Raw genomic sequence first — 72,089 nt, forward strand, 5'->3', positions numbered from 1 at the left:
TACAACCATATAAAACCCACATAAACACATTAAATAAAATATATGAGATGCAAATGGATCCAACTAAAATCCCCGTATGTAACAATTCCGGTAGCGGATCCCACACTGGATCGTCCGGCCTGAAAAATGAAAAAATGCAAAAATGACAATCATTGCATTTTTAAGATTCCTGAACTCAAAGAAATGTCCCAATCAACTCTTGGACACACCCGGCATACCCTGCGGTGTCAGCACGTAGAACAAGGAAAGACGAAAATACTCTCAAAAAATCAGAACATTCCAGAAATTGGAAGGTGGTAAAATTTGGAAACATTACATTCTACCTTTCTTGTCTTTGCAATGCACTTAATCATGACAATAGACAGCAAAAGATTGCCTAACATGAGAAAACTTAGAAGCATCTAATGGTTTAGTGAGAATATCAGTAAATTTCTGATTAGTATGCACTTATTCCAAAGACATGGCATTTTGTTCAACAAGTTCCTTAAGAAAGTGATGTCGAATGTTAATGTGCTTAGTCCTAGAATGTAAAACTGAATTTTTTGAAATATTAATTGTACTAGTATTATCACAAAAGATAGCAATAGTGTAACGACCCGGTCATTTGCCTTCCTTTCCTTTTTCTTGAAATTTTACGAATGAATTTTTTTCGTTTAATTTTCTTTGCTGAGCTCTGTTTCGTGTCGCTTAGTGTCATCTCGAGTCTTCGGAATTGGTTCCTGAGACTCTTTTCCGTGGATTGACAACTTCCTTTGAGAACCGAGTCATTTTCACATTTTTCGTTTTTTGACACTATTCACTTTTCGTCATTTTCCATATTTCGTCATTTTCCCTATTTTGTCTTTTTCCCGTTTGACACTTTGTTGGCGTAACCACACTTCTTGTGTTCAAAGTTGGTTTTTGACTTCATGTATCTCCATCTTGAGTGGTTTCCATGAAATACGTATCTTTACTTTTGCAAGAAAGTACTATGGTTGCTCCCGGTGTCCATAGGGGTATAGATGCAAAGTTTTTTGAAATTATTTTCTTTTCTTGGGGTATTTTTTGTAAATATCTTTTGAAGATATTTTATTTCAGGGGTTTTTAAGAAAATATTTTTGGAAGATATTTTTATTCTAGGCCATAAGTGCAGTTTTCACTTTTTGGAGGGGTCATTGTGCAATTAATAAAAGTTATTGCAAAATGTCTTGTTTGAGCCTGGATCCTCGTACGGGATTCATTTTCACATTTCGTCGAGTTGTGTACTCTTGGAATTTTCTCCTGATCGATGTTTTCCAGTTTCAGGATTTTTGGCCCCAGTTTGTGCCAAACTTGTTTTGGGCATAACTTTCTGTTCGGGACTCAGTTTTCGACGCCGTTTCTTTCGTTATTCATATTTTATTATTTTGAATCTTTTTTGTTCACAAAGTTTTGCTATTTGAGCGCGTCTGCTTAAATTTTACTTTTTCGGACCCGACGGGGCCCGTTCGGGGCACTTTTTGAGATTTCTATAAAAGGGGGGTGAGATGTATCATTTTTCATCTTCTCCCCTCTTTATGCACGACCTGGAGCTCCCATGGCAGCCCAAGGGGTGCTGCCATCTTCTCTCTCCTCTTTTGGTTCACTTTTCCTTGATGGAAAGTCTTCGGCCTTAACATTTGTTGTTCCCCTCGCCATGCTCTACCTTTCCCCCTTATTAGAATTCATTTTTGACTATTTATTGAGTTTGGTGTTGAGGTCAAGTTATGATTTTGATGGGGTTTTCATGGGAGTTATGTTCACGGCGTTGTCCTCGACAAAACCTAGTAGTTTCGTCGAATTCGCAGCCGTTCCATTTTGGTGGGCCTTTGGGATTTTCATCTCAAATTGAGGTAGGAGATGTTCTAAGTTTAAATTCTTGTTATATAGCATGCTTGTGATGCTTTGTTTGCATGAAACTATATGGCATGTAAATCAAGAATATCAAGTCGGAATTTAAATAGAGTGAATAGTGCACTCGGGGCAAATTAATTAATTAATAATTACTAATTTTCAAAACACCTCCAATCACTTTCAAATTCAACTATGTTGGAGAGCATGCTAATGCCTAATTTAATATGCTAACATATATTGATTTTAAGCTAGTTAAAGCCATTTGAATTAATCTTTCACCTAAGATAAATATTAAATAAAATCTTTAATACTTATTCAAATGTTCCAATTTTAATACACGACAATGAGCATATCAATGGGTGAACCCGTACAAGAAAAATAAATAATAAAATTTAGAGATTTTATTATTTATTTTTCTTATACGGGATCTAATTTTCCCGGTTGCTCATGACTTGGTTTAAACATGTAGCATGATTTTATATTGCCCCTTGATATGCTCATTGTCGTGTATTAAAATTGGAACATTTGAATAAGTATTAAAGATTTTATTTAATATTTATCTTAGGTGAAAGATTAATTCACATGGCCTTAACTAGTTTAAAATCAATATATGTTAGCATATTAAATTAGGCATTAGCATGCTCTCCAACATAGTTGAATTTGAAAGTGATTGGAGGTGTTTTGAAAATTAGTAATTATTAATTAATTAATTTGCCCCGAGTGCACTATTCACTCTATTTAAATTCTGACTTGATATTCTTGATTTACATGCTATATAGTTTCACATATATTTGATTTAGAATATTCGGTTAGGTTTTGAAACCTTTTGTTTAATTAAATTTCATGTTTAAGATTTAATCTTCATGGTGATATACAACTTGGAATTGTATTGTGGCATGCTAGAAAATTAAGTTTTGGTATGGTTGTTCACATGTATTAAATTGGGATTTATTGCATGAAAATTGTAACTTTTATTTTATATTTAACTTTAGTGAAGGTTTAATTCGCATGGTCGTAAATTGAATGAAATAAACTTGTAATGTGATATTACATTAGTTCTTGGCATGTTTTCCAACATAGGTTAATTTGAGAGCATTTGGTTAAGTTTGAAAATCAAGAGATTTTAATTCAAAGACTTAATTAAAATCTATTTTGTGGTCCCATTAGCTTAATTAAGGCTTTAACTTGATATTTGTATTGGCCATGACTTGTTTACTAGTATATATTAATTTGGGACTATTAGAAGTTGTTTTAGAATCTTGGTAATTAAATTAGCATGATTTAATTAAAGTTCTACTTTGTTGTTCCAACAACCTAATTGAGTTTTAGAATAGATATAGGTGATGACCATGCCATGCCCTTTAACATGTATTAAATTGAGGTTATTTGGAATTGAATCGGAATCTATAGAATTTAATTATGTTTATTTATTTAAATTCTATCAATTTGCTCCATGATCTAGTTGTGTTTTAGAAGTGGTTTCTATATTCAAATCATGGACTTAGACTTATTGTATATTCATTTGATTATGTTTTGAACATTGGATAACATAGTTGCTATGTTTGTATTTATGAGAATATGTTTTCCTTATTGAATGTATTGTTGCCTTGTATAATGATTTGCACACTTCGTGTTTAACATCTTTCATGCATAGCGTATAACGAATCGCACACTGAAGATTCGACATTCATCATATCATATTAGTTGTGGATTTAGAGCATGTATTGTATAGGTTTCCAAATTTGGTTGTGCTTAGTAGATAGTTGATTATCTTGCATATTCCTGTTGATATATGCGTTGTTGCACAACTTGTTGATTGTGGAAACTTAGGGATGTCGTTATTTGACTATGGCTAGGATGTGGTTCTAGTACGGGGGATAGTCCCTCTATATGGTCTAGTGCGTACATAGGGAGGTTACCCATGGGCTAGTAACCCTAAAGTAACTATGTTGTCGATCTGATCCGGCATGACGTCCGAGTATCCACTTTGTTTGATTTTGCATTTCATTTTCAAGTTAATAATTAGATGATGTTGTAACTTGTTGTTTCTTATTTGTCGTTCCATTTTAAGTTATAGGATGTTAACTTCGCGAAATTATGCTTTATGCATTGTATTGGAAGTTTTAATGTTGGTTAAATTGCATCGATATTGAAAATCGTGTTTTAACGTTCTAATAAAGCTTAGGATTGATCCTATTGATTCATTTATAAATAGACGTTAGGTGGCATGAACCACTACTGTTATTTTGTGCTTTAGATTCTAAGTTGATGGCTTTAAGAACTTAAACCTTGTTGCATTGTATAACATGCTCTTTTGTTGTTGAATTGCATGGATAATGTGATTCTTGTTAACTTGTATTCAAATATGCTTTTGTCATGTTGTATGGATTACTCTAGACCTAGTTCAATTGTATTGAAAATGCAATTCATGTTAATCTATGCTCAAGCATTCTTCTTATCGTGTTCTTTGGATATCCCAACCATGATTCGTTTCATACACGTATGTATAACATGATTCTTGTTGCTTAGACTCTATGGTAGCTTAGGATGCTCCCCGAGTCTCACTTGGACATAGACGTTAGGTGGCATGAGCCCTTTTAACATGTTTCACCTTAAGGTGATAAATTTGTAAAATGCTAGATCGATGCATGCTCATCTCCTACGAGTAGCTTTATGTTACTCATCCCTACGATACTGGGGCATATTTCAGGTACGAAGACTTGGTTCGTGAAGCCTAGCATTCCTTGGATGTCGTGTAGCTTTCAAGTTTTCATTTCATGCGAATGTTAGCATGAAATGTCATTTTGTAGACTTATATGTCAAAACATGTATATTTGATTCCATGTATGTAATGTGTACTTCAGTACACTTCTTTCAATGTATTTGATATGTATGAGATGAGGCCGGAGGCCAATGACCATTATATTGTGTTCTATGTACTTTTTAACTTCGTGAAATATTGTGAAAATTTTGAAAAATCGCAAGTCATTGTTTCACCATGGTTGCATCGGGTGTGAGAATTCCATTTTCATTCTTTCATAGGGTCTTATTAATCATGTTTGAAGTGTGGCCAAGGGCCAAACGGTCATTTGATCCCGTTTTGTATTTTTGGATTCCGAATTTTCATTATAAGTTCCATTTTTGCCTTTTTGCCTTTTTGCCCGTTGGGGGGTCGAATTTTGTATCGGTGGTATTTTTAAGTCGTGGACCATTGTAGCACGTCCAAATAGGTAAGTTACATTTGCGTGCATGGTCGTTTCCGGATAAAACCTTATCGGTTGTGTTTTGAGCCTCTAGTGAATTCATTTCGCATTTTTTTTTGCATATTCTGATCTAGGGGCATTATGGACCTTTCACATCAGTTTTATTTTCTTCTTTTGACATGGTTGAATAGAAAACATGATTTTAGGGGGATTTCTTCTTCGTGTTTTTCTAGAAAATGTCGTCTTGGTACCGGAAATCCCTCGTGAAGTTTCAATTTCCAGTTTTCATTTAGCAGCTTTATGACCCTTTTGTTTAGTTCTGATCTAGGGGCATTTTAGGAATTTTACAGTGAGTTTTTTTCGATTCTGTCCGAGATGTCGGGTAGAAAACTCGATTTTAGGGGGGGTTTCTTCTTCGTATTTTTCTAGAAAAACTCGTTTTGACCTCCGTTTTAAGCCTCAGTTCTGGGCAGATAAAATAAATGTAGCAGCAGCCAAGGGCTGCCACCAGCCATGTCTTTGGGCGTTGGCATGCGCGCCGGTGGGCTCGCGCATGGGCGCCGTGTGCGCCATGGCCCTCGTCGGGCCACCGCGACGTCAATTCTTCTTTTGGGTTTTTCTCTTTCGTTCGGACTCCGATTCAAGTGAATTTTTTTTTGAACTTGACCAATTTTTCGCTATCTTTCCAACGGTGTGCTCGGTTGCACCCGGTTCTTCCTGGATAATTACCAATTTGCCCTTAAAGCTTTAAGTGTCCGTTTTTCGTCGTCATGCCGTTTCTCCCTCGTCCGGACTCCGAATCATGCGATTCTTAAGTCCATATGGATTAGTTTTTCGTTGTCCTTCCAGCGGTGTGCTCGGTAGCACCCGAATCCACATTTTTCAAAAATAATTATTTTGCCACTGGGGGCTTATTTGTCATATTTCTGACCTTTTGCTTCCGCATCAGTTCTCATTGAGTTCTACGACCTCATGAAAGATCACTTTGACTTATTTGAGTCTTGTTTTTTGTGTTCGCTTTCGCTTATCGGATCCATTATCAGGTCAACCTTTGGTTCATCATAGGATACGTTGGCCTAAAAATCAGAGTCGTCACAAAACTACTTATCCAAATGTAACTAAAATCTAAAACTAAAATGTTAATCGACATAGATTTGTGAGTCTAATTTATACTTAAAACAAAAGTCATACTAATTAGGTAATGATACCACGTTACAATTTAAGATCTAAGAAATAGTTATCGGTATATTATCTCGGAATCTTTCAAATCGAATCCTAGCTGTCCTTCCATTTTTTTATACTACGTAATACAATATAATTCGGTTGGTCGGTCTATCATTTCTGTCCCCAATTCAAATCAGAGACTCTCTCTAGAAAATTACACTTTCAATTACAAAATCCTCCGCTTCCAATCTCTTCTCTTCTAAGGTCTCAATCCATGGCTTCTCGAAGGCGCATGCTTCTCAAGGTCATCATCCTCGGAGACAGCGGGTATGTCAACCTTTTATCTCATCTCAGATTCCCTCCTGTTTTCTGTTTGGTTCTCGAGGAAACTGAACAATAATATTATATTCAAAGAAAATTTCAAATCTTGTCTCTCGTGTTGTTTTGGCTTCCAAAGCAAGATGATTGTCTTTTGCAATTATTAAGGGAACGAAATTGTGGAAAACAAATCTGAGTGTCGAGAATTTAGTAGCTTCTCTCTTATTACTACTTTTGTCTCTGTAATCTTTAAGATCAACGCTGCCTGTTCTCGTTCAATTTACGTTATGTGTTCAGATGCAATGTATTACTTGAAAATTCACTTTATTTGTGAAGGTTTTTCTTTTTTCCAATGAGGGTTTATTTATTTATTTTTTTGTTTTGTTAGTTGCATAGAATTTTGTATTAATTTGGATTTGTTTGATTTTGGCAGGGTGGGGAAGACATCCCTCATGAATCAGTATTGTCGTAACCCTAGATTTTGGAATTACGATTGTTTATTGTTTTAGTTGTGTGTAATTTGGTATGTGATCACTACCTAATTTTTTGTATTTAGGTATGTGAATCGTAAGTTCAGTAATCAGTACAAAGCAACTATTGGAGCTGATTTCTTGACAAAAGAAGTTCAATTTAATGATAGGCTGTTCACATTACAGGTGATTTTTTCTGTAATTCTATTATTTTTCCATTCCTTAGTTACTTGTGTAAGTTTGCCAATGGATGCATGTATCATTTATCATAATCAATGTATTGACTAGCATACGTTATTTTGCTTCGAATATCGATTATGATACAGATAATTGAAAGTAGGTGGTTAAATTCCATTTTTATGCTGCGAGAAAGGATGCCTTGTAGAGTAGTTAACATCTATTATCAAGAAGTCCAACAACATTTGTAGAAGCACATATATGGTTAGTGTCCATTATCAATTTTCTAGCTATATGGAATTTCCAAAATATGGTGGTTGTAAATCTAGCAGGCCAGCTGCTGGGTGCTTAGAGTAGAGAATGTTTCCACCCAATATCTCTTTTGCCTTTTGATATGGATTTTTGGAGTATTGACAGATTTTTGAAGTTTAATAAGAGAAAAAATTACTTGAATCTAGTGTTAATGGTAGGTAGCTTCACATGTATTCTGGGATTGGATGCAGAATGTGGGAATAGAAGGAAAAAAATAAAAATAGTAACAAAACTTTTACCTTCTACACTTGTTCGTCAAATGTGGCTCAGTATTTATACACACAGACATGGTGTATTACTACACAACAATGGAGGGCCATTTTTTTCTTTGATCCCACTCCTAGTCCCACCTCCCGCAACCACCTAATTCCATGAGATTGTTCGGATTTTTGAGTTGAAGTGTCAATTGAAGTGCTAGGTTTTGCAAGGTGAAGATTTAGGAACAATGGGACTACGAAGATAGCAATTGCCTTTTGCAAGGTGTGAATTGGGAATCGGAAGGCAAAGTTAGCACCAAGATCTACTGGGCCCTTTGAGATCACGGAGAAGATTGGGCATGTGGCTTACAGATTGGCCCTACCCCTAGCTTGTTAGCAGTTCATGATGAATTTCACGTGTCTATGTTGAGGAAGTGCCTGAGGGATGAGTCACAGGTGGTCAATCAAGACACGATAGTGCTACCTTCGGATGTGTCATATGTTGTGATGGGGTGGTGAAACAACTCGACGCAAGGAGATAGCCTTAGTGAAAGTATTGTGGAGCAACCATAGGAGGATGAAGCCTCTTGGGAAATAGAGTCAGAGATGAGGAGAAATATTTGCAATTGTTTGAACCAGGTGCGCAAATTTCGAGGACAATATTTATTTTAAGGAGTGTAGTATGTAATGACCCTAAATTTAATTAGGTAAATCTGTTTCTTTGTTTAGGACAATATGATATCATTACTTTATTAATAGTTGGATTAGTTTACTATCCCTGATTGGGATAATGCAATTTTGAAAGCATACTAAATGGGTATCCAAACAAGGGGATAAGATACCCAGTATAAGTGTGAAAGGCATTTGGAACTAGGGTTTCACCATTTCCTCTATCATTTTTGATAAAGGAAGAAATTGAAGAAGGGAAGAAGTATTGAGAGAGAAGAAGAAAACTAACAAGGAAATAATTATATCTTGTATTGTAAATGTTATTCTCTTATCTTCACAATAATTACTCCCTCTGTCCCAAAATAAGTGTCCACCTTTCCATTTTTATCCGTCCCAAAATAAGTGTCTCATTTGAAAAGTCAATGTACTATTTTTTGTAACATTACCAATTTAACCTTCTTGTATTGAACCTATGAAAAGTTAACCATCATATCAATGTGGACCCACTGGGGGTAAATTTGTTAATTCATTCACTACTAATACAATAATAAATAAAAAAAATCATTCTCTTAAAAAGTTAGATTCCCAAAAAAGGACACTTGTTTTGGGACAGAGGGAGTGTTATATTTTGTTATTTAGAATTCACAAATTAAATTTAGAAAATGATCATGTAAGCTCAATACTCTATATACATGGGTTTTGTGTATTTGTGATTAACTTGTTTAAGGGATTTTGATGGTAATTGATTATGGTGAGGGGATTGACGTAAGCCTTAATATAACTTGTTTAGATCCAAACTTTTTGTACTTTGTGTTAATGACACTATCATATATACATACATATATATATATATCTGAACAGTGATCATAACTTAGATGAATCTATGCTTAGATGAATTTATGTGAATTCATGGGTTGACGATGAGTACAGGAGAATTGATAGTATTCTTTGACGATCTTAGTGTTGTATTGTATAACCATCATGAGTGATTGAAGTAATTTGATGTGGTTTGTGGCTGTTGTGAAGAAAATGAGGGTTTGAAACCCCAGAAATTTTGAATTTGGGGACAACTAAACTAGACCTTGGTTTTGGGGGACTCTTGGTCCAAGATGTTGTATGATCCATGGGGTTTGGTTGGTACAGGTTGTGACTGGTTTGGTGGCCGTGGGTTGCTTGAAAAGATGGTGGAACTGGCTGGTAGTGTACAGGGACGGAGTGCAAAACGTTTTGGGTCTTTATTTGGAGAAGAAGACCTTTTCAATCTGGCCAGCAACTTCCCCATGTGCGTCGGCGATGTTAGTAATACAATTTAGTATTAATTTTTAGTCCATGCATTCATAGGATGTGTGTGTGTGTGGTACCAGTGAGGATAATGGCGATGCAAAGGTTGTGATGGCCGCATTGTGTGTGTGTCCTAATATTTTTGATGCACCAATTTTGTGAGCTAAGCGAGCTCAAGCGGTGGTATTGTGAAAGTGTCCCTTGGGTTGGTTGTGCATCTCCATACCACTTGATAAGTGCTTTGGTACCTATCACTACAATAGATGATGAGTGGGGTTGTGTATCTCCTCCACATTACTGGGAGAGTTGTGCATTCTCCTTGCTACAAGAAAAACAAAGTGTGTGGATTTGATTAAGAGTTTAGAAACGCACAACGGGTTTTAGTTGCATCTTGATCATGCATTTAGAGTACATACTATTGTTAACACACAAAGTTTGAATCTAAACAAGTTCTGTTAAGGCTTACGTCAATCCCTTCACTATAATCAATTACTATCAAAATCCCTTAAATAATAGTACATATATTTAATCACAGATACACAAAACCTATGTATAAACTATCGGGCTTACATGATCATTTTTCAAATTTAATTTGTGAATTCTAAATACCGAAATATAATTATTATTGTGAAGAAGATAGAATTCTACTTACAGTATAAGATGTAATCCTTTCCTTGCTAGGTTGCTTCCCCTCTCTCAAGACATCTTCCCTTCAATTTCTTTCTTTGTCTATAATGGTAAAGGAAATGGTGAAACCCTAGTTGCAAATGCTTTTCACTTTTATACTTCGGATCATATCTCCTTGTTTGGATATCCATTTAGCATGCTTTCAAATTTGCATTATCCCAACAAGGGATAGTAGACTAATCTTACTATTAATATAGTGACAATATCATATTGTTCTCAACAAAGAAACACATTTACCTCATTAAATTTTAGGGGCATTACACTTTGAGAAGCCATTGGCCATGTGTTCTCACCGTATGCTATGGATAACACAAAGTATGTGTATATGTACATATTTATTTATATATACTCAAACACATGGTTATATATAGCTCTGTTTTTTCTTATGAATAATAAACCCAATTATTGTCGAATTGGGGTAATATTGATTCAATCCATGGAATCAATATTGACTGCTTCATAGGCGTCAAGTATGTATAATTATTGTTTCATATTTATACATCTCATGTATATACCTAGATATTGTTTCGTATTTATACATCTTATGTATATACCTAGATTTTATGTATATGTTTGAAGTCAATTGTCACGATTGGCGGCAAACGAGTCATTCTCTTCGTATAGATTTGCATAGAGGAATACATGGTGAAGTTTGAAGTTCATTGTAGTAAATCTATGGGTGGTGGTTTGAAGGTCATTGCTGCTGCTCTTGTTTTTGTGTGTGATTTTGATGGTGGAGTCGAGAGAAACATGTGTGCGAGAGAAACAGAGGCAGTTGTGGTGACAGAAGAAGTGAGGAATGGAGGCAATTTTTTTTGGATATATATGGGTATATATATATCTATAGAGAGAGAGGAGGAGATGGTGATTGTTGTGCCAGAGGATGGAAGGAACAGTTCAAAGAGAGAAATTGAGGAGGAAAAATATTAGGGATAGAGAAGGGTATAGAAAAGAAAATATGGATGGTAAGAGAGGGTAAAATAATCCAACAACATGCAATTGTTAAGGGCTGTTAGGTGACAAACACTGATAAGGGTGCAAGAGTGATTTAAAAAAAAAGTTTCATCCAATATTGATTACCCCAAACCTTAGAGGAGTTTAGGGTAATTTACACCCCCCTGACTTGCCGATGGAAGAAGGGGCCTTCACTTGGTCCAGTGGTAGAGAGATTCACACACTCTCTCGACTAGATAGATTCCTTTTGTCTGGTGATTGGGAGGAAAATTTTCCGGATGCGGTGCAAACGGCGCTTGCTAGACCAATTTCAGATCATATTCCATTGGTTTTAGATTGTGGGGGATTACGGAAGAGGAGATCTTCCTTTCGATTTGAGAATATGTGGCTTCGAGCGGAGGACTTTATTAAGAGGGTTCGTTCTTGGTGGGAGGGTTATGATGTACGTGGCACTTCAAGTTTTATCCTTGCGGGTAAGTTGCGACGCTTTAAGGAAGACATTAAAAGGTGGAATAAGGAGGAGTTCGGGAACTTGCCCTCTCTTTTCCCCCACTTTTCAGGATTGCTATGTACAGACACGCCTTGGTGTTTGACTGTTATCGCCTTGATAGTGGGAGAATGTCCTGGATTGTGCGCTTTGTGAGGAATTTTCCAGATTGGGAGATTGAGGACATCGTTGGTTTTTAGGAGATTGTGGATGGTGTTCCTAATTCTATTGTGTGGTTTCCTTACTCCCAGGGCCGCTGTGAGGTTTGTTCTTTCTAAGGTGTCTTATGGAGGCTCAAGGGGTTTTGTTCCTGTAGAAGGCTATTTGGCATTCTAAGGCCCCTCTTAAAGTGGCATTCTTTGCATGGGCATCTGTGCTTTGGAAGATTTTAACCCAAGATAATATGATGATGAGGAGACAAGTAGTGGTTAACTGATGTTGCATGTGCTTGGGATTGTTGGGTTTTGATGTTGGGTTTGTTTGGGGTTTAGTGGGTTATGCCCATGTCTTCCAGAGGCTTGATTGAGGCTATACAGTGGGGACACAAGCTCGAGATTTTTGGAGGGTCACGCCCTAGTGCATTTGGTTGGTGTTTATAGCTTGAAAGAAATAGGAGATCCTTTGAAGGAAAGGAAACCCTCTATTGGTGCGCTCAGTGTTATTAAACGATCAAGGCGTACCAAGGCGCTAGAGGTCCTTCGGAGCCTAGGCGCGAGACACACGGCAAGACGTGCACCTTAGTGAAGTGAGGCGCACAATCGAAAATTTAAAATAAACATTCATATCTCAGAAGTCATATCAATATTCTAAAAATTAATATCAAATATAAAAAAGTAAATACATCAACTAAACAAGCATCCAACAACCATAAAACAAAGCACAATGTTGTTTTCTTGAAAGGCAAAGCATAATTTGTTTTTTTGAATGGTAAAACAGAGCATAAAAAGAAATAAATTTATTAACAAAAAAAAAAAAACTGCTAACAAGAAAAGAAAAGAAAAAACAGAGCCAAAAAAAAAAAGACGCAGAGACGGAAGAAGTAGATGAAGAGAGATAAGTAGACGAGAAGAGAGAGAAAGTGTTAAAGAAAAAAAGGAGAAAAAACCGAGCCCCACCAAAAAAAGAAGACTAAGAGAGAAGAGAATTAGACGAAGATAGAGATGTAAACAAAGATAAGGAGAGAGAAGTAAAGAAGAAGAAAGAACTGACGTGGCTTCGTCATTCATCTCTGCAACTAGGGTTTCGTCGTTCATCTCACATCTCACTCTTTTTCTGTTTGGTTGACGCTTTGACTCTTGGGCTTTCTTATTTGTTTATTCTTTTGAATAAAAGTTTCTTCTCTCGAATGCTTTGGCTTTCTTCTTTGTTTATTAAGTTGCCAAAAGTACCATTTTTGGCTTAAGAAATAGAATAATCATAGTTTTTTTAAAAAATCAGCGAGGCACGCTTGACAAATAGGACGAGGCGCAACCGAGGCGCGCACCTAGTAAACATCAGTGAGCCTGGGATGAGAACAGGCGTTAGACTTGAGCCTCGAGCCTAGGCGCGCCTTTAACAACACTGGGTGTGCTGAAGTTCTCCATTATTAGCACTCTTTTTAGCTGGGTTCCAGGGAAAAATTGTAAATCCATGGATGACATAGTTGATTTTTTGGACTTTTGAGAGTTTAGAGGTCCTATTTGGCCTTGTGTAGCTTTTGAGGGATTACCACACCCCCACCCCCCCCCAAAAAAAAAAAAAAAAAAAACCTCTTATATCTTTTAAGGAGAATTTTGAAACTAAATGTTATGTTGTGTAGATTTTGTGTTGCATTGATAAATCAGCATACTGTTGATTGCAATTTGAATAAAGTATCCGTCTCTTTGGCATTATCATCTATTTTACTAGATATTATCATCTTCTTCTTTTTTTTCCCTTTTTTGATTAGTAGGATATTTTTTTTTCCTGAATAAGATAAGATTTTATTGACGAAGACACTATGATACAAAGTACAAGCAAGGCCAACCCTTAAAAGCAGAAGCTAAAAGCATGAAACAAAGGCAACAGAAGGATAGATCAATACATTGCTATAAGGAAAAATAAAAATGATGAATCAAACAAGGTCAGCAAGTTGAGTATCAGATAAATCCATTATCTCCCACCAGCAGCTTCTTGCAATAGCTTTAGCAGTGGTGGATTTGCCTTGGTGCAGTCTCAAGTTCCTCTCTGTGCATAGATACCAAAGTACAGTAGGAAAGATGAGCCAATGCAGTTTTTGAGTGAAGTTTTGAGCAAGAAACCAGTCTTGTAATTGAACCAGATTGTTGCAATAGAATGTGTTCAAATGGGAATGCAGCCAAAAAAAATAAAAAATTTACTACACAAGGACTGAATAGGGCCCCTAAACTCTCAATATATCCAAAAAAATTAACTATCTTCCCCATAGATTTGCAACCAATATTTCCAACAAAAAATAGAACTAATTATATAGAATTTTAGTGCCCCAATAGGATTCACCTCACCATCAAAGGATCTCCTATTCCATTTCATCCAAAGACACCACTACACACACAAGGATGCAACCCTCCAAAAATCTTGGGCTTGGGAGCTCACTTTACATCCTCTCCAAGCATCTATCGTGCCTCTTAAGGACCGAGGCATAACCCACTGGATCCCAAAAGGACTCAAAGCAGCACCCAACTGTCTCGGGCCACTGGACAATGCAAAAGGAGACGATCTACTGTCTCTTCATCTCTCTTGCACATGCAACACCAGTTTACAATAACCTATCTCCTCCTCAGGTTCGGGCGTCAAAATCTTCCCTAGAACTACCATCCAAACAAAGAAAGCCACCTTGAGCGGGCCCTTGGTGCGCTAAACAGCCTTCCATGGAAAGGAAGGCCCCGAAGCATCTGACAGACTCTTGTAGAAAAAGCGAACATGGAACCTCCCCTATGAAGAGGGCACCCAAATCCAGGAGTCAGGCCCATTGCCATCCATCTCCTGATGATAGAGCAACTCCAAAAACCTCATGGCATCCTCTAACTCCCAGACCTGAAAGTTTATCACAAAGCGCACATCCCAAGTCAGCCTTCCACTATCAAACCGATAATAGTCGGCAACCAAGGCTTGTCTATCCGAGGCAATGCGGAAGAGCCTAGGGAAAGAGAATGCCAACAAACGTTTTCCGCACCAAGTTTCATTCTCTTGAACAGCTTGAGATTTTGGAGAGCCGGCAATTGAAAGTTACATCCTCTCTAATTTCTAATAGTTTAGGGCCCGTTTGGCATGCGATATGTTTTAGGCGTTATGGTTTTAGTCAATACCAAAACAACCGTTTTGGTATAGGAGTGTTTTGGGTTGAAATCGGAATCATGTTTGGTAAGAAAATTTTGTTTTGGGAAATTCGGAAACAGAAACATAGAAAATTTTGTTTTGGGAAATTGTGTAATGATTTGTAGTACTTGTTTCAATAGAACTTTTATGAAATAGGGTAATATGAAAATTGGCTAGTATTTTTAAGCCATCCATTGTGCAGTAATCTGAAAGTGACATTACATTGTGCACAAATCTGAATTTTTTTTTTCTTTCCAGAATGGGATATTTTTATAGATTTTTCAGAATAAAAATAATAGTACAAGATGTCAACAGAGAGGCATCCCTCCCATTACAAAACTGAAATGGAAAAAGCCCATTTCCAATGACTTACAGAAAAAAAACCTCAACATTCCTAACAACTCATAAAGATCTATGAGAAAAATGAAGAACTTACCAAACAATAGCATTAGCAGCAGTAGAGACATTCTCTCTGGTTCCCCGATGTAGAGAGGCATTTCTTTCCATCCATATCTTCCAAATATAGGCTGAGAAGACGCACTTTAAGACCTTGGACTTGTAGCTCTTGCCATGAGATTGCTGCAGAACCACTCCACAAGCTGATTTATGGAGTGAAAAATCAACCCTGGAAATTGCATCATATTAGTCACAGCCTGCCACACTTCAATAGCAAAAGGACGTGCAAAATAGATGATCATTTGAGTCTTCATCCTTGTAACAGTTGTGACGCACAGCCCAGAAAAACCTCTCATTTTCAAGTCAACGAATGAAAGATTTTTGTTGTGCATGATGATGGCAACCATGACTGCCACCCTTGGTCTGCTATATTTCCAGCAAAGAGCATGCCAATTAACTGGTTGACCTCTTGTCCTACAGGCTGACTAAGCAATTTTCAAGCTGAATGTGCCATGTTTCCAAATAATCTCATCCGGAGCATCCTTCAATTCAATGGTAGCAATGAACTCACTAACTTCATTTGGGAAAAATGGTGGAAAAGACCAGACTCCATTGTCAATAATGGTGTCTACCAATGCATCTCTATCAAAATTTCTGAAAATGGTGGCTCCAAATCTTTGAACCAATGACAACCCTGCACTCCAAGGGTCATTTAACAGGTTAAAAGAAGTCCCATTGCCTAATTTGAAACTGACATTTTCCTGAATGAACTCCCTGATCTCCAAGATTTGCTTCCAAACTGTTGAATCTTGAGCTTTAGGTAAAACAGTCCAGAAATGAGCATGCTGTAAGTATCTAGCATGCAACCATTTCACCTGAAGATTGTCTTTTTTTTTTTCACAAAATCCTAGCATATAGATACTTTGGCTGCAAAATCAATGTGACCAACTGCACTAATATGAAAATTACATTGTCAACCAAATGCAGTAATCTCAAAATTACATTGGCTACATTGTGCACTAATCTGAAATTTACATTGGCAACCTAGTGCACTAATCTGAAAATTACATTTGCTACATTGTTCAGAAATCTGAAAAGTACATTGGCATACAAAATTGGAGAGTAGCATTCCAGCAATACAAAATTGTGCAGTAATCTGTGAGTATAGCATTCAACAGCATTGGAGAGTAGAGTTGCAAAACCTCAACAGAAATAGATATATCAACTCAGTAGCACACAGCGTCCAAAGAGCAAAATTGAACTTAGCACCATCACAACAGATGAGATGGTTAGAAGTAAGACATAATGTATTTGTACAAAAAAATTTAATTAGATCAAATTAGAAGATGCTTGATATGTCTTTTTTTTACCTTTTTTCATAGACATTGGCTACACATTAGCTACTCCAGAGACCAACCAAGTAGTACCACAATTGAACTCAGCAACAACACATCAAAGTGACACCACAATTAGAACACAATCAATACCACCAAATATTACTGAAACAGAACAAATTTTGGTATATTTTTTTTTTTGCTTTTTTTCTGACTCAGTGCCTACTCTTTAGCTACTCCACAGACCAACCAAGTAGTACCACCACAATTAATCTCAGAAACAACACATCAAAGTGACACCACAATTAGAACACCCTTAATAGCTAATATTACTGATATTTTTAATAACAAACTTTTTTCAACTGCCAGCACAGCAGCAAGCAAGCAAATGCCAGTTGCATTGCAAAATTTCAGAGAAAGAGCATTGTAGTACACTCCAAATATTTGATCCAGTAGACAACAAATATCTATCATCAGCAACTGCCAGTTGCATTGCATAAATTATAAGACTGAATTGACAATAGCAACAACAGATGAATTAAAACCATTGACCAACCAAGTAGCATAGTAGCTCATGCTCAGTCAAAGTCCACAGTTTGTGTACACAACAACATCCAAACCACGTGCACATAGTATAATATTTATTTTATCTTTCTGTCCTTATTGTTTTCTTGATTCCATCTTACAATATTTATTTTATCAAGTCCATTATTATAATATGCTTTGGTGCTTTCATTTATTTAAATCACACCACTTGGATTAATAAATTTTACAACTCCCAAACTTCCAATGGGCATCAGAATCTTCTACACTATAAAATGTAAATTTCAGGCAGCTGTAATATATCACGTAGAGAGAGAAGAGTTTTAAGGCCATTGAAGGGACGATAGAGGCAAGCACTGCACAACAGAGATTTATAACCAAACTGAAAAAATTAAATAGATTGTTTGTATATTGAGTTCCCAACTTCCCACTGTTATATCTATAATATATGATCATTGGAGGTATATGTAATATATGATTATTGTGTATTTTATTTAAAGGTTGACCAAGTTAGTTGTACTTAAGTACACATGGGCATGGGTCTTATAGTGATGAGAAACCAGAATTTTAATTATTAAAATTTTATTTCACTATTAATGTTTTTTTTTAAGATCAAGTCTTTCTTTAAATTCTTACTTTGAATGAGTTAGAGAAGAGCCTTATGAAACATTAAACCTGTATCGGCTACTGACCATGGTGGTGATCTATTTTGAGTTTCAATTGGGAACTCATTATTTGAGTTTGGGTTGGAAACTCATGCTTTATCCATTATGTGGTTAATGACGAAGTGTCATGGTTGATATTTCAGGGGAAGTATGAATCACTTAAGAATAAAATATGATAATCTATCCACCATTCCTATTGCGAGATTGCTTTCAAACAAACACACAACAACAAACAAAGAAAATGCAGAGATCGATAACACAATTGCAAAGAAATACCTTTGATATGCTCGCCAAAGAACAACTAGGGTTTTAGATTTACGTCTCAGAAGTAGAGATCAGAGAGAAGCCAGAGCAAAACCTTTGCAGAGAAATACCTACGATGTGCTCGCCACAGAAGAACTAGGGTTTCAGATTCGTGTCACAGAAACAGAGAACAGAGAGAAACCAGAGCAACACAAAGCTTGGATCTGAAGTCGTGAACGAAGAACTAGGGTTCCTTTGCTCTTTCAATCGCCTCAAACAAGCTCAGAGATCAGAGAGAAACGAGATGAAGCAGAAGTGACCTCTACCGAAATGAGAGGGGAAAACCTTATTAGGGTTTCGAGATGTAAATCGCCCTTCAATCGAACCAGGAAGTAAAGTTTCAATCAATGAAGCCTTGGTCAAACAATAGAACAGACATAAACAATAGGGGACACTATTAAATTTGGATGCGGAAGTAAGAAATGCAAATAGAATAAGGGAAGAGAGAAAAATGCAAATACAAAAAGGGAAGAGAGAAAAATGGAGAACACAGGCATATACATGGTTCGGCACTAAGGCTTATATCGATGGACAAAGGGCCACTAAAGGCTACATTTCTATTATTCAGATGTGTATTTTGCTCGAGTACAAAGAGCCTATATATAGGCATGGTGAAGATAAGAATATATGAAAGGTGTACAATAGTTAAAGGAGGCACCTTGATTCGTGGAGGATTATATAGAAATATTTATAGTTTGAAGGAAAAGCCAGAACTACGCCGGGAAAGGAATATGAAGACATACAAAATATGCTCCATGATAATATTTCCAATACTCCCCCTCAAATTCTAGATGGGATTACAAGAACAATTTGGCTCTGATACCATGTTAAATTTGGATGCGGAAATAAGAAATGCAAATAGAATAAGGGAAGAGAGAAAAATGCAAATAGGTTAAGGGAAGAGAGAAAAATGGAGAACACAGGCATATACATGGTTCGGCACTAAGGCGTACATCCATGGACAAAGAGTCACTAAGGGCTACATTTCTATTATTTAGATGTGTATTTCACTTGAGTACAAAAAGCCTAGATATAGGCATGGTAAAGATAAGAATATATAGAAGATGTACAATAATGGAGACACCGTGATTGGTGGAGGATTTTATAGAAATATTTATAGCTTGAAGGAAATAAACTGGATCACCGTAACTGGTGGAGGATTTTGCTCCACGATTATATAGAAATATTTATATATTTCAATAGAAACAACAGATTTCCAGAGAAATTTGTTCGATCCGTGGTCTACGACCATGATTAGAGAGGAGAGATGTAAATCGCCTTCAATTACTTCAGACGAGAGCAGAGAGGAGAGAGAAACGGAGGCCAAAAATGATAGGGTTTTGAGAAAAAAATATGTTATATGCCTCTTGCCTCTGCTACAGTATCTGATATAAGTTTGATATAGGTTTGGGCTTCTGATATCTCCGCTACAGTGTACATAACACCAATATCAGCAATATGGTGATATGGGTTTTGGGCCAATAATCTGATATGTTATTATACTGTTGCGATTTAAATTGGTCTGCCGCAACTATGATATAGGCTCAAATTGTGAAACCAAAACACCAAAACCAATATCAAACCCAATGCCAAACGGGCCCTTAAGTTTTTAGTATAGTTTGTCATTTAACATGCTATAAAAGTAGATCAGGTTCTAAGCTTGAATCTCACTGCCAACTTGGTAATCATAATTGATATATGTGGTTAGCCGACTTACCGTAGAGAATTTGTCCATGCCTGATGAGGCGTGGTTGAGGATATAAATAATCAAGTGACACTGTCTAACAATTTAACCTTTTGGAAAAGCTGATTGTTAACATTTATTGAAGCAAGCAGATTGAAAACACAAGTCTTCTTTAAGAAAGACTAGGGTTACTCCAATCAACGTCAAAGACTAGATTTCTAAAGGAAAATCTAGAAGAAAGCCTGAAGAATTGTTTAGAAACTGATAATATCTCAAATTATACTGATTTAGGATTGATTACAGCAGATAAGAGGGCTTTTCTTACTATTAATGGCACTACCTTTTCCTAGACTGACTATCAAAATGCCCATAAAGCATTAATGACAACTTATACTATTCCCAGGACAGTTTCAGATTTCCCATGTAATAATTAAAATCTTGACTAGACTCAACATCAGTCATGAACATGGAACTCGCAGATTCAAATGGTGTGACCTATGAAAGGGCTTGCTGTAATTTTTTATTAGGATATTATGATGGTGCTAACCTCCCACTCAGCGATTATGCTCTCTTTTTTTTTTTTTTGGTTGCGTTTGCCTGTGCCAGAGAGAGAGAGATGGCAGGTTTCTCTCGTCTGTAGTCTGTACCATACTACCACATGAAATTAGCATGTGATCGGAATTTGCCTTTTGGAAGGAGGGAAAAGAAATTCAGTATGTGATCCCTAAATCTGAGGTGGCAATCCCTAAATTCAGTTGGGGTTTGAGCCCCACCCTTTCTACCCTTAAAAAAGAAGAAGAAGAAGGCTGTAACCTAGTGGTACTTTCCTCGCATTTTAAAGTAGAAGGTCAAGAATTCACGTCTTCATAAGAGCAGAGCAAAGTGGGTGCGTCAGTCTCAACTAGGAAGAAAAGAAAAATTATTGTATGGAAATTTAAATGACTCCATGAAGGGAAAACAAAGAAAAAGAGAGTATGTGAAGTGGAACGAAGCATGCCTATGAAATGTCAATTTATATTCTGTCTTTTATTTATTTGTTTATAATTCTAATGCTAACATTGTTTTAATATTGAGAAAGCAGATATGCTTGAGATTAATGGTTATTATTCAGAGGCAAAGATATGGCAATAGGTTTTTTTGTATTCCTTACTCATTTTCTTCAATTTTTCAGATTTGGGATACAGCTGGGCAAGAAAGGTTTCAAAGCCTTGGTGTGGCTTTTTATCGCGGAGCAGACTGCTGTGTTCTTGTGTATGATGTAAACGTCATGAAATCTTTTGATAATCTCAACAATTGGCGGGAAGAGTTTCTGATTCAGGTATCATTAATCCATTGGTGATTCAGTTTATATCAGATTTCAAAGAACCAGTGATTGAAAGTGAGTTTTTGTGGTTTTGATGTTCAGGCCAGCCCGGCTGACCCTGAAAACTTTCCTTTTGTTGTATTGGGCAACAAGATAGATGTTGATGGTGGCAATAGTCGGGTGGTAAGCATTTTCTCTTCCGTTGACATGCGTTTACTCTCTCATTGAAGGTGTTCTGTTGGCAATCTAGGATGTATGTGCAATCATCATTTTTGGCAATTAAATGGGTTTTTCTATGGGCTCTCTCTTTTGATATCAGGTTTCTGAGAAGAAAGCAAGGGCATGGTGTGCCTCCAAGGGAAATATACCTTACTTTGAGACTTCTGCCAAAGAAGGATTCAATGTGGACGCTGCTTTCCAGTGTATAGCTGATAATGCTCTCAAGAATGAGCCTGAAGAAGAAATGTAAGGATTTTTTTATGCACCTGAATTGTTTGATCTGTTGGGTACGCAAGTATTAGCAACTTCCACCTCCCTCCCTCCCAAAGGAAAAAAGTATTTAAAGTTTTTGGAAAGTCGAAATTGCACTTTGCTTTAATAGTTGTGTAAGACGTAGTAGAGGTTTCATCTAGACAGGACAGTAAAGTCTTTGCACTAGTGTCTTGTTGTATATACCTACGTGTGTGTGTGTGTGTGTAGATAGATTAGGAGAGAGAAAGAGAGAGATTCTCTTTTTGTTATATCAGTTCTCCTTTTTAATGATTAGTGGCTTTGTAGTTGAACATTAAAATTTAGGGATAATTACGCTTACCTCCCCTGTAGATTGCTTAAATAACAAGGACCTCCCTGATGGCTTCAAAAATAACACTGACTGTCAGTGTTGATTTTGACGCGAATGTGTTAAATGTCTATTATAACCATTGTACTTTTATTAATTCAACGTATGGATAAAATAGCATTTTCAAGCTTTCTAAGGGCATTCTCAGGTTTTAAGTAAATTTTGAGCATGATATCAGTAAACAAGAGTGTTATGACAGGGGAGGTAAGGCTTTAAACAAGCCGAGCCGAGTATTGGGATATTTGAGCTCGGCTCGGCTCTTCAGCATGGTGTTTGAGCTCGGCTCGAGCTCGAGCCTAGCTCACACCTCAGTGTTTGAGCTTGGCTTGAATTTGTTCACGAGCCATGCGAGCCGAGCCCGAAGCTCGTTTAAGAGCTATATCACACATTCTTTATATATATACTCCGTATCATATATGCATGTTGAAAGTACAAGTTTACACAAAAACCCAGATTTCCAACAATCATATCTATGCATATGTATAGAAACCCATATTTCACAGGTTTAAATAGAAATCTAGATTTCCAACAATCATATCTATACATATATTATTTTTTATATATATATATATATATATATATATATATATATATATATATTACACCAAGAAAATAGAAATAAATTATGTTGATCTGCGTTCCAAAAAATAGCTTTCTCCTGGATTCCATCATTGTAGATATGTGAGAGAAGAGAGACGCTGATAGAAGGTCGATCACTGTATATATGTATATATCTACGAGAAGATAGACTCTGGTAGAAGATGCTGAGAGAGAGAGAAAAAGACGCTGCAGATGATTCGAAGATGCAGCGCGATGTAAGAGATGTATGTTTAGGGTTAGGAATTAGGATTTCTTTATATATATGTGTGTGTGTGTGTGTGTGTGTGGGCTCATGGGTCTGATTTTTTTTATGGGCCTTAGTTGGGTAAGAGCTAAAAACATAATTCTCTTTCACTTTAAGTGGCCTTACATAAATAGATAAATAGGCCTCATGTATTAAAATAAATGTATAGGTTGTCACTAATATATGTCTTTAGTTATATATTAATGTGTATATTACTACATATGTTTGTGAATGCGTTTACAATCTTTGTTTACGAACACAAACGAGTTTTGTTCACGAACACAAACGAGCCGAGCAGGGGGTGGTTTGAGATTGGTTCATTTATTGATCGAGCTTGAAATTTCTGTTTGAGATTGATTCATTTATTAAACAAACACATGCGAACCGAGCTCGAGCTGTTCGTCGAACGTTTGGTTCATTTACAGCCCTAAGGGGAGGTCAATATTACTCGGACCTAAAGGTTGGTGTTATATTTGAAGCTAGAGGTAAGGTCCATGTTATTTAGGCAATCTACATGGGAGATTAGTGTAATTATCCCTAAAATTTGTCTGCATTTGACAACCTGTTGTAGTAGATTTTAATTATTACATTTTTTTGGCACAATTAAATCCTTCACGGTTTGAAACCTGTATACTTTGTTTTGTTTAACTGTGAAGAATATTCCATTTATGCCTTCATTTATTTGTTCAAAGCAACAAAAATATGAGCGTCCGTTTAAAATTTGATTTGATGTTTATCAGTCCATGACAAGTGAATTTACCTTGGAAAAATTGATGTACCATTTTACTTATCAAAAAAAAAAAAAATTGATGTACCATTTTAAAAGTGCTAGCAGCATCAAGGCACTCTGTCTCTCTGGATTACAAAGGGCTACATTCTTCTATTTTTAAATATATTTTTTTAAGGATTCAAAGTATCAGGTTTAACTCCAACGCATTCATAATTTAATTTTCATGACAGGAATGTAATATCTGGCATGCATCCCAATGTAGGGTTTACTTGTAACAAACTTTTGATTTCTGAGCTAGGGTCTATAAAGTACAATGCATAGTCTTGTAGACTGTATTTACCATATTGTGTCTATTATAATTGCTCTCTTATGTAGTCCCATAAAAATATAACATTTGGTGATGTACAGAACTTATTCTTGGAATACTAATTTGTTACTTTGATCATTGTGAAAGATATCTTCCCGATACCATTGATGTTGCCGGTGGAGGGAGGCAGCAGAGGTCTACAGGCTGCGAATGCTAAATTAGTACATGATTGGCTCTGCTTCTTGGATTGCAGATACAAGTGATTAATATTTTCACCCAGTTGCAAGGAATATTAATATGAGGGCTATTGAGTTCCCATGTGCATAATTAGCGCATCAGAGAAAGCTATTGATTATCTTTATTATTTGTTCATTCAACTTAAAATGTTTATATTTATGTGTGATTTTCATGACATTGTGATTTTACTGGTAAATGGCACTCTTTTGTTTGTGCTCAACTTCTAATGAGTATGTCAAGTGCAGCAGACTAGCAGTCTCCACTGCACGAGCACAACCCTTCGATTTGTGGGCTCCACAGCTCGTATGATGTATACATCCGTCCGTGACTACAAATACAACATTTTGTACCCTTAAATCGTTCCATTGATGGTCCAATCGTGTCAAAACTAATGTTTAGGTTTCTCGTAATATATTAACACATCCGTGTGTGTGCGTGTGCATGTGTTTATTTATTTATTTTTAAATCGAAGAGTCTAAATTGGACTAGTGGTCCAATACCATTGAATAATTTTTCGTTTCTCATGCTACCTTGTTCCAATTTAGTTTTGAGATGACTTCTTTGAATGGTACAACGTGGGAATGACATTATAAGGTTTTTTATTTTAATTTTTTTTAAGTGGGAACATCCCTAGTTTTTAGACAATTGAATCGTTATTCAATGTCTTACTTTTAAGTTTTAAAGTAATGGTGTCGAAATTAGAAATGCGTGGAATCGTTACGGCACGCGATGGTACCATTTTTGCAACAGGGGATCCTGACGCACGAAAGAGCATTGCCCTAGATGCATCTTTAAGTTCCACTGAATGTGCATCAGCTGAAGTACTATTTAAAAAATAACACATTGACATCTACTCTCATTTATAATTTTTTTTTGTTGTCCAAGAGTTCCTCGAATTTCCTTCAAATTTTCAAACTTATCCTTCTGCTTCAAATTTTAAGTTACGGCACGCGATGGTACCATTTCTGCAACAGGGGATCCTGACGCACGAAAGAGCATGGCCCTAGATGCATCTTTAAGTTCCACTGAATGTGCATCAGCTGAAGTACTGTTTAAAAAATAACACATTGACATCTACTCTCATTTATAATTTTTTTTTGTTGTCCAAGAGTTCTTCGAATTTCCTTCAAATTTTCAAACTTATCCTTCTGCTTTCATAAAACATTGAATCTCTAATTTGGCCAGCACACTCGGTTTACATTTTTTTTTTTTTCCCTTCTGACTAACCAAATCATAAAAAGGATTATATGTACTCATAACTAATCCTTGAAGATATCATTTTTCTCAGTTTAATGTTTCATTTGTTTGGATATAAAATATTTTTTTTATTTTTTGATGTTTGGTTGTTCAAAATTTAAGCAAAGTATTTTATTAAAACCTAAGAAAAATAACTAAGGAAAAATTTTTCAAGACCTTTGTCAAACACCAAAAAATAAAAATAAAAATAAAAAAAGTATATTTCACCTAAAAAAGTTTTATATATAAATAATTTTACATCCAAATAAACGAAGCCTAATTATTCTCAAATAGATTTTCTCTAAAAGAATTCCCACTACCAAATTGTAAATCATTTAAAAGCCAATAAATTTGATTTTTGTAAATTATTTTTCACCAAAACTATCAAAGACCGACACTTCGCCTAACTAGATGTCATGATTTCTCAGCCTCGATTAAGGCTTGTATACTTGATTCTTTGTGGCGGGAAGAGTAACACATCTTGTTTTTTTTGTTTTTTTTAAGATTAACCTGTAGTGTTTGGGGCCTCCCAGGGCTCAGGAAGGATGCCTCCCATCCCGGACTAAATAAGTCGTTGAGTATGGCTGCAAAGGCGTAACCTCAAAGAAATTGTTTGTACCCAATGAGAGTCGAACCTCATATCTGATACTTCATGAAGCACCAGGGCCAAGTGACCCATTGGGCCAACCCCTTGGGCCATCTACATTTTCATCAAATTTGCTCAATCACAAATTAGGCTGTTTTTTTTCCTTAACACACATACAGAGTAGAAGAGAGAGAAGGAGGCATCTGCCCCAAGACAACCAAAACATATTTTTTTTTCTTGCAAAACCTCTTAAATGTGGATCAATAATATCAGACTGCGGCACAAGACAGCCAAAAATTTTCAAAGTGGAGCTATAATCTATAGGTAAACTCTGTTGCATTTAGTTTCATCTGACATAAGTACTTGCTTTTCGCATAATGCCAATGAATCAACCAGTGCAAGCAGCTTTAGAATACCATATATACTGACATTTCCTAATTGTTAACAATAAACTCTACCGGCATCTCGACTTCTTCTTTCTTTTTCCTTTGTTTTCATTATTCAAGTGGATTACCTTTGATCAATGTATTTTCTACAGTTCATCTTTCGTTTTTTGATCCTGGCCTTTCAAATTTTTGTTGATGAGTGCTGCCAAGTCCTTCAAGTTAGACTTCGTAGGAAGTTTGATCTGCATTGTAAAATTTAACATTAGGTAAAAGAAGGCTAAGGAATATGAATGAGAAACGAACGGTGGATATGTGATGAAATAATTACAGGATTGGATTTGTCACCCGCCGGGTAGAGAAGAAGTGTTGGATAGTCATCTACCTGCAACACAAATTACCATAAACTCTTTATCAGACACGGTCTTTCTAGAGTCACCCATAATTCAGATAGCATTAATGTAAAATTGATAGTAAAACTCGTAAATAAAATGTCAGCATATCTAAAGAGGTAGGAGACAAGGATTCCTTTTTGTTCCTCTCCTTCTGTGCTTTTCTTTTTCCTTTGTCCCTTTCTTCCTCGTATTCTGAAGGGTGATTAGTTCCACTCCATAATTTCGAAACAAGTTAAAGAATGCTCCATAATATGTTATTGGCAAAGAAACGTCATGGATAAAAGGGGTTGATCAAGTCTTTTTTAGAATTCATTTGATCAATATTAATTTGATTCAGGCTATACATAAAGTATAGAAACTTGGACAAATTCCTAATAAAAAAATTATTAAATAAATAAAAGAAAGAAAAAGCTAAAATGACAGGTTTAGTTGATTGCTTGAAACAACGAAATACCACAGTTGACCGACTTCAAGAAATGGGAATAAGAACTATAAGTAAAAGGACAACAGATGTGAGTTTGATGAGGAGGGCAACAGGTGAAAACCCTTCATGGATCCACTCATGCAAGAATCCAATCAGTCTAGGGCACTCAAATACAAGTTATGAGATGGGCAGAATGCCAGAAAAGTACTAGAGCATATTGCACAAGATAAATGGATAATGAAGGTGATGACCACCTCAACGAGCTTACTAATGCTTGACCTGGATTATCAATCTAGATGGGGCAGAATGCCAGAAAATTATTAAAGCATATTACATTAGATAAATGGAAAATAAAGACAGACAATTATCTCAAGAAGCTGACTGATGCTTGACCTGGATCATCCAATAGTCTCAAAAGAATTGACAATGAAGGACATCCATAAGAAATTTAGCTTGGTTTCATTTGATTCTGATTGTCAAATAGAAACTATCAGGGAAAACCTGTGATATTGCTATGCAGAAATTAAACCTTAAACATGTCCACAAGACAAATAGAAAATGATATGAACCCTTGACGGGGCCTTTTAACATCATGTGACAGAAATAGTTCCATTTTGTTTTACATAGCATCTCAGAAAGTCTAATGACGCATATACTAGTGCAGTTAGCAGATGAATCAAAAAAAATACTGCACAGGGAAGGCGGGAAGAGTGGGAACGCTAAATTTCCTCCTTTTTGTAAGTAGACAAAGAGGAGGTAACTCCACATCATCCAAAGTACATATTATGCAGTCCTTCCACAGACACCACATGGACACTAAGTCTCAGGCTTCCAAGCTTGGTGAAGTCTTCTAAAGGCACAAACTTCCACCAATACTTGAGTAAATTGTTTTCACTAAGCTTCAAGTGATTCTGGTGTGCTCAGTGCATTACACTGATATACAGGGGTGTTAGAAGAACTGTTGCTGATGTTGCCAAGCATGTTTGGTTTATGACTCTTGACATTATGGATCTTTCTTTGCACAATGCAGTCCAGTTGGGGTGATTTTTTATTTGCTTTTGTTCTTATGATTTGTTTTCGTATTGGTTTTTCTCCATGTTCCATGAGTTGTAATCTTTTTTTTTTTTTTTTCGTCCAACAAACAAAAAACACAAAAAACAAAAACAAACCCAAACCACTAAGCACCAGAATCCAGATCAATAACCTTCAGCACCTCGGATGGCCAAACATCCCAACTTACATCACCAGATTGAGAGGCCATTGCCAATTGACTGATAATGTGAGCAACCGAATTATTTTCCCGCGGTGTCCAACCAAGTCGAAAATGAGAATTTGTCTCCAACATGAACTGGACGTCTTCCACTAAAGGAAATGAGAGGGGGTCCTGAGGATGGGAGGTAGAGATGGATAAGCAATCACCTTCTATATCTACCTTATCGTAACCCCATTGGATAAGCATCTTCATTCCTTCACGGAGAACCCAAGCCTCAGCGACCTCTGAACTGGCCACATGAGAAGAAAAAACAGATGCAATTCTAATTGGATTACCATTAGAATTTCTCAAAAGAAGACCACCGCCAGCTTCATTTGAAAAAGATCTAAAGGCTGCATCAATATTGAGCTTAACTCGACCCTCAGTTGGAGGAAACCAGTGAAAGGGAGAAGCCAACCGAGAAGAAGAAATCGTGGAAGGAAAACTGTGATCAAGGAAAGCCCAAAAGTCATTAAAATTAAATAAAGCTTGTTCCACAATGTTCTTTGGATTTCATTTTATACCATTGAAACAAAAGTCATTTCTTGGCTTCCAAATCTGCCAACACATAAATGAAAGCAGGCTTATAAGATGGTCAAAATATTCAGCTTTCTTCCACTGATCCGAGAATTTGCACCAAACCGCCTGCCAAGAGTTAGAAGCCTCATTACTGAAGTCCAGACACAAGGGACTATATTTCCAAGCAGCTAGAGCAATAGGGCATTTACAAAACATATGAAGAGTAGATTCATCTTCCAGCCCACAAACTTTACAAATAGCTTCAGGCACGACCTGATATTTTTAAAGATTCAACATGACCAGTAAGCGATCCAAACAACTTTGCCAAATGAAAAATTGAATCTCTCTCTTAGTTTTAATTTTCCAAATTTCCTTCCATTTGGGGAGAAACTCCTGGTCAATGCTACGACATGGACGTCCTAAAGATTTAAAAGGTTGAAGATCAGAATCAATGACTGCCTTATAAGCACTTCGAACACTATACATCCCATTTCGAGATAAACCTCAAATTTTGACATCTTCACCACCATACTCTCTAAGGGGAATTGAAGGATAAGAGCTGCATCTCTTTGATTGAAAATTCTGACAACTAAATCTTTCTTCCATTGCTTGAGATCATGATATATAAGGTCACCAACAGGCTAGTGGCCTAGCGGTACCAAGCCTCTACTTCTCAAAGAGAGGTCAGGGGTTCGAGTCTCAATGAAGGCATGTGTGTGTGAGTACCAACTAGGAAAAAAAAAAAAGAAGATATATAAGGTCCGCAACTTTAGAAATTGAATAGTATCCAGGATTGGGGGATGTCACATAAAAATTATTCGGATCAGGAAGCCAGGGATCCTTCCAACAATCAATTTTACTTCCATCCACCACTCTCCACTTCCATGATCTACTCACAAGCGCTTTTGCAGCACAAAGTCCCTTCCACACCCAAGAAGCTGACTTACGCCAATAAGAATTAAGAAAGGAACAGGACGGGAAATACTTACTTTTAAGAAAATGAAGTAAAGAACCATCAGAACTTTCCATTCTCTAGGCTAATTTGGATAGTAATGCAAGATTAAATGCTTGTAAATCTTTAAAGCCCAAACCACCAATAGCCTTTGGAGTACAAAGCTTCAACCACCCAACCCACTTGATATGAGAACTAGATTCCTTTCCACTCCACCAAAAATTCATCATCTTTTTTGAGAGATCATTACACATAGAAACAGGAAGTTTAAAGCATGACATACAATAATTGGGAAGCGAAGCCACAATAGACTTAATAAGAACTTCCCTTCCTGCTTTTGAAAGCATCTCCCCCTTAACTTGTTTAATTTTTGAACTAATTCGCTCCGAGAGAAAATTAAATGAAGCTAATTTGGAGCGGTCAAGAATCGATGGAAGACCCAAACAAGCATTTTTCCAACCATTTTCATCTATGCCCAGGATGCCGCTTAATTGAGATAGGAGCTGGGGAGAGACATTTGGACTAAAAAATGTCCCTGACTTATCATAATTGATTGAATGACCGGAGAGAGCTTCATATTTAGAAAAAATGCTCTTAAGATGCATAACTTCTTCGTAGTTAGCATGGCAAAAAAGTAAAGCGTAATCCGCAAAAAGGAGGTGGGTAAGGGTAGGAGATTCACGGCTCACCTTAACCCCCACTTATATGATTTCTGTTAATGGCATTTTGGAGAAGCAAAGATAGCCCTTCAGAGCAAAGATAGCCCATGAGTTGTAATGTGAGGGTATGCCCTCATTTTCCATTGTATAAAATTTTCCATTACAATAAATGACACAACTAGCTTATGAAAAATACATATATACATATGTATATGTTTATCTTTATGTTATATATTTTTTCCCCGGAAGTGAAAGCAAACACACACACCCATACCCACAACATGTCCCCACTGGGGAGGAGAGATATATATTTACTTTATATCTATATTATAAAACTCCACAATTGAATTAGCTCAAAATTATTATTATTAATTTTTTAGTAAGTCAAATTTCACTAAAGGCGCTCAAAAAGGGAGGGCTCCCAAAGGAAACAAAAGCCCGTCCACGACGACACTATAACTTTAAGATATCCACGAAATCCAAAAGAAGATCCATAGAATTACAATTCCACCCATTTACCGAAAAAAATAAAGAAGACAGTACATTATATTTGAGAGACCAAATAGGAGACTCCCCCCTTCTCTCTCTCTCAAAGGATCTCCTATTTCTCTCCCGCCACAAATCCCACCATAAACTAAGGGGAGTGGCCCCCCAAGCTATTGTCAGGGGCTTATTTTTTATTACTTATATAATGTTGGGTGTTTATGTGTAATTTATGAAACTTACTAGTATAAATAGAATGTGATGGAAGGATGAAAGCATTCTTCCATTCTTTATCTCTTTCCCCATCTCTCTCTCTTTTTCTCTCCAACTCTTTCTTCTCTTCTTCATCTTCTACTTTACTCTTGTTTTGATTATCTCATGAAGTCATGGTATATCAGAGCATGGTTTGTAAAGCTCTCTGTGTGTAGTTGAAACCCTAGGGCAAGTTTGTGTGAACCCTAGTGGGTGTGACGGGTTTTGAAGAGATTCCAAGATAGAATTTGTTTGCAATCTCGATCAGTGTTTTTTTCGTGTTTGCGTGGTTTTGCAACATTGGTTTTTTCTTGGTCGTTCGTGATTCTGGTATGGTCTACTTTGTTGCTTTCTAGGGTTTGTGTGGTCACGGTCCTTTTATGCATCTCAGAAGACGGTAATTTCTCTAGTTGCAATTGTTTGTGTGTTAAAGAGGTGGTTCTTTACATATTTTTTTGTTGTTTTGTTTCTGAGAAATGTATACCCAAAAACAGTTTGATAAAATGTTTGGCTGAGAGGTGACTTCAAAAGAAGGTGGGTCTTCTCCTAGTCTAACTCCAGTGTTAGGAGATAGTAGTGATCACCATCCAGGCCTTTGTATTACGATTGTTAGGTTAGATGAGATGAACTATATGGAGTGGGCTCAATCTACTCGTATGTATATCACTAGTCGTAGGATGATAGACGATATCAAAGGGAGTGTCACGTACCTCTAAAAGTGATCCTGCATTCAAAGAGTGTTGTGCAAATAATGCATTAGTTATGACGTGGTGGTTGTAGTCAATGCAGCCACAAACCACCAAGGGGTTTCTATTTGTGAAAACAACTAAATAGCTATGGAAGGCTGTGAAAGAGATGTATTCATCGGTTGGTAATTTTGCAAAACTGTATAAGCTCCAACAATAGATTTCAAGATTTAAGCAGGAAGACCAAACTCTTGCTACATATTACCACACTCTACATGGTAAATGGGAAAAGTTAGATCACTAACAAGTCTACATACCTATGTGTGCAACTGATGTTAAGGCGTTTCGGGCTATGGTAGAAAGAAATCGAATCTATGAGTTCTTGGGTGGTCAACATCCGAAAAACGAGTATGCCAGGGTACAAATGTTAAGCAGACATCCAACCCCTATTTCTGTAAGAGATGTGTTTTTGTATATCCAGGCTGAGGAGAGTAGAATGAAGGCTATGTCTGTAGCTGTATACAATAAGCTTGAGGCAGAAGTACCATTGTTTGAAAGGTCTGCTCTTGCCACATAACAATAGAACAAACCCAACCCGCCAAAAGGAGGGAGGAAAGATGATAACAGTAAGCTGAGGTGTGATCAGTGTGGGCGAATGCGCCACACTAGGGAAACATGTTGGAATCTACACAATTGCCTTACTCCAACTCCTGCTCATGCGAATGCTAGGCCTGGTCCATCTAAGGGGTTATCTACAGCACATGTTAGAGCGCATGAGACTACCTTTGCTGGTCATGCTTTCTCAGGGCCACCGAGTTCTTTATCCGTGGTTGAAGTTGATGTTCTTTGACATCTACTAGCTCAAAATGCCTCCACTTGCACCTCTAACTTTGCTCAGACAGGTACCTCTTATTCAGCACATCAGGTTTCCATATTATCTGGTGGGCCACCTGGATCATTGATTCAAGAGCCACTGATCACATGACTAGTATGGCATCTGATTTCTCTTCATACAGTTTATGTTCTGGTAGGAATAAGGTTAGAGTGGTTGATGGCACCTTCTCCTCCATTGCGGGGAAGGCCACTGCTTCTGTTTCTCCTAATCTTACCATATCCTCTGTTCTCCGTGTCCCAAAGTTTACCAATAACCTCCTTTATGTCAGTTACATTACAAAAGGAATGAATTGTAGTGTAACCTTTTTCCCATCTAACTATGTGTTTCAGGACTTTGACACGAGGAAGACGATTGGGAGTGGATGTGAGGACAATGGCTTGTATTTGCTGAACGCGAGGCCAACTTCTTATTATGTTACAAATCAATCAAGTGTTAGGAATAGTAATGTCAATAAAGATTTGTTAATGCGATGGCAAAACAGACTCGGTCATTTACCTCTTCCTGTTTTGAAGCATGTGCTTCCCCAGTTTGTCTGTTGAATCTTTTGAGTTAAATTGTGAAACATGTGTTCTTGCCAAACAATGTCATGTTTCTTATCCTACTAGTATTGATGAAAGTACAACTCCTTTGCAGCTTGTTCATTCTAATGTGTGAGATCCTGAATCTACTACTTCGTTACTTGGTTTTCGACACTTTGAAGTGTTTGTTGATGACTTTAGTCGTTATACTTGGCTTTATCTTATGAAAACCAAAGATGAAGTTTATTCCATTTTTAAAACCTTTCATAAGAAGATATGTACTCAATTTAATTGTCTTCTCAAAATCCTTCGATCTGATAATGGAGGAGACTTTATGTGTGGTGGTTTTGCCTCCTTTTTTGCTGATAATGGGATTGCCCATCAAACCTCCTATAACGATACACCACAACAGAATGGTGTAGTTGAAAGAAAATATCGTCATATTACAGAGTTGACCCATTCTCTTCTAATTGGGATGGTTGTGCCTAAAAGTTATTGGGCTGGTGCAACCTTAACAGTTGCATACCTTATCAATTGCATGCTTTCTAGGGTTCTTGGCAATCAATCCTCCTTTTATGTCTTACACCATCACACTGCCTTATTTACTGTCCCTTCGAAAGTGTTTGGTTGTGTTTGTTATGTTCACATTCATCATCGCAAGGAAAAAATGGACCGATTGCCTTCTTGGATACTCTGCCACTCAAAAAGGGTATCGGTGTTATAACCATACCACTCGTAGTCGATTTGTCTCCATGGATGTTACATTCTTTGAACTGTTTCTTTTCCACTGCTCGGGATTCTCTACAGGGGGAGACTACTATTCATATAGAGAATCAGTCTTCCATTCAGAGGGAATGCCCCATTCAAAGGGAGCTTCTTACTGAGGTACCTATGTCTATCCTCCTAACACTAACGATTTGCAGCACGGAAAGCAGCCAATTGTCTAAACTAGATGGGAAAAACAAGTCATTGACTCAACCTAAGACCAAGAAGTCTCCCTCGATCCAGGTAATCCCTTAGTTGACATTAATACTCCTGATTCTTTTCCCAATAGCATTCATGTCGACCTTGATGTCCCTATTGCCTATTGTAAGGATGTTCATAGTTGTATAAAACATCCCATATCTCAGTTTCTATCCTATGATGCCTTATCTCTAACACATCGCTTTCACTTTGTATAACTCCTCTGTTTATGTTCCTTCTAGTGTTTCAAATGCTCTCAGTCAAACTTTATGCAAGGAAGCCATGCTTAAGGAGATGAAGGCTCTTAAGAAGAATGTTACTTGGGATATTGTTTCATTACCTAGGGGTAAGAACCAGTAGGCTGCAAATGGGTCTACACAATAAAGTATCATGCAGACAAAACAATTGAGAGATACAAAGCCTAGTTAGTTGCAAAGGGCTTCACTCAGACCTATGGATTGATTATCCGGAAACATTTGCTCCTGTTGCCAAGATGAACTCCATACGTGTCCTTTGACAGCTAATTTGAATTGGCCTTTACAACAGCTGGATGTAAAGAATGCTTTCCTTCATGGTGACTTGGAGGAAGAGGTGTGTATGACTATGCCACCAGGGTTTAAGCTTGCCAATGGTCAGAATTTAGTGTGCAAACTAAATAAAGTCTCGTATGGGTTAAAGCAATCAACGCGTGTTTGGTTTGAGAGGTTCAAGACTGCTATAAAAGAGTAGGGTACACACAGAGTTAGACAGATCATACTCTCTTCATCAAGAAGCACCAGGGCTGCACTACTGCTCTTATTGTATATGTTGATGATATTGTTATCACTGGAAATGATCCGGAACAAATTTATCGAATGAAGTTATTCTTGGGGACAGAGTACGAGGTTAAAGACCTTGGATCATTAAGATACTTTCTTGGCACCGAGGTATGCAGATCCAAGAAAGGGGTATTTATTTCTTAACGGAAGCATGTGTCAGATTTGTTAGCTGAAACCAGTAGGCTTGGAGCTAAACCTAGTGATATTCCCATTGAGCAGAACCATAGGCTTAATGATGTGGATGGAGACCCATTAGTTGATGTGGGAAGATTTTAGCGATTGGTTGGGAGATTGTTATACCAATCTCTCGCGCACTCGGATATTACCTATATTGTTTGTGTGATTAGTCAGTTTATGCATCCATCCTCCATGTACACCTCATCTTGAGGCAGCTCATTACGTTCTTCGCTACCTCAAGGGTTTACTTAGTAAGGGGATATTGTTTAGCCGTCATGGCTGCTTGCGTGTTGAAGCCTATACTGATGCCGATTGCGCAGGGTCTGTGACAGATCGACGATCTACTTCAGGATATTGCATATTTGTTGGAGGTAATCTTGTTTCATGGCGAAGCAAGAAACACTCTGTAGTAGCTAGATCTAGTGCGGCACATAGAGTTTGTGAGTTGTTATGGCTACGAACTATGTTGGATGAGTTGAGTTATCCTGTTCACGAATCAATGAAGTTGTATTGTGACAAGAAGGCTGCTATTAGCATTGCCCACAATCGAGTTCAACATGACAGACAAAGCACATTGAAGTCGATCGACACTTCATCAAGGAAAAGCCTCGTTTTGGGTTGATTTGTACTCCATACGTCAACACACATGATCAGGTTACAAAATATGTTAGTCAAGTTGGGATGATAAATATCTTTGCACCATCTTAAGGGGGAGAGTTGTCATGGGCTTATTTGTTATTACTTATATAATGTTGGTTGCTTATGTGTAATTTATGAAACTTGTTAGTATAAATAGAATGTGGTGGAAGGATGAAAGTATTCTTTCATTCTTTATCTCTTTCCCCATCTCTCTCTCTCTTTTTCTCTCCTATTTCTTCTCTTCTTCTTCATCTTCTACTTTACTCTTGTTTTGATTATCTCATAAAGTCAACACAAGCATCTCTGACTCGACTCTCCACTATACACCTTTTCCAAGCCTCTAGCACGTCCACTGTGGATTCTGGAAAAAACCAGGCTAGACCAAAAGCAACCAAAAACATAGACCAAATGTCTCTCGACAAAGGGCAATGAAGCAAAAGATGGTTCACAGATTCACCCGACTTCTTACACGTACAACACCAGTTCCCCACAATCTGAAATCTCCTTCTAAAGTTGTTAACAACAAGGATACTTCCCAGGGCGTCCAAGAGAAGAAAGCCATGTTCAAGGGAGCTTTCATCCTCCAAATAGCTTTCCAAGGAAAGGTGGGGCCAGGGAGTTCCATCAAACTCTGATAAAAAGACCTAACCTCAAACACCCCTCTCGAGGTGCCCACCCACACCATCTTGTTCATACCCACACCCTCCACCACCTGGCAATAAATCAATGCTAGGAAATCTGTAACCTCCAAAAGTTCCCAATCATGGAACTCTTTACGAAACTGCACATCCCAAGTCACCCTCCCATTATCGAGCCGATAATAGTCAGCAACCGCAGCACATTTGTTCACAGAAATCCTGAAGAGATGAGGAAACCTACGAGCCAAAACAAACTTCCCACACCATCTGTCCTCCCAAAATCTGACATGCCTTCCACTTTGAAATTTAAATCAAATGCATTTGGAGAACTCATCCCAACCCCTCTGGATAAGTTTCCAAGTACTATTAGGTTTCTCGCCTCCCTAATTTGCAACCCTCCATCTCCCTCCCCGTAGTGACAAGAAATAACATGCCTCCAAAGCCTGGTCCTCTCACCCCCAAATCTCCAAAGTCATTTGCCCAACAAAGCCTTATTAAACAAGCCCAACCTTCAGATCCCCAAACCTCCATTTTTAATAGGGGTACACGCACTCTCCCAGTTAACTAAGTGGTATGAATTCATCTCCCAAACCTCCCCACAAAAACTTACTCTAAATCTCATCAAGTCTTCGAACAACCGTAGCATGCATCGGGAAAAGCAACAAAAAGTAGGTAGGAAGATTCGAAAGAGTGCTTTTCATAAGAGTAACCCAACACCCTTCGACAAGTATTGTTTCTTCCAACTAGAAAGCCTACTCTCAAACCACTCGACAACCGGATCCAAAACTAAAATCCTCCTTAGATGAGAGGGGAGTCCCACATAGGAAATCGGAAAGTTCAACAACTCTGCTATGACATGGATTTCCTCCCCCCAACAAGGACGATTTCATTTTCCCAATATTGATCTTCAACCCAAAAACAACTAGTAAACAGACTAAAATGCATCTCAAGTGTCTCGGGTCAACTCTAAAATCACAAAAAATAATAGTGCCATCCGCAAAAAGAAAATGAGAGATGTCTAACTAATTGAGATTTTTACCCACTGAGATTCCTTGAATCAAACCTAGCTCTTCCACCATATCCTAGAATCAAAAGCCTCCATGACAATGATGAACAAGAAAGGAAGAGCAGTCCCCTTATCATAACCCTCGCGAGCTATCAAAGAATCCTACTGGGGATCCATTCATTAAAACCTATGAAGCACGGACGCAGACACGGGACACGGGTACGACACGACACGGACAAGACGGCAAATTTCAAAAAAGTAGGACACGGACACGGCAATAAATAGTAATATAATTTTTTTATTACATATAAAAAAAATTAACTTTTGCTCAAATTTTAATTTATATTAATAAACATAGTGCATTTAAATTAGGCCCACACATGGCCATATTTATTTTTTAAAACATAAAGGACCAATTCCCAAATTTCATGAAAATACAAATATATATATATCCAAACAAGTTGTGAAAAAAGATATATGGTATCCAAACAAAACACTATAGTTGTGGCTAAACAAGCCCAGAAAAAAGATAAGATTAATCTTAAATCCCTCTTTCTTCCACTCACTTTCAAGTTTTTATATACGGCTCTCTAATCGTCTCTTCCAGCCAATCCTCTCATCCCTCCATCTATTTTGTCTCATCCCCTCTTATCTTTTTCACATCTTTATTTCTCTTGAATGGATATATGCATATATGAACACAAAGGTGAAAAAGAATAAATTCTGATATTCTCTTTTCACATATCACATTTGTTAGTTTACAGGTCTTAGTATATAGAAGTGTATTACAAATTCTATCTAAAGAAAAGATATATACAGATCATAATTCCTATAATATAGGAACTACTTTTGTAAAATTTAAAAAAGTCAACTATCTAACTATGGATAATTCCTAAAAATCCTCCGCAACTAATTTCCTAACAATTCAGCCTAGATCTTTCCACAATATGCGTTCCCACATAACCCATCATCTACACACTGGCTCCTTCAGTTGTCTAGCTCCTTCATCCTCTTCCTCTATATTTAACAAAGAAAAATTCTCCAACGTGTCCTCTAGCTTATCTAGCGATGTGCGGGCGTGTCCTCCGGCATATCCCACTGATATCCTGACGTGTCCGTGCCTCAAACACGTGTGTCCATGTTGGACACATGTCCGACACGGGTACAGTTGACTCCTCAGCCGTGTCGGTGCTTCCTAGATTAAAATAGAGAACTGTGCAGACAAAATGCTGTGATAAATCCATGTCCCCCATCTGGGACCAAAAACCATCCTATCAAAGAATCCTACTGGAGAGCCATTCATTAGGACAGAGAACCATGCAGACAAAATGCAGTGATAAATCCACGTCTTCCATCTATGACCAAAACCTATCCTCTCCATCATATACATCAAGAAGTTCCAGCAAGCATGGTCATAGGCCTTTTCAATATCCAATTTGCACACAATCCCCAGAACACCACTTCTGACCCTAGCCTCAATGCACTCACTAGCAATCAAGACCGAATCAAGAATCTGGCACCCACCAACAAAAGTATTATAACACCCAACAACAAATCACCTCTCGCCTTCCCCCGCTCTCCCCTAGCTCCCCAGCTTTGAGATTGTTAAAACCGGACTCCAACCGTCTTTCAGGATGTCCAAACTAACATTGCCAGTAGAATCAACATTACAATAGTAGATTTGAGTCTTGAATACCACCTGCAGCCCTTAATCTAAAATTAAAAATGAAAAGGACCATACAATGACTAATATTAGCTCAAAATTGTCTTTCAAATCTTTATTAGTTTTTGAAGTAAATTCATATATTTCCTTAAATTTTTTATGTGAAAATAATTATAAAATGGTCAAAAGAATTGCCAATCAAATATTGATAAACTATAAGATCATTATAGATTAATACGATTTTTTGTTTGTTTCTTTCTTTCTTTTTTATTTTAAATAGGAAATTAGATGAGATTTAGTAGGTTTAATTATCATTCTGTAAATAAGAGAAATGGGCTCAGGAATAATTTGGCACAAGGGAGTATAACTTTGGAGGCCTATTTAAGAACGGATAACATGGGAGCACGGTACCACGAAAAAGTGAGACATGGGAAAATATTATAGAGGATTATGTAAAAATTCCTTCTTTTTTTCAGGTTGGGTTGGACGTGAGGTAAAGATATAATTCCATAGGCCTTACCTCTTAAGCAAAGGTTTAGATTCAACTTCAATATGTCCATGTTGGGTAACCTTTGATTTTTCATGAAAGAAATAACAATTTGGGACTGTCTCAATTGAGGCTCGGAGAAGTAGACATGCCATCCAAGCCCCAACGATCCAGCATCCACAAAAGAAGCTTCTTATGACCCCTCGAACAAAACACAGACTTTTATCACACTTGTAGATACTTCTATACGGGGGAATTAATAGATGCAATATTCATTAGCAAACGCTTGGTATATGGAGATGTATCTAATTTATCACTCAATAAAGTAGATTATATTTCCATTTGTTTCAAAACTTCAATTGTCCTTCCCTAACCCAAATGTTATGAATTTACAATGCAATTGCTCCAACATTTGTAAAAACACCTGTTTATTCTTCAGCATTATCCACTTCACTCAACCATTTACAAGTATATTTCATATAACGATTAGTTATATACTTGTAATTACTTGGTATGCCAACACACTCATATCTATCAACTTCCATGAAGTTTTTGAATAAACTGACCTGCAGTTTTGGATGTTCATTTGCAGAAGCATCTATCCTCGCAAAAATTAGATCATTCAACCCTTTGAAATGCTTTGCCAACTTCTCCACTTTCTTGCTTGTGGCTTCACAGTTGATGCACCACGGTGTGTGTACCTAATTGGTAAGGTTTTCAATAAAATAAAATAAATAAAACAAAACTAAGCAAAATCAATATAACTCCAGCAAGATTCTGAAAATAATAGGGCTGCATGTAAAATTAGATAAGTTGTTCATAGGAAGCTTCAAGTACAATAATACTAACAGTGACTTCAACAATTCTAAAGAGATTGGCTTCCTTCACTTTTTTATGGACACCTTCAGGCACATAAACTAATTATGCTTTTTTCATTCATCTCATTTAAAAGCATAAACTCAAATAATAAAGCATCTTAAGATTTTAATCATAATAGTGCTGTGTACCTTGTTCAACAGCATCATCAACTCCCTTCAATAATTATAATATATAAATATATATATAGTGGCGGAGCCAGAAATTCTAAATTGGGGGAGGCAAGCTAAAATTAAGTAATTAAAATTTGAAGAAATATAAATCGATTGTAATAAAATTTTCCTTATAATAATAGTCTTGGTATATTTATTGAGGAAAATATAATTCAAAAAATGAGAAAAATGCAATCAAAATAAATAGAGATGGAAAATTCATATGAGAAAGAAAGCACATATAAAGTTTCACATTTAATAAGAGAAGTGGTAAAGAAAAATTATTGTTAAAAATTTTATTTTCCTCAAGCAAAAAAAAGAAATCCGACTATATTGATTCCACTTGGAGAAAGATATACATAATTATTACCTAATAACAATAAAAATACCATTTTAACTAAACAAAATCCTGCAATCTCTAATAAAGCACGATTATTAGAAATGAAGAAAGAGAAATACTTTAACAAGTCATAGAATTTTTCATGTAACAAATGACAACTAAAAATATTAACATATATGATATCATTATTGTTATTGACAATTTTTTTATTAGGTAAGTACTCACACACACTTGTTTGCCACACCCGGGCTTGAACCCCTCCCCTCCTCTTTGAGAATAGGGAAATTATATCATTGGGCCAGAGGCCCCCTTTTGGTTATAGTTATTGACATTTTTGCTATCTTGGTATCATCACACTTTAGTTTTTCCTTCTTCCCAGTGTCGCAAAGACTCGCAGATGGAGATTAGTATATTATTTAAGATGTATTTTTTTCCTATGAACACCATTTAAGAAAGAAGGTTCATGTATCTTTATTAAACATGCGGAAAAGTTAGTGTAATTTCTTTCTTTTTTTTTTTTTTTGATAAGTAAAATTGTATTAGAAAGCGTTCAAAAGGGGAATGCGTCCCAAGAGCTGTACAAATACCGAAACCAAAAAGGGAGACCTCTTGTATTCACATAATTGATATCATACATGTGTGTATATTATTTTAAATACTAATGTAATAATAACCTGTTACAGTGAGGCCTACTATAATAATGAACTTACATTTTTTTTTTTTCACAAGATTGAACTTCAAAAGTAAGGCCATATCAAGTTAAATTTTGAAAAATACAATATATTTATTTTCAAACCCACTATTTTTTAGGCCAATAAATAAGTGCTTTAAAAAGAAATTTTTTTGTGGGGGGGTAATAATTTTGGGACCAAACCAAAAAGTTGAGTTTAATAACTATTTTATTTTTAGAGTATAACAAAATAGTTAAATTCTGTTTTGGGGGCACCCTCTCCCTCCACCCCTGTATATATAAGGCTGCTATTCCCGCAGCCACAATAGCTTCATCTACAGCACCCTATCTCAAACATTTGAGTCTCACTTGTCAGATAGGGACTGTGGACGCAGCCCCCCTACACACGCACACGTCATTCACAAAAATGCTCCTTCAATACAAGGAACAAAAAACACATAGATTATATAAAATATACATACCTCTAAGATAATGTTCTTGGGACTGCTCAGAACCAAGTTATCCAATGTCTTTCCCACAATGATCTGAATGCCCGCCTCTTTCTGCATATTTCACAATTCCAATGACATTTCAAAATAATCTCAATGAATAGGTTAAGTAGAATATAGTCTGGTAAAAACGGCTTCAGAAGCATTGAATATTGCAACGTGATGTGACACTACATAGAAAAGTCGTTCAATAAAAATAGAGGAGAGAAATTCCTGGCGGAAAGCCAGATCAGAGTTAGTATAAAACAGTGGAAGAAGTGTCAAGTAATACAGGTAGTGGAAGAAGCCAAATAAATAGGTAGTGGAACTGTGGAAGAAGTGCCAAATAATATAGGTCGTGGAAGAAGTGCCAAATAATATAAGTAGATCCTGCTTTTTCCTATTTTACCAGCCTTGTGGCACACCAAAGATATTACACAAGGGACTGGTATATGGACCCACTAGCATTGTTGTTTGAAACAGAAAACAGCAATAACAATGAACTGGTGACCAAACTTACATCATCACCCTCGCAAACTTTAGCCAGTATTTTTTAAAAAAATAAAAATAAAAATAGGATTTTGGATAGCTAGAAAATAAATTTTTGTGGGGAAATTAATTTTCCATAACCACCTAACTTTGCCCAAAAAATCCTCCAAAGAACACAGGAAAATTTTAATTTCTTGGAAAAGTTTGGTACAATGTTTGACCTTAAAATTATGTCCTTTCTTTTTATCTCTCCAATATAAAAACAAGTTTATGCATAGTTTTTTAAAAAATTGGCATAACAGTCTTTATTTCATTCTCTGAATGTCCTAGAAACTATAAATTTAGATTTCCACATTACTTTATTCTTTTGAAAAGACCAAAAACTATTAAATTTAGACAAATTAGTTGAGATTTATTCTTCTATTTAATATAGGGAAGGGCAATTTGGTAAACAAGAATACTTTATTATAACTTTCATGCTTTCCAAACCATTAAATGAAATTCTTCTACAACTTTCTAACCAAATTTAGAATCTAAGCACATATATGCTGCTATTTTTTTTCCTTTCTTTCACTTCACATTCTGTACTTCCTAGTTTTTCTTTCCTTCTAACCAACCTAAGGAAACTGACATTTTGTACTTGACTTCGAATCCTATCCTAAAAACTGAATTAATCAACCTTCACATCCAAGTCTTGCCATTTGTTTACAGGCAACTATGTTTTTTCTGGAAAATGGACAGGCCTACCTAATAGGACTAAGTAGGATAAGTAATCTGATTTAAGAAAATTAATAATTAGGACAGGCCTACCTAGGACTAAGTAGGATAAGTAATCTGATTTAAGAAAATTAATAATTTGGACACTCACGTTATCTGGTATTGGCTGTGATTTATAGTATGGTGCCAGACTCCCATCCAGAAGCCCCAAGCAGAACTCCTTCAAAAGCCAAGTTATAAAAAGAAACATTTTAGTTTCACTAATAGATATATTATGAAAGAAAAGTCAACCAAAGTCAGGTTGTTACTTACTTCTATTTTACTTGGTCTCAGATCTGACTCTAACAAATACTTTGAGCTGCCTCTGTTATCAAAAGCAGCTACCTGTCATGCAAACAGAGGAAAAATAATTGCATCAATTAATAGTGCCATCTAAAATTAATGAGTTTACAATTAAAATTTACAGCAAAAGAAGTTTTCCCTTAGTAAACTTACAACAGAGTCCTCTGATTCTTCTAACCCAAATAAAGTCAGAAAAGGCTTTGCAAGGTTTTCCTCTTTGATGTCTATGTATAAAAACATTATCTGCAACAGAAATTGATATTAAAAGATATAACAATAGCAAACAGACAGAAATTACTTCAGTAGCTTCAAGATTAGGTTAGAAAACCTCCGATTTGAACTTCCTTGCAATATCTTGAAGAGGCTCAAGGTGGTTCTTGAAATCATCAGCATCCGCAAAGACATAAACCTAGTAGACAGTAGAAAAAGGTCAATATGTCTACGCACAGTATGACATTTTGATAGATTGAAAATGGGAACAGAATTTATATTGGCAAAGCCTCTCTATATATGACGCTTTCTAGGTTGAAGGTGCTACAAAGATGAGCAACCAAAAAATATAGGGAATAATGTTGGCTCAAGTACTGACCAAACAAACGAATGTTTGTGATTTAACAAAGAATATGTTCATCGATGAAAACAAACCCATAAAATCCCTCTAGCCGACCCTAAATAGTTGAGGTTTAATATCACAAACCAGATTTATTAAGGTATCATCTATACCTACCAATTTGTAATGACAGAAGGAAATATATCCCGGCGCTAGAGAGGGGGTGAAGCGTAAGGGGGCACACGGTGTACTTCAATTACAAATTGGAAAACAGAAGCCCAAGAAAACATAAAAACTATTAAGTTTTCCTCAGACTCAGACTATTGATCATCAATAAGGTATCCGATCATTTCAGGAGGAAAAAAAAATACGGAGCCAGAAAATTGAAATAACTTAGAAGTAACATAAACCTGGCGTTTGATTGGGCTGGAATAAGCCCTGACAGAATTAAGTTCAGTCACTATAGTGACTAATGGAAACTTGTTATGGTCCAGAAACTGCAATATCTTGTCCATTTTGAAGGCGCCTTCTGCAAAAGTTAACAAAACGATCATCTCAATAAACTCTGAAACATATATAAATCAGCATAATTAAAAACAATATACTCCTGTGTCATATTTGCTTTTTTATAAGATGAAACTGATAGCAGTAAAATATTCAACAAGTTGACCGTGGGAACAACTTCCCATCTCTTGAGAATTGAGAAGGTGAGATAAAGTACATATCCAGTGATTGAATGGTCATGTTAGCAAAATCAATATGCATTAATGGATCTGGTATGACTCATCAACTCACCAAATGTAGTGTATCTTTCAGGCTCACTTTTAACCAGACCAAGGAAAATAATTTGAGGCTTGATATCTGGGAAGAGAAATTTAGCAACATCAACGGTGCTTGTTTCAACAAATTGGATTTCATTGTCAGATGTTGCCGCTTTTACAAATTCTTCATAATCAGATCCCTGATACATGTAAATAAATCAAATAGCACATAAGAAAATAGGCATCTGGCACGCAAATCATTTTTAATTTGCTATGAGCAATGATGATATTAATCAGTCTGAAACATTAGGAAGACAAACAATGACTATAACAAATCAAAAAGGAAGGACATAGGTGGAAGACAAAGCCTGAAGCCCCCCGAAAAAATCAACAGAAAATTAATTCTTCCAACTCAAATTGTTAATTTGAAGGTGTGATGTGCACATATTGGCCAAGTAATTTCTACCACGGATATTGTTAAGAAAGAAATGAAGGTGATATAAATGTTTCCTTCAAAAAAAAAAAAAAAAAACATAATGGTGTCAAAATTTCTATGCATGCTCCAGCTGCAGAAAATGAAAAACACAAGCCATCAGAAGGCAATTATTATCAAAGCAGGGTGCTGGATAGGCATTAGGCAGTCATGTTCTATCACCAAAAAAGAACGATCAATTCAACCACTTTGCATCAGAAAGCTTGGAGAACAGTTGTCCACCCCACCACCCTCCCAGAAAATAAATAAAAAGCACATATGCGAAAAAGGGAAAGCTTTGGCTAGGATTGTTCTTGAATGAGTAAGGTTAGCCACTGTAAGTTTAGGCATGTCAATGTCTTTCTGAAGACTGACTTGTACAGTTTCTACAATACTTTAAGCAATTGATAAAATGTTTAGAATGAACCTACTCCTAGATAACACCGAAAACAAATCTTTATCTCACATTTAACCCTCCAAATACAAGTGTTTAGATAGAATAATATATAAATTTTTTGTAATGAAGCTATATTAAAATTCTAGATTATGATTCTATGAGGAACCTATATGCACTTAGGCATGACAAACAACTTTACTGTATAATTTCATGTTCTATATGGAACTCAATCACTTCTATAGCATTTCAACTTCGTTGAGTATATCGTGGATAGATTATAGTATAATACAAAATGATATTATATTTCTATTTCAAACGCTCCTGTTACCCAAGGTAAAAAAAAACAGAGGCAAAAAGGAATGAGAGTAGGGTAGTGAGAGGAGATATGATGGCCCAGTGTTGTTAAAGGCGCGCCTACGCTCCAGGCTCCTACAAGCCCAACAATTGTGTCTGTTGTGTGCCCAGGTGCACCTTTGACAACATTCGCGCCTTTAATATGGAATGTGAATATTCTTTAATAGTAATTAATTTTTCACTTGTGTGCCTCGCTTCACTTAGGCGCGCACCCAGGCTCCAAAGGACCTCTAGCGCCTTAGTGCGTCTTGGGCCTTTGATAACACTGTGATGGCCTATGATTTGAAGAAGGATATGGCCCTAAATATAGAATTATGGCAAGAAAGGATTTGCTTTAGTATTAATACCGATTCTTTACCCGGGGGAAAAGAAAAGGGAGAGGAAAAAAGAAAAAGTTAACACCAAGTATTCATTCTCATTTCTTCTTATCACATATTAGTCCCTATTCTCTCTTTATCTAGGGTCATTGGTAATTGCATGATTTCACTACACAGCTTGCTCCTTACTCATGGAGGTCCGCACTACGTTGCTGACAAGATGTAACTAATCTCATCATTCTCTGCATCTCATGTCCTCCTTTTTTCAATTATTATAATCATTATTAGGGTGAATCACTCCAACAACCCCTGAGGTTTGCCTAAATTACTTATGGATTAAAAATTTTCAAAAATAACTTTGACACCCCTGTCAAAGTTAATACCCGTTGAAATAGTTAACTGTAGCAGTAAATTTACCAAAATACCCCGAAATAAATTTTATTAATTTAACACATCCAGCTGTTGTAGGATTCAAATTTCAAAAGCACCAAACTACACCTAGCATTTATTTCCTAATTTTCTGCGACTCCACCACCACCCACCTCTATCAACCACCACTGCTCCCTCTCTCTCTCTCTCTCTCTTTCTATCTCTCAACCGCCGTTGCTCTACAGAACTGCTCCTCTATCTCCACCACAATATTGCATAAACCACAATCAGAATTTCAAACCCCAGTATTGCATAAACCACAATTAGTTATAATGTGTAATTATTTTATTAATTTTATGAATTTGTGACTAGTTTTAATTATATACTATATATTAATAAACTGAATATATATGAAGTTATTATATATTTATATTATTTGAAAATATACATATTGAATTTTAAATTAATGCATCTAGTTTTAAATTAAAAACATTAATTATTTAGTTGTTAATATTTGGAATCGAAGTGATTAAAACATAATTTGTCAAAAACATCATGATTTAAGTTGTCATTTCTTATGATTAATAAGGTCAATTGTGTCATTTTGCAGCACATAAGGACACCTCTGGTATTTCAATTTGCTTTTTAATGGGCTTGAACATGGCTAACGGTCAACTAACTTCTTTCACTAGTTTAATCTATAGGTAATTTAGGCAAACCTCAGAAATGTCGTAGTAATTCACCCTTATTATTATCTAAGCTTTGATAACTTTTAACCATAGATGTTTAATTTTCGGAATTTCGAATGTGGTCACAATTCTGCCCCAATGCCCCTGTTATGGTTTGATTTGGTTTAGATTTCTAGCCCCATAAATAGTAGTGTCTGAACCTGTTAACTTTCATTGCTTATAAAAGTCATTTTCAGTTTCATCTCGTAAATTTATTGCATTTAGTGGGATATTATGGAATTATTCATACCCATGGTAATTCTTATATCTTATGCAGTGAAACTTACATGACTAATTAATCTCTACTTAATCCTGGCTATATTTGAAATTCATTCTTCTGTTTGCTATTTTTGTGTCCACAGATGGTTAACTGATTCTTGGACAAAAAATCTGACTCATAAAGTTCTACAAAATGCCTAGAAACTTAAGCGATGAACAACTCTGACCTTTCTAGATGGGGGCGAGATCGAGACAGCAAAAACACAGTTCTTTTTTAACCTCCATGAAACTTCAAATTGTCAAGTATTAAATTGTATGTTAAGCTGCATGGAGTAAATAGAACAATGAGTCTTAAATTTTCAAATTACAAAATTCTTAAGTTGTGTCACAAATCACAACTACTCGACTCACTTGGAAAAACAGAACTAAAGTTTATCACTTTTTTTTTTTTTTTTTTTTTTTTTTTGATAAATAAACTAGGTTAGTAAATTCCACTGCCGAGAAGAATTTAAGTTTTTCACATGAACGTAAATTGTAAAACTTAAACTTAATGCTATATTTATAAGATGCCACAACACATGATTTAGTGACTTCATTACAATGCACCACCTAGGCACAGTAATTGATGAAAAGGATTGTCATGACCCCCAAATAATAAAAATTCAACATAAGATATTTAATTTAGAACAATAACATGAATCAGTACATTCTATTACACTTGAAGGTCTAATTGCTAAATTGCTTGACAAGTATACAAATCATATGTTCTAAAATTAACCAATGATGTTAATAATTGGTGGGCAAAAATCAGTCCAGAAAAAACTATCAGGATGTGGCTTGCACCATTCAATTGTTCCACATATCCGATCATACTGTTCAATGGACCATGCAGCCAAACAAGTCACTGAGGTGGCCACAAGGGAGTCCATTGCTTTCACAACATATTGCCTAGCCAATACTGGGAAGCTCTACAGAATCCAATTATTACATTTCAGATTGTTTATAAAGCATAATTCCCTGCATATATGAAACGACTCATTTTCTAGTCTCATCAGTAGTCTTTAAGACTTCATTTTAGATTAATTTTTGCTTCAAGAATAGCATACGTAAAGCATTAAATTTAAAGACTCAATCCTTCAGGTTTACAGTATCTATTTATGTGATATACTAACACTTTTCAGGCAAAAAAAAAAAACAAAAAAAAAAAAAAAACCACCACCACCACTAACCCAAATTCCATACCTCAAACTTCTTGAACAGCCCAACAACAAAAGTAGAATGCTTTTCAAGAAACTCTTTTGCCTCATTTACTGAGTTAATTCTGATAACAGGCACGCCAGTCTTCTTCCTTGCCCAGATCACAATATCTTGCCTAATTGACAATTCACCACAAAATATCTATTAAATAAAACATTCAAGCTGTACGCACAAATATTCAGGTCAATGAAAATATATTTACATAGGTGTTGAGTTTCACGAAATTCACTGTGTATAAACAGATAAAATAACAATTACAATTATACATATACACATGTTCACACATATAAACATAATTTGACAAACAAAGAAGAGCTTACGAGGTAAATCCACCATTGTAAGGTTGAGAGCTGCCATTGATGAACAGGAGCAGAGTGGGAAACCCTTTGACCCCGAGGTTCGATGCCGCCTTCGGATACCGCTCGGCGTCCAGCTTGGCCATCACAAGGGGACTCCCTAATTCCTTCAGAGACGTCGCAGCCTCAGCAAACTGAGGCATCAATTCAGCACTCCTGGGACACCAGGGTGCATAACCCAGAACAAGAACAAACCCATTCTCATCAATGACCCTCTTCTTATTATCACTGTTGAGCTCAATAACTATCCTTTGGGCCTTGCTCAGAACCTCAGCTTCAGATGGTTTCACATGATCAGCCCCTTCTCCTACTTTTCCTTGCAACTCTTCTTCTTCATCCAATGCTATGAGTTCTTCAATGTCATCCGAATCATCGCCATTGACATCAACTGTGGTGGGTTCCGATTCAGAAGCGAAGCCAGTGATAAAAAGACTCAGAAATAGGAAAAGGGTGAGGGTGAGACAGATGAATCTTGAACTGGGTTTTGGTGTATACATGTGATATGAATGGGGTTTGAGAATTTTGAATATAAAAGTGTGTTGTGAGTTTGGATGAGATCTGAATTCTGTTTGAAGAATGAGAAAATTGTGTTAAGGGTTTGGACAGCCAGTGAATGGGAAAGAAATCTTTTTCTTTTAAAGAAAAATGTTTTTTTAAAGCTTTAGAAGATCTTGCTGATTTAGAAATTTTGTCGGGCAGGTGTGAAATGGATGCGGACCATGCGGTATATAGTTTCTCTGTTCAATGCACTGGATTGTTCACTCCGTGATTGATTGCCGGTGTAGGGTTTGTATATAAATCGGATCCTCCTGTGAACCTAACCGCAATGAGTAGGGCTGCAAAGTCGCTCGTTAAAAACTCAAGACTTGTGTTCGCCCACTGAATAAACGAGCCGAACTCGAAACTCAAATTTTAAATTTGCTTAGTAAATTAATCGAACTTGAGCAACATTAAACTTAACTCACGAACAAGCTAGGTAAGTTAATGGTCCATTATACTATAACTGTAAATTTTAAAAGGTTTAGCCCATATGAAATTTGGCCCAACTCACATAATGTTACTAATAAAACCTTAAACAGTTCTAATTCATTAGCCCATTATACAAATAAGTTTTAATCTCAGCCCTTAGAATTTAATATTACATCTCAACCGTTGGTTTGTAAAGTACAGAGTTAATAATGATAAACCTAGAAGTAGAAGCATATTACACATCTTCTTCTTCAGCTCCACCGTCTCATCTCGTCGGCAACCCACCTCTTGCGACACAGATCAGTCCCTTTGGCTATCAGTTCAACAAATATGCAGATTGAGTCTGATAAAACCTTAGATCAGTTCAACAAATAGGCAGATTGAGTCTGATAAAACCTTATAAGTTGTAATTTTTTATTTCATCCTGAAATTATGTTTTATATTTTTTTCTTTTTCATTTCTGTTGGAAATGGAAATCGGATGAATTTCTTTCTTGTCGGAGATGGAGGTGATATTTCATCGAAGAGATCAGGGTGATTTCTTGAATTGGTGGTGGTTGGATATTGTTTGCTCCATTCCGGAGAGCGGCGGCCACGGGGGTGGTGGTTATTGTTGTGCGGGAGTGCCAGAGTCCATGTGTTCCACCCGGACTCGAGGTGCGATGCTCGAAAACATCAGGTTCGACCTAAGTCGCGGACGGCTTCGCCTGCGTGTGCCCAATGGGTTTCTTGTGGTTTGAAATGCTTCCCCAGCGTTGGCGTCGGGTACTAATCGCGCCTTGTGGTTAGTTACGTTCGGGTAGTAAGGGTGGAAGGCGTATGAGTCCGCTAAGGCCATGAGGTTGGTCGGCGGTCATCGTACTTGTAGAAGTGTTGGTCTGGCCTGCGTTGGGCTTTTGGCTACGTGTCGGGCCTTTCCAAGATCCCTCGCGCGTGCGGAGATAGTCATTCATTACTTTGACTGATACTCCGCTCTTCATTCTAGCATGGTGTTTGTAACCCTCTTAATTTTCAAAACGATATAACTAAAATTTAATTATTTATTTTATGTGCATTTTTAATTAATTATATGTGGCTGCGAGTTTATTTGATTGAAATATGTGATTTAATTGTGTATTTCAATTGATTGATACTTGTTTATTTGAAATATGTGATTTAATTGTGTATTTTAATTGATTGATAGTTAATTATTTGAAATTTTTTGTAAATTATTTGTTAATTTTAAATAATTAATTATTTTATTTTTATATTTATTTAAAAATGATGGATATGGATAGTAGTAATGGATTAATCAATTAGGTCGCATGGACTACTTGTATAGGAGATTAATGTGTACAGATATTTACCCATGGTTGTTGGTACATATATATATACGAGTATATATGTACATTTACGGATATTATATTTATTAATATATTAAATAATTATATTAATAAGTATAGTAAGTTTATATATATATATATATATATAGTTATAAGTTAAATTTATATATATATAAAATTACGTACAGACTTCATATATATATGTATTATGTTTTATTTTTTTTTTTCTTGTAATTTTTCTTTTTCTTATTATTAGACCAATAGTATATATAGGATTCGGGTTTTGTAAGTAGCCTATATATATGTTAGTATTAGGTCTGTAGGAGGCTGGATATATTACGTGAAATATATATTACATAGAGAGATAGAAAGAAAACAGAGAGAGGAAAAGAGATAAACTGAGAGAAAGAAAGCTAGGGTTCGGCCAAGAGGGCTGAACCAAGGAGGAGGAGGAAGAGAGGTTGGTTCGGGGGTTAGAACCAGAGCAGTAGGAGGTTTCGACGGCGGCCAAGGATCGCCGGAAAAGCTAAGAAGAAAAGGTTAAGGTTTCAATCTAAAACCTAAAGGTAAGTTCTTCTTCTAACTCTCTCCCTTAGATTTCTTGTTTCTATACATGCCTAAGTTAATTTCAGGATTTATCAGAAACTAATTTGACTAAATATGCATGCTTGAATTGAATTAAAACTGGTTTTTGTTGTTGATGGTGTTCTTAAGTAAATCTTGAATTTCTTGCTTGTCAACCTGTTTTGATTCATGTAAATGATGCATATTACTTACATATAATTATTTAGGATTGTTTAGAACTTAGTTCAAGGCTTTAGAGACCATAACAGAAGAGAATGGAATGTTCCACAGTCGCCGAAGATGGAGAAGACAGTGTAGAATAGGGAGAGAGCCGGCTCCCTCTTGAAAAGAGGCGACTCCTTTAGGAAGGAACCGACTCTAGTGTAAATGGAGGCGGTTCCTTTAGGAAAGAGCCGGCTCCATGCATAAAGGAGGCGGCTCCTTTGCTGGACTGTTGGTTAGGGCGTGTTCAGGCTTAGTTTTTGGATTACAGAGGGGTTTAAAACATACCTAGGCTGTAATGGATGGTTGTAATGATATAAATTGGCATAATTATTTTCCCGAATGTATAAATTTATGTTAATTTGTCAGGGATATAAATAATATAATGTTTTAAATAAATCTATATATTGTTAACAAATGATGAAATTGCATATTATTAATCTAGCAATTTAAATGGATGATAAGTGATTTAAAATTATGGTTTATCAATATAATTTAGTCATGTATTTATCTAATGTTGAGTATGCTGAGTTCTGGATTTAATTGATGTATTAGTTTATTTATTCATCAATTATTGGATGGAAGGGAGGCATTAATTGCTTAAAAATAACTTGGCAATTAATACGGATGTTATATGATTTTAATCATGCGTTGGCAGAATAATGTAGTCAAGTATTTGATCTGATCTTATTATGCTTATTTCTGGATATTTGATGTATTTAGATTATTGCATCAACTATGGATTTATCTGATGTATTACTTTGGATGTTGCATCATTTATGGATTTGTGGATTATATGCACCGGTATGGGACAATGGCATATTAGAGATGGATTAACTAAAACGTTAAGTCCTACCTATTCATACAACGGAATGGATTAACTAAAATGTTAAATCCTACATATATTCATGTTATGTCAACTGAATCAGTTGGATGACATACCGGATGTTTGTTTTATGTTCTGGATTAGGATGGATCATATATATATATATGATGCCATGATATGAGTTTGAGTCTCAGGATCATGGTTAGGGTGCGTATATTGCCTAGGATGGATAATTGCATATAATAGATATCTGGGTGCCCTGGTAGGTCAAGGTACTCATGCCCACTTTATGTGTGATTTGCACATTACCTTCTATTCAGGTTGAGACAGACCTATAGTTCAGTAAGCGTCCTATAGTGTGTATCTATATATGTATACGGACTACTAGCTATTGTTGAATTGTGTAGGATGTATACGTGTATCGGGTCTCTACTTGGATTGTAGTAGAGTAGAACTTGTTTGTGGGCCTGACCCACCATTATTTTTCAGATGTTCGTCAGGAGTAGATGTTGTTCGTGTTCAGCAGAGATCATTCTACTTCACTCTTCCAGATTATCTACATAGGTGTTTCCTTTATGTTTCAATGTTCTGATGTAGACAGTTATTGTTGTCACTTGTTCAGTTGAGATTTTGTAGGGGTCCACATAGTATGAATTCCCGAGTTGTATAACTGTTAAAGGATTGGATGTATCAGAATATTTTATTATTTATGAAAATTTATTTTGAGGATTTTATTAATGGATTATCATTTTAGTTTCTTTTAGCAATTTATCTATTCTTATTTATCATATTTGTATTTTGTGTTCAATTATTACCGATTTGGTTTTGATATCCTCGGGTATTCGGGCGTGGGCATGGCCAACCCACATCCGGAAAATCCGGGGTATCACAGTTGGTATCAGAGCACTACAGATTTAAGTGTCCTTAGGAGTGTCTTTCGTTATATGACTTCCGCGTTGCGTCTCTTAAAACTTAGAGCCCATATTAGGATTCGTTGTACTCTATTTACTGTTCGTTAGGAGGAGCTGATGTCAATTATATTTTGTAGTCACAGAATGGTTGGCGCTAGGAAGAGGATGGAGTCCAAGGCAAAAACAATAAAGACCCAAAGAAGTAAATGAGTACGTTATTGATTTTGTTGCCAGAAGGCAGAAGTAGGAATCGAAGGTTTATTTCTGGTTGGCGTTACTTTAAAAGTATAAGCCAAGTAAGGATTTAGGTGTACATGATAGGTCACTGCATATCGGGTCCAACACAACTTCAGTTGTTCTCAAAAGGAGACAAGCGAGGAGTAAAAGTCCGAAGAGGATCTTAATGGAGGAGATTTCAGCATATCCAAGAAAGAGGGTACTACATCTGGAAGATGAATGATCGATCAAGGATGATCTTATTTGCAAGTAGTATAGCGAATAATAGTAGTAGAATTGGAGTTGATTAATCTACAAATAGTTAATCTTTCTTATCATCTCTAAAAGATCTAAAAGAGGTATATAAAAAGTACTATTCGGGAGTTTGGAGATCGGATGGAGTTCTTATCAGAATAAAATACATGATTTTAGATCACATATAGGAGAGCATTGGTATTATATTGTGATGTTCTAATTCGCTTTATAAAGCCAAGTTAGACAATTTACATTCCACATGTAGGGAGGATGAGGGTTAAGACCTTGGTATTTGCTTAGGCAAACATATGTTACTTTTAAGTTATGTTTAAAGAATCTGTTTCGAGGTTGGATGATTACCTACGAAACTATAAAAGGAAATTGTGAAACAATCTGGTAAGGTTGATTTCAAAATACATTTTCTTTTCTAGATTGAACGATATCTTAAGTAGGAGTATATTTTGTGTTATTGTGTTTGTCATACGTGTTTTATTTTCATTTATTATTCAGGATTTGGTATGTGGTTTAGTCGGGAACACAAGTATGTAATCAGTTAACTACTGTTTTTTTTTTTTTTTTTTTTTTTTTTTTAATAACATGGAGTAATAGCGTTATTTTACGCTAGATTTGTGAGCATGAGGTCGTAAGATTTAGTAGATACACATAAATCTAGCCAATCTATTGGACCTGGATATGCGTCATTATGGTATATTATTTGGGATGGGATAGTTAAGCCATCACTACGAGTCAAATAATCTAGAACGATTAGTTTGATTTACTTTACGTTAGGTATGGATTCGTATCATATTACAACGCCTTGATAATGGCGGTTGTTGATATTTCGATATTCGTGAGGTTGTGGTAAATAAAGACCACTGTACCGCTACGATGGTTTCTCAGAGGTGTCAGAGTTACAGAACATCTTCTTGAAAATTTTAGAAGTTGTCACCAAGTCAGAAGGAGGACTTCGTACTAGTTTAGGTACCTATTGGAATGATGCCATGTAAGGATAGCTGACTGAATAAATCTTCATTAGTCTATTCTTAATCAAGAATTTATTCACAAGGGCGTGTCATTAGGAGGAGTTACCGGTGATGCACAAGGAAGAGGAAAATAAGTCTTTTCACTTGCATAAATAATATGGAGAATTTTTTTTTTAGGTCACAGTTTGCAACAAATAGTTGTTGCTAGGAAATTAATGACTTATTTGGAGGATGGAAAGGTTCCATATTCTTTTGGAAGTTAGATAATGAGTCTGATTGACATTTACTTACGTTATAGAAATAGGGTGTGTCAAAGACAAGATGGTGAGACCCATCACCTAAATAAAGAAGAGGTGCATGGTGTGTATGGGAAAGTTGTAATTAGTAGACTTTTGATGAATAGAATTACTGATTGACTTTCATTATCGGTAAGTTTATCACGGATCAGTGATGCATGGATTCAGTTGTAGAGTTAGCTTTTGAAGATGCTCCAAATTAAACAATGGGTGCAGACGAAAGCTAGTGGTACCAGACTAATGGTGCTTTCTGTAGACAAATTGGAAAGAAGAATGCAAGGACTGAGGTTCACAACTCTTAGTTCTTTATTCATCCTGGTAGAAATATGACGCGTCACGGTATGAAACAGATGTTTGGAGGACAAGCAGGAAGAGGGATATAGTGATTTTGTTTCCAAATCTAATATTTCTTAGATAATCGAGATGGACCATCAGAGACTACTAGATCCTTGCAGCCATTTCCTATACTGAAGTGGAAATGACCGAGCATTTTTCACGGGTTTAGTTGAGGGATCGCTGATTTTACACAAGGGTCAGGATTTTGGTTGGGATATTGGTCGACTGATAAATTAAATCAACTCAATTCTTGTCTATTTTGAACTGGTAGGATATTAGTTCATACGAATAAAATGGATTACAACACTACTTAAATGAATTGAGGTGGTGATTCACACTTTGCATTAAGTTATGTCTGGTGGAACGGAATATGAAGTGGATGCTCTCACCAACCAATATGATATTTAAATCTTTCGGTTAGTTGTTGAGTTATCAGTTGAAGTTTTTAGCATGTGTAATAATAACACTTGCTATTACCAAGGTAAACTTTAAATATTGGAGCTGACTCTGGAAGAGGTATTACTTTACTCAGATAGAGTTTAAGGTACTGGAGAAGGTTTAGTCAATTCCGTAAATGATGTTATGATGTCGGAGTGATTGAGATGTAAAATTTGTAAATTTCTCACGGTGCACTCAAATGGTTATAAGTTACTTCAAGACATCCAATGTAAGTTTTGGTGAGCTGGTACGGTTAGGGACATGTACATAACTGTCTCTTAGTGTACTACCTGTTAGAAAGGTGGAAAATTGATAACTGGCTATCATTGGATATTTTTGCCACTTTCTATATTGAAATAGGAGTAGGACTAATCAGGAGTGGATGGTTGGTAGAAATTATCGACATTAAATTGGACATTTTTCCATATAGGATAAGAGTGATGGATTGAGTAAGTTCGCTTATGGACATTAATTTTAGTAGTGTTCACTTTAGAGCTTCATATTAGTTATATATTCCACTGATAATGGAGTACGTTATAGCATGGGGATATCCATTGTCGTGGACGCAAAGTGCTATTTCGAAGGAATTCTCTGAAGATATTGGGACGGGGATTTGATCGAGAAATTATATTTGATCATGGAGGATATGTTTGGGACATATATCTTAGGTTTTCATAGATAATTGGAAGTAATTACTTTTCGCTTTTCAGATTTTTGTCTGTAATATTGTTGGCACAAGGAGGATTGTGTGACAATGTTTGCGGTTTTGTATATTACATAGTGCAGACCTCTTATCTGTTTGGTTTGGCATAGAAGTAAGGGTTGTACAATCAGACCTTGACTTCATTTAAGGATATGATGGAGAGAACGACTTTCTTTGGTCGTGGGTTGCGCGCGGTTTGGAGGCAGCAACAGATTTACGTAAATAGTCGAACACGTATACTAGAGTTTTCTATTAAGAAATAGTTTGCTCATGATGTCTTCCATATAGGAAGCACGACGATTTTTTGGAGGGATGTAATGACCCGGTCATTTCCTTCCTTTCCTTTTTCCTCAGAATTTCACGGATGAAATTTTTTCGTTGAAATTTCTTTTCTTAGTTCAGTTTCAAGTCATTTAGTATCGTCTCAAGTGCTCGGAAATGGTTTCTAAGACTCTTTCCTTTGGATTGACAACTTCCTTTAAGGACCGAGTCTTTTCCACAGTTTTCGTTTTTCGACACTATTCACTTTTCGTCATTTTCCCTATTTTGTCTGTTCCCCGTTTGTCACTTTGCTGGCATAACCTCATTTTTTGTGTTTGGAGTTGGTTTTTGACTTCATGTATCTTTATTCTAAGTGGTTTCCACGAAATACGTATTTTTACTTTTGTCGAAAAGCTCTCTGGTTGCTCCCGGTGTTCATAGGGGTATGGATGCATAGTTCTTCAGAAATATTTTTGTTTCTTGGGGTGTTTTTTATAAATATCTTTTGAAGATATTTTATTTTAGGGCTATTTAAGAAAATATTTTTGGAAGATATTTTCATTTTGGGTCATTAGTGCAGTTTTCACTTTTTAGAGGGGCTATTGTGCAATTAATGAAAGTTAATACAAAAATGTCTCATTTTGAGCCTGAATCCTTGTATGGGATTCATTTTCACTTTTCGTCGAGTCGTGTACTTTTAGAATTATCTTTTGGTCATTTTCCTCCAATTTCAGGGTTTTTGGCTCTAGTTGCGGTTGAACTTGTTTGAGGCATATCTCTCTGCTCGGGACTCAATTTTTGATGCTGTTTCTTTCGTTATTCATATTTTCTCATTTCGGTTCTTTTTCATTCATGAAGTTTTTTCATTTGAGTGCGTCTGCTCAAATTCCACTTTTTCGGACCCAGCGGGCCCTTTCGGGGCACTTTTAGGGTTTTCCTATAAAAGGGGAGTGAGACATTTCATTTTTGACCTTCTTTTCTCTTCATGCACTACCAGCAGCCGCCATGGCAGCCCAAAGGGGGCTGCCACCCTTCTTCTCTCAATTAAACCTCCTTCCCTTTGTTAAAAAGTCGTAATGCCTTTGTGTTTTGTGTTTATCTTGACTATGCGCATCTTTCCCCCTTATTAGAACCCGTTTTTGGCCAAATTTTGAGTTCGGGTTTGTGGTCAAGTTAGGATTTTGGTAGGTCCTCTTTGGAGTTTAATGTTCACCGTGTTGTCCCTGACAAAACCCCGAAGCATCGTCGATTCAGAGCAGTTTCAATTTGGTGACTTTTGAGATTTTCATCTCAAATTGAGGTAGGGGATGTCTTAGGTTTATATTAATGTTGTATTGATTGTTATATAAGTATATACAACTTGTAAGCATGCCTTTATTCAAGTTTTAGAATTTAATTTAATTATTTTCTATGTTTAAGATTTAATTCTCATGAAGGTGTGTACCTTAGAATTAAATTGTGGCATGCTAGTAAATTAGGTCTTGGTATGTATATCAACATATATTAAATTGGGAGCATTTGAATAAGAAATGCAAATTTTATTTAATATTTATCTTTTATGAAAGATTAATTCACATAGTTGTAACAAGTATGAAATCAACTTGTAATGTGATATTAAAATAGACCTTGGTATGTTCTTCAACCTATGTAAAATTGAGGAAATTTGGAGTTATTTTGAAATCTAGAGAAAATAAATTAATGAGTTTAATTAATTTTATTTTAAGTATTTTAATCCCTTGATTCGATATTTGATGTGATATATGTGAAGACTATGCTATGTCCCTTAACATATATTAATTTGAGTTTATTTATGATTGATTTGAAATCTAGAGAATTTAATTATTTTAGTTAATTCAATTCTATTTACTTGTTCCATGGATTTAACTATGTCTTTGAAATTATTTCTATGTTTAAATCAAGGAATTGGACTTAGCATGATATAGGATATCATTGTCTTGCATAACTTGTTTAAATATATCTTGTATAGGTATATAGCTTGTTAGGATATTACAATTATTTACCTTGAAAGTTAGTTACTAAATTATAGCTCATTTAGTACTTGTGGCTTAGGATGGTAATTTGGTTCAATTGTCTTAAAATATTCTTACTTTGGGTATAAATTGTATATTGAGGGGATGACATGTCATATGCTATATAGACTTGAATTCTAGGACATAATTTGTATGGATTCAACCTTACTTGTGCATGGAATGTAGTAACTTGCATTTGATTTTGTATAAGTTTTGAACTTACTGATTTTGGAAAGCTTGTGAGGACATAATTTATGTGATGGTTAGGGTTTGGCTCTAGTACATGAACAAATGTCCTCTAAGTCATAAGTGCGCACTAGGTGGTACCTTGTGGGTCGTTATTACCCGAAAATACTTGCTTGGTCTAGCGACCGCATGTCTTAATCTTTCCACTATTTGATTTCACGTTTAATTTCAAGTTGTTAATCATGGATTACTTGTAGCTTGAGAATTGATACTTGCTTTGGATATTTGAATCTTATTTAGTATACTTGAACTTATGTATTTGCTCCATGAGTTTAAATAGTATTTAGTATACTTGTGTGGTGTACTTGATATACGAGATTTCACATTAAATGTATACTTGTGTGAATATACTTAGACATTGCATGACTTGTCTTAATATGGTTTAGTATACTTGGAAATGTATGCTTATATGTTGTATATCGTGTTTTAGCATCGTTTTGTATACCTGAGTATGTATATTTGTATGCCGTTGTTTGTTTTAATTGCATGAGTAACTTAGGATGATCCTTGAGTCTCACTTATGACATAGACGTTAAGTAGCATGATCCTTGAATTGCTTCATGTAAATGTAATAACCTTGTAAAATGTTAGGTCGATGTATGCTCATTTCTTACGAGTAGCTTTATGTTACTCATTCTGAAGTTACTGGGGATTTGTTTTAGTTATGAAGACTTGGTTCGTGATGCTCATCATTCCTTGGATAACTTGTAGCTTTCAAGTTTCAATTGCATGCAAATGTTAGCATGAAATATCATTTTGTAGCCTTATACGTCAAAACTTATATTTTTTGATTCCATACATGTAATGTGTACATGAGTATACTCTTTACAATGTATTTGACATGTATAAGATGAAGCCATAAGCCAATGGTATCTAGTTTGTATCCTATGTAACTTTCAACTTCATGAAATATTATGAAAATATTGAAAAATGACAAGTCTTTGCTTCACTATGTTTACATCGAGTGTGGGAATTCCATTTTTATTCTTTCATAGGGTCTCATTAATCATATATGAAGTGTGGCTAAAGGCCAAATGGTAATTTGAAATTATTTATTAATTTTGGTTTTCAAATTTCCCATTTCTCGTTCATTTTCGCCTTTTTGGCCGTCGAGGGGTCGAATTTTGCATCGGCGGTATTTTTAAGCCGTAGACTATTGTAACACGTCCTATTAGGTAAGTTACGTTTGCGTGCATGATCGTTTTCAAGTTTAGAGTCATATTTCACAAAATGTACTTTATGGATTTACTTTTGAGTTTTTAAGCCTTTACTGATCTAGGGGCATTTTGGCCATTTCACAGTATTTTTTTTTTCATTTTCTCCCATGTTGTCAAGTAGAAATTTGATTTCGAGAGGGGTTTCTTTTTTGTGTTTTTCCAAAAAAATTCGTTTGATAGCCTGTTTCTGCTCTCAGATCAGGACAATTACTGTAACAGCTTTTAGCCATCTTGACCTTTTCTGATCTTGGGGCATTTTAGGGATTTCGCAGTGTGTTTTTTCTTTTTCCTTCAGCGTAGTCAAGTAGAAAACTCAATTTTAGAGGGGATTTCCTCTTCGTATTTTTCCAAAAAAATTTATTTCGGCCTCCGTTTCAAGCCTTGGTTCTGGAAAATTTGCTTTAGACCCTTGTTGTCAGCATGTGCATGCCATTTGGTGCCGCATGGGGTGCCAATGGGGCTGCTATGGCCTTCGTCGGGCCGCTGCTACGTTTCAATTTCAAACCCTCGTTTCTCCCTCGTCCGGACTCCAAATCGAGTGAACTTTTTTTTGAACTTGACTAATTTTTCGCTGTCTTTCCAACAGTGTACTCGGTTGCACTCGAATCTTCCTAGATTATTACCAGTTTACCCTTTTAGCCTTAGGTGCTCGTTTTTCTTCGTCTTTCCGTTTCTCCTTCGTCTGGACTCCGAATCATGCGATTTTTGAGTCCATCTCGATTAATTTTTTGTTGTCTTTCTAGTGTTGTGCTATATGGCACATGAATCCATAGTTTCAGAAATGACTATTTTGCCCCTGGGGGCTTAATTATTATTACTTTTTTTATCTTAACTTCCGTATTTGATTCTTTTGAGTTCCATGACCTCATGGAAGGTCATCAAAGTGTCTTAGTGGTGTTGTGCCTTGGGAGACCGTTATTTTGTTTCTTACTTTCGCATCTGGATCCGCTATTGGGTTAATCTTCGGTTTATCACAGGACGTACCGGCTTGAAAAACTAAGGCCGTCATAAGGGAGGTCAATTGTACTTATTAAATTGACTTTTCGAGGATTGTGTTTATCCACTGAGGCGGTAGTCTATAGATTATCGTTACAAAAATGTTAGCGTTGAGTGCATAGAAGTTTTGCGAATATATGCTATGGAACTTGGCGGAATCTGGATTTGTACACTGGTATAAATATTACGTAAGGATGAATTGTTGTTAGATACAACCTATTCGAAGTACGGTTATTGTGTTTCTCAAATATAGGAACCATAAATTTTCTATGAGGATTTGGAATTCAGTTGAGCCCATACACAGAGGCAAAGTCCACAACAGAACGGAAATGAATTTAAAAGAAAAGAATTCAGAGTTTCGTGAATTCCGAGGACGAAATTTCTTTTGTTTAGGGGGAAGAATGTAAAACTCCAAATTTTTAAAAGGATATAATTAAAATTTAATTATTTATTTCATATGCATTTTTAATTGATTATGTGGCTATGTGCTTATGTGGCTGTGAGTTTATTTGATTAATTGTTTATTTGAAATATGTGATTTAATTGTGTGTTTCAATTGATTGATACTTGTTTATTTGAAATATGTGATTTAATTGTGTGTTTCAATTGATTAGTGTGAGAATTGTTTCTTAATTGTGTGAAATTTCTTGTAAATTATTTGTTAATTTTAAATGATTAATTGTTTTATTTTAATTTTAATTTAAAAAGGATGGATATGAATAATAATAATGGACCAATCAATTGGGTCACATGAATTACTTGGATAGGAAATTAATGGGTACGGATATTTACCCATGGTTATTGGTACATATATATATATGGGTATATATGTACACTTATGGATATTATATTATTAGTATATTAAATAATTATATTAATAAGTATAGTTAGTTTATATATATATATATAGTTATAAGTTAAATTTGAATATATATATATATAATTACGTACAAACTTCATATATATGTATTATGTTTTAATTTTTTTTTTCTTATAATTTTTCTTTTTCTTATTATTAGACCATAGTATACATATGATTAGGGTTTTGTAAGTAACCTATATATATGTTAGTATTAGGTCTGTAGGAGGCTGGATATATTACGTGAAATATATATTGCATAGAGAGATAGAAAGAAAATAGAGAGAGGAAAAAAGAGAAACTGAGAGAAAGAAAGCTAGGGTTAGGCCAAGAAGGCTGAACCAAGGAGGAGGAGGAAGAGAGACTGGTTTGAGGGTTAGAATCAGAGCAGTAGGAGGTTTCGACGGCAGCCAAGGATCGCCAGAAAAGCTAGGAAGAAAATGTTAAGGTTTTAATCTGAAACCTAGAGGCAAGTTCTTCTTCTAACTCTCTCCCTTAGATTTCGTGTTTCTATAAATGCCTAGGTTAATTCCAAGATTTATCAGAAACTAATTTGACTAAATATGCATGCTTGAATTGAATTAAAAATGGTTTTTATTGTTGATGGTGTTCTTAAGTAAATCTTGAATTTCTTGCTTGTCAACCTGTTTTGGTTCATGTAAATGATGCATATTATTTTCATATAATTATTTAGGACTGTTTAAGACTTAGTTCAGGACTTTAGAGACCATAACAGAGGAGAACGAAATATTCCACGGTCGTCGAAGATGGAGAAGACAGCGTAGAATACGGAGAGAGTCGGCTCCCTTTGGAGGGAGCCAGCTCTAGTGTAAATGGAGGTGGCTCCTTCAGGAAGGAGCCAGCTCTATGCATAAGGGAGGCGGCTTCCTTTGTGAGGGAGGCGGCTTCCTTTGTGATGGAGGCGGCTCCTTTGCTGGACTGTTGGTTAGGGCGTGTTTAGGCTTAGTTTTTGGATTACAGAGGGGTTTAAAACATACCTAGGCTATAATGGATGGTTAGAATGATATAAATTGGTATAATTATTTTCCCGAATGTATAATTTATGTTAATTTGTCAGGGGTATGAACAATATAATGTTTTAAATAAATCTGTATATTGTTAACGAATGATCAAATTGCGTATTATTAACTAGCAATTTAAATGGGTGATAAATGATTTAAAATTATGGTTTATCAGTATAATTTAGTCATGTATTTATCTAATGTTGAGTATGCTGAGTTCTGGATTTAATTGATGTATTAGTTTATTTATTCATCAATTATTGGATGGAAGGGAGGAATTAATTGCTTAAAAATAACTTGGCAATTAATATGAATGTTATATGAATTTAATCCCGCGTTAGCAGAATAATGTGGTCAAGTATTTGGTCTGATCTTATTATGTTTATTTCTGGACATTTGATGTATTTAGATTATTGCATCAACTGTGGATTTATTTGATGTATTACTTTGGATGTTGCATCATTTATAGATTTGTGGATTATATGCACCAGTATGGAACGGTGGCATATTAGGGATGGATTAACTAAAAACGTTAAGTCTTACCTATTCATACAACGGAATGGAGTAACTAAAATATTAAATCCTACATATATTCATGTCAGGTCAACTGAATCAGTTAGTTGTATGACATACCGGATGTTTGTTTTATGTTTTGGATTAGGATGTATTATATATATATATATATATATATATATATATATATATATTATGATGCTATGATATGAGCTTGAGTCTCAGGATCATGGTTAGGGTGCGTATATTGCCTAGGATGGATAACTGGATATAATAGACGTATGTGTGCCCTAGTTGGTCTAGGTACTCACGCCCACTTTATGTGCGATTTTCATGTTACCTTCTATTTAGGTTGAGAGAGACCTATTGTCCAGTGAGCGTCCTACAGTATGCATCTATATATGTATACGGACTATTAGCTATTGTTGGATTGATTAGGATGTATGCGTGTATCGGGTCTCTACTTGGATTGTAGTAGAGTATAACTTGTTTGTGGGCCTAACCCATCATTATTTTACAGGTGTTAATCAGGAGTAGAGGTTGTTCGTGCTGAGCAGGGATCAGTCTACTTCACTCTTCTGGATTATTTACATAGGAGTTTCCTTTATGTTTCAGTGTTTTGATGTAGACAGTTATTGCTGTCACTTATTCAGTTGGGATTTTCTAGGGGTCCACATAGTATGGATTCCCGAGTTATATTACTATTGGAAGATTGGATGTATCAGAATATTTTATTATTTATGAATATTTAGTTTGAGGATTTTATTAATGGATTATCATTTTAGTTTCTTTTAGCAATTTATCTATTCTTATTTATCATATTTTTATTCTGTGTTCGATTATTATCGGTTTGGTTTTGATATCCTCGGGTATTCGGGTGTGGCCCTAGCTAACCCGTATCCGGAAATCTGGGGGTATCACAGCGACGTACCTGGTTTGCTGGGCACAGGGTTTAAGGCATTCGTCCTTTTTGATGGATGGATAGCCTTCCCATGTTGTTCGGCCATTTATTGGTTGGCCTGGAACTGTTGGAGGGTGAGTTCCAGCAATCCATTTAGATACTTGGTGATTGGGAAATTAAAGACAGTGCATGGAAAGTAAATGCATGAAATTAAAGAAAGTAGTAAAAGACTTGTAATTTAAATGCTAAAAGTAAATTATTAATAGAGATAAAGAGAGAGAAGAATTACTAATCATGCTTCTTACCATGTCCATTAGCATGCGATTCCTTCTTTCTGCTACACCATTTGGTTGTGATGTGCTTCTTTCTGCTACACCATTTGGTTGTGATGTGTTTGGCATCGAGTATTGCGCTATGATGCCACTATCTACAACCATTTTTGCAAATGGACCTGGTCTTTGTCATTGTTCTGTATATCTACCATCCAATCGTACTATCTTAATTTGTGTTTTCCTTTTGTTTTTTTTACCTCCACTTTATATGATTTAAAAGCATCAAGTGGTTCACTTTTATCATCTAATAGGTAGAGATACATAAAATGTGTGCAATCGTCAATAAAGGTGACAAAATATTTTGACCGTTGAAACATGGAGTTTGAAAAGGTCCACATAAATTGATGTGTATAATCTCTAAATCTTGAGAACAACTCCTGGCACCCTTATTGGTTTTGTTATGCAGTCCACACAAATACCAAAGTCAAAAAAATCAAGAGAATCAAGTACTCTGTCATTTACTAACCTTTTAATTCTTTGTAAAAAGATATGCCCCAATCTCAGTATCAAGTACTCTGTCATTTACTAACCTTTTAATTCTTTGTAAGAAGATATGCCCCAATCTCCTCTGCCATAATGAATAAAATTTCTCTGTTTTAGCCATACGCTTGATGCCAATTTTTCATGCAAGGTTAAGTAATTATATTCAATATTAGGGTTTAAATCTAGTTTTTACAAGCCATCAACCAAATCACAATTACCAATAACAACATAATCTTTTACAATACTTAAGTATCAAAGAAATTAAAACTAAAACAAAGTCCAACAAGTTTTGAAAACAGAAATTAAATTTTTTTTAAAAATGTTGTAATATAAAAAGTTCTTTCAAGTTCTAATGTAAAGCCAGATAGTAAGGTGAGTCTATAGGTTCCAACCGCCTCCACGTATGAACTCATCTTGTTTTCTGAATAAATGAAACATTCACTTTTTGTTTGTTTCCTTAGGTTGATTGAACCCTGCATGGTATTGGCAATGTGGATTGCAGAAACAAAATCAATCCACCAAGTATTATTAAATGTATTTACTACATTTGATTCGTTACACACAAAGAAAAAGAGATTATCCTTTTAAGTAGTCAAGCCTTATACTTAGGACATTCATTTTCTTTATGTGCCTTTTCTTTTTGCAGACGAAGTGTTTTATGTGCCATTCTTCTTAAATTGCACACCCTTTTTCTTGATATGCCCCTTTCCATGAGTTGCTAAATGAGCACCTTCTAGCTTCTCCTGATTCAATCTCCCTTCCTCTTGAATATACATAGTAAGTAATTCATTAACTGGTCATTTTTCCTTATACGTGTTATAAGAAAACTTGAGATTTCTTGGCCCATATTCAGTAGGCAGGGATTTAAGTATGAATTGGACAAAGAACAACTCTAAGAAGGTGAACTCTAATGAGTTCATTTGAGCAGTTATATCTCTGATTTCTATAATATGTTCACGGACCCCTTTGTCACCTATATGTTTTATTGATGATAATTTTTTTATTAGAGTGCTAGCCAATACTTTATCAGAACTCACATATTGTGTTCAATTTCTGCCATGTGTTGTTTTGCCTTTGTACATACAAGAATTGAACTCTTTATGTTTTTCCTACTATAACCTTTTATGAGACACATATTTAAGCGATTTGATTGCTCCCACCTCTTATAAGAAGCCTTTCATTTAGTGTACTTGATTCCATCGGGATGGGTGGCTCATCCACAGAAAGTGCCAAATAAATGTCCATACACTCCAATATTGGAAGGATTTTCCCTTCTAATTAGAATAATTATCACCACTTAAAAAATGGAATATAAGATGAATCATTATTAACAAAAATAAATGAAATCAAGGAAAACATGCCAAAATTACTCTACTATATGCATAAGCTTTATTGAAAATTTTAACCCACGTTAAAAAATTTATATCAAAACGATGTGTCATTATAACCCTCCTATGGGTAAAAGTTTTAACACACTAATGTTTTGAAAATGTAACCAAAATGGGATAAAATATTCTTTAGTGGCATTAAATTCATAATGATACAATCTTGTGGGTATTTGTACGCATTATGAATTTAATTTCAAATTAATTTTATCCCTATTGATATTCATAAACAATAATTATTTTCATGTGAGGCAGGATAAAATATTTTTATGAATCAACTATAACCCTTTAATGCACCATCTTTAATATGATATAAGTCATATAATAAACCTTATTTTATAGAGTAAATTACACTCAGACCCCCTGAGGTTGGGTCATTTCTCACTTAGATGAAGATTTTGGTTTTAATTTTTACTTATATTTGAAAGAGTGATTTCATATTTCACTTACACCCCAAATGTTAATTTGTAGTGATGTCAAAGTACTTTTAGGTATAAAATGACTATGTTACCCTTTGACCTCCTTATTGGCTTTTTTTTTTTACCAAACTACCACCAAACCGCGCCTCTCTATTTTTCCACATGACATGGCCTTCTCTCTCCTCTCCTCTTCTTCCTAACTCCACCCATCAATCCTACTCACCCCTCACCCAAATTCCACTTCACCAATCTTCGATGGCCCTTTCGCCGGAGTATCGCGACACTGTATTCCATTGACGGCCACCCATCGCCGAACCACCACGGACGTCGTCGGTGGCGGCAAAATCATCGCGGAAAGCTCGAGAATGTAGGGGTTCATCGAATCCCAAACAAACACCAGTCTGTTTTACTTCTTGAATTATAATACATAAACAAACACCTTCTTGAATTATAATACACAAACACCTTCTTATTTGTTACATAGTCTCAGAGACGATCCGCAACTCATCTTCATGTTGAAGTCGCGATTCAAGTGAAACCCACAATAAGTAATGCGATCCAAAATCATACCCATATCAGCCACACATTTCCCATTAAACAAAATCAACACACACAAGATCATACATAATTGATTATATATAAAACCCAACTTTCAATTTTGACCTAGAGAAAAGAGGGACTTGAGAGAGATAGAGAACCCTGTTTGTGAAAGGGTTCCAGAAAGAAGAATGAAATGGAGAGAATGGGTCTCCATTTTGCGGAATGGGCGATAGACCTGTGTGATGTCGTTATAACATCAAATAAGATTAAATTAAGGAGTTGTGTTTAAAATGTATAGTATTACTAGTCTGTTGTAGAACAATTTTATGCACAAATTTAGGCTTTATCAAAAGCTTGCATTAACAAAAAAAAAAAAAAAAATGAGAAGGGATCGCTTCAATAGTTGGGAAAGTTTCTATGTTAATTATATATGTATGTGTGTGTGCTGCCAAAGACTTGTTTGGGGACGAAGAAGCCGCCGAAACTAGTGGATTTTGACCAATAGTTCAGAATTGGCGTCCCATCTTCTTCTTACTCTTTATTAAATTGTGTTCACTTAATTTAGGTTTTTTATTATTTATTATTTATTATTTATTATTTATTATTTATTATTTATTTATTATTTTTTATTTAAAGAAAGTTTCTTTTGTTGTTTTGTACTATGATTAGAATTACCTGTTTATGTGTTATATATTTGATTTGTGATTTGTTTGGTAGATAAGAAAATTGAAGACACAAACCAACCAAGCAAGCCATACAAATGGATGGAATGGACACACAGAATAGTAAGCTTGAATATATATATATATATATATATATATATAGGGGTTGTTTTGTCATTTAAGATTACAGATATTTTGTATTAAAAAATTGAGGCCAAAATGGTCGATTTGCATGTATCAAAGGCTAAAAAGTAAATTGGGGTGTAAGTGAAAGTTAAAACCAAAATTTTCATCTAGTTGAAAAATGATCTAACCAAAGATGTTGTGGCTACTTTCTGGTTGGTGAGCATTAAAGAAATGATAGAGTACTGCACACAACTTTAATATGTAGTAACAAACAATTTTAGAGCATTTTTCATATATATAGATATTTTGTATACAACTATAAAGCATTCTTCATATAGCAAACAACTATACAACCCTAAAACATTCCATTGATGTATAAATATTTAACCATTTGATCATTATAAAACCATTCTTTATTGACTTAGGATGAGATTCTCCCATCTTTAAAGTAGTCGTGAAACCGCTCGAATTTAAATCATTTTCACCATCAAAAGGCCAAGGTTGTATCCACTTTATGAATTCACGATGGGATTCTCCCATATTTAAAGCAGTCGTTAAACTGCTCGGTCTGAATCACTGTATTCATCGTAATCCATTTGGGTATAATAGTCTATTATCACTTCATTCTTTAAGTAAAAAACTTTACAGGCCAAATTAACTTAAACGAGGAAGCAGTTCGGAAAATATTGCAGACCAAAGTAATAAAAACATACCCACAAAAAATATATATATATCTTATAGACAAAATTAGAACAACAACAGAGCCACGAAAAATTTTTACATGCCAGAGAAACACAACGGCAATATAGCCTCCAAATAAATATTACATGCCATGTAACGATCCGGTCATTTTCCTTCCTTTTTTTTTTAGGTGATTTTCTTTTTTCGTCCTTTCCCTATTTTGTCTTTTTTCCGTTTATTATTTTTTCTTGCATAACCTCAATTTTTGTGCTCGGATTTGATTCCGGCTTTGCATGCATCCATGATATTTGAATTCCATGATAATTGTATTTTTACTTTTGTAGAAAATATGTTCTAGTTTCTTACTTTTTCATAAATGGCATGAATGCATACTTTCTTGGAAATATTCTTAATTTTTGGGGTTTTAATGTAATTATATAAGATAATTATTTTTCATCTTGAGGACCAATTTATAATTTAATTTGGAAGATATTTTGGAAAATGATCTTTTTGCAATTTTTGAAAAGTGTGACAAGTGTCACACTCTTTGTGATACCCTCCGGATTTCCGAATGCGGGTTGGCCAGGCCCACGCCCGAATACCCGAGGATATCAAAACAAATTGATAATAAACGAACACAGAGTACAAAATAATAAAGAAGAATAAATAAAATGCTGACAAGAAACTAAAATGATAATCTAATAATAAACCTCATAATATATTTCCATTAATTAATAAACTCTTCTGATACAACTGATCCTCCAAAATACAACTCGGGAATCCATACTGTGTGGACCCCTAAAAAATCAAAACTAAACAAATGACAGTAGTCTAAAACAGGAAACTGAATCATAAAGGAACTCTTATGTAGCATCGGAAGAATGAAGTAGACTGATCCCCGCTCAGCACGAACAACCTTTACTCGTGACGAACACCTGAAAAATAGTGGTGGGTCAGGCCCATAAACAAGTTCTACTCTACTACAGTCCAAGCAGAAATCCGATACACGTATACATCCTAGTCAATCCAACAGTAACTAGTAGTCCGTATATATATATATACACACTAAAGGAACCTCACTAGACTATAGGGTTGTCTCAACCTGAATAGTAGGCAACATGCAAAACGCACATATAGTGGGCATGAGTACCTAGACCTACCAGGGTACACAACTACACTATATCTAGCTACACATCCCTGGCGATATACGCGCCCTAACCATTGATCCTGAGACTCAAGCTCATATCATGGCACCATACTTATATATATATAATCTAGTAACTATCATATCCAGTATAAATTAATTCTCCATAAGTCATTCAACTTGTTCAGCTGACCTGACTTGAATATAAGTAGGACTTAACATTTTAGTTAATCCATTCCCTTATATAATAAATTAATCCTCCATAAGTCATTCAACTTGTTGAGCTGACCTGACTTAAATATAAATAGGAATTAACATTTTAGTTAATCCATTCCCTTATATAAAATAGGTAGGATTTAACTGATAAGTCAATCCATCCCTAGAATGCCACCGTCCCATACCGGTGCATTAAACCACACAATTCAACAATTGATGTAACAATTAAGGAAATACATCAAACATTCCATAAATAACTATG

At 35.7% G+C, this 72,089-nt stretch overlaps 2 protein-coding genes across 2 annotated transcripts; one reads left to right on the plus strand and one right to left on the minus strand.

The window, feature by feature from the left end:
• Nucleotides 1-6,377: 6,377 nt before the first annotated feature.
• LOC132282885 (ras-related protein Rab7) lies at nt 6,378-24,489 on the plus strand. Its single transcript, XM_059784700.1, has 7 exons — nt 6,378-6,545; nt 6,970-6,996; nt 7,093-7,192; nt 21,182-21,328; nt 21,416-21,496; nt 21,633-21,778; nt 24,180-24,489. The coding sequence occupies exons 1-7, from the start codon at nt 6,493-6,495 to the stop codon at nt 24,247-24,249; spliced, it is 624 nt and encodes a 207-aa protein (XP_059640683.1). The 5' UTR covers nt 6,378-6,492; the 3' UTR covers nt 24,250-24,489.
• A 1,788-nt stretch (nt 24,490-26,277) lies between these two features.
• Nucleotides 26,278-50,648, minus strand: LOC132282754 (protein disulfide isomerase-like 1-6). The gene is made up of 12 exons (XM_059784533.1): nt 49,719-50,648; nt 49,384-49,513; nt 45,320-45,485; nt 44,935-45,053; nt 44,303-44,383; nt 44,128-44,217; nt 43,945-44,016; nt 43,784-43,852; nt 42,421-42,501; nt 40,467-40,601; nt 26,806-26,859; nt 26,278-26,719 (listed from the first exon to the last, which is right to left on the minus strand). Exons 1-12 carry the CDS (start codon nt 50,249-50,251, stop codon nt 26,624-26,626), a joined length of 1,626 nt encoding a protein of 541 aa, XP_059640516.1. The 5' UTR covers nt 50,252-50,648; the 3' UTR covers nt 26,278-26,623.
• Nucleotides 50,649-72,089: the final 21,441 nt, after the last annotated feature.

Source organism: Cornus florida, unplaced genomic scaffold, assembly GCF_030987335.1.
Source record: "Cornus florida cultivar Cherokee Brave unplaced genomic scaffold, ASM3098733v1 CherokeeBrave_3.0.0_Hap2_Chr11, whole genome shotgun sequence".
In the NCBI taxonomy this organism is placed as follows: Eukaryota; Viridiplantae; Streptophyta; class Magnoliopsida; order Cornales; family Cornaceae; genus Cornus; species Cornus florida.

Excerpts from the sequence above, each read along its gene's own strand:
- LOC132282885 (XM_059784700.1), top strand. The coding sequence starts at position 6,493 with ATGGCTTCTCGAAGGCGCATGCTTCTCAAGGTCATCATCCTCGGAGAC. Across the intron at positions 6,546-6,969 it reads ATCATCCTCGGAGACAGCGG|GGTGGGGAAGACATCCCTCA; the intron begins GTATGTCAACCT and ends TGATTTTGGCAG. Across the intron at positions 21,497-21,632 it reads ATGGTGGCAATAGTCGGGTG|GTTTCTGAGAAGAAAGCAAG; the intron begins GTAAGCATTTTC and ends TTTTGATATCAG.
- LOC132282754 (XM_059784533.1), bottom strand. The coding sequence starts at position 50,251 with ATGTATACACCAAAACCCAGTTCAAGATTCATCTGTCTCACCCTCACC. Across the intron at positions 45,054-45,319 it reads TGAAAGATACACTACATTTG|AAGGCGCCTTCAAAATGGAC; the intron begins GTGAGTTGATGA and ends TAACTTTTGCAG. Across the intron at positions 44,384-44,934 it reads CCAGCCCAATCAAACGCCAG|GTTTATGTCTTTGCGGATGC; the intron begins GTTTATGTTACT and ends ACTGTCTACTAG.